The sequence below is a fragment of the Pinus tabuliformis genome, chromosome 4_1, assembly GCF_031772625.1.
Source record: "Pinus tabuliformis cultivar Carrire ecotype Pingquan chromosome 4_1, CPIR1, whole genome shotgun sequence".
NCBI lineage: Eukaryota > Viridiplantae > Streptophyta > Pinopsida > Pinales > Pinaceae > Pinus > Pinus tabuliformis.
The window spans coordinates 120,035,397-120,107,485 of NC_142303.1; positions in this window are offsets into that span (position 1 = coordinate 120,035,397).

Genomic DNA, 72,089 nt, shown 5'->3' on the forward strand with positions numbered 1-72,089 from the left:
TTGGATCAATACTTTAGATGCAAAACCACGGACCAAAACCATAGGATCAAACATGTTGGGCTAAATACCATGGACCACCATAGGATTTCCCACGTGCATGCACTTTTCTCTGCATGAAAGTGCGTGTAGTGGGGGTCTGCACCTTTTGCACAATATACCTGCGAACATGACCGCACTTTGTGAATGGCGTGCCTGCAGGTCCGCACCTTTTGAATGGTGTACCTGCGAACCCCTTATTTTCTTCCATTCTGAGAGGCTGATCATCAATCTTTGCTACTAGCCTATTGCACTATGATCTGTCACCTGTATGAGTTGCCATCAAGGACAACACTTGTCTCATAATGCCAACAATCTCCCCCTTTGGACTTGATGGCAAAGCTAACTTGTCATACTAAGGACTGTCGTTTGATTCCTTTGCACTGTCATGTATTCTATCACATCTGATATCTCTTCTTGTAGATTCATCTGATTATATATAATTGAGATGTTCTTTTATGAGTGGGTTGCCATCAAGTACAACACATGCATCATAATTCCAATAGCTTGCTGATGTGATTGTTCTGCTAATGGTGATTTGCTGCTCTCCGGACCAACCGCCTCCTTTCCTTTCCTTTGTGAAACTGATGAATCATTCTTTGCTACTTCAACATCCTTCTTTTTCTGAATTGGTTTGGCCAGCACATCTTTGTTTCTAAGTGAATATCACTGCTTCTATGCGGACAGAGCATTCATATACCCCCTTTGATACTCCTCTGATTCCTCTTGTAAAACAGTGTCACTTGCTAGAATGAAATCTGCATCTTTGTGTGCAGCTGAACTCACCGCACACTCCTCTTCTTCGGTAATGTAAGTAGGCAGCTCATCTGGAGTGAAGAGGTGGTTTTCTTCACCTATTACATTTCCGTCCTCATCTGACTCCGGTCCATGCACAAAATTTTGCTGCAAAGGTGTCTGTACTGTCTGTTGTGCTGTTTTCTCTTGGGTTCGCTGATCTCTCTGTCTTATTCTATATTGTGGCTGCTGCTGGCCACGGAAGTTAGGATTTCTAACTTGTGGCTCAGGTTTGTCGAGCTTCACCCTTTCAAGCATCTACTCTACCTTCTTGAGTAATTGATCCATTGAAGAAGACTCTTCCTTAACAGTGACTTTCTTTTCTGCTTTCACTCTAGCTCTTTTGGACAGCAGATTCGCTTCAACGCTGACCGCGATTTTCTGCATGTCTTCCATTGTGGCTGGTTCTCTCTCTCTTAATTGGTAGGCCATATCAGCATCAAAACCATCCAGAAATTTCATCATAGATATTCCCACATGTGGCTTTAGATGATCTGGAATTTCGTTATAAACTGTATTGAATCTAACACATTAATCTTGGACCGACTCACTAGCGTTTTGTTTGATTTGTTCATATTTAGCCAGAATTTGAAGGGGATTATTTTTCACTTCCCATCGGTTTAAAAATTGTCTTTGTAGTTCAGCCAAGGTAGTGATACGTGTAGTTGGCAAGCCTCTGAACCATTTCCTCGCTTCACCTACAAATGTCTGTACAAAGAGTCTCATTGCCACATTCTCCGCATCGATCTCATGAAGTTCATAGAAGTCTGCCATTTTGTCCATGTGTTGCTGAGCAGTAATGCTGTTAGGAGTGCCATCAAAAAATGGGATTTTGCTTTGATAATCTGCGGGCATATCATCTAGAACTTGAGGCAGAACAAGGGGTGCAAAACAAGCAGCCATCACTCTTGGTGGATTTGGCCTTGGAGGTGTTGGAGGGGTGTGTACAGTTTGTAAGGGGCTAGCAATTGGAGTTTGAGGCTGTGTCACAATATAATTATCAATTAACCGATTAGCTCTTTCAGTTTCTAAGTCTACAAGGAATTATGGATTGGGGATAGTATAATCAACAGCCCTTTCGGATTTAGACTCAAACAACGATATTTCAAACCACTCGTCAAACTCAAGCTCTTCAAGATACTAAAAAATGTCAGGACATGAATGGGATTTGAACACGGGAGTTATAGTGCTCTCTTGACGAAGGAGTCTTGGAATCAAATTGGGGTTTTCGTAGATATGAGGAGGATATGGGTCTAGATTAGCTCTAGTATATCGTCTCGAAGCCAGGGTGCTATTGAGAAAAATCACAGGACACAATCAACTTACTCAGCCTATCCAATCCCAAACTTATCATCCGGAAGCTTAGAATTATTAAGAAATAAGGGGATTTGATTTCAGTGTTCCCTAGTATGGTCGCCACTATGTTAGCACCTAAATCTGCCCTAGGCTGAAGGAAGGAAAAATTCAAGGTAACCACAAACCACGCTCAGTCTGGTAGCTAGCCCTACTAGAACAGGAGAGGGCTCTCTCCGAGTCACGCTCAGTGAATGGATAAACGAAACGGTCTGAGATGACTTACAGTGAAATATTTATCTTAGGCTAGTAAGTGAAACACGGATACAAGAAACATTTTTTATGAATGACTGAGCTTCTGGGATGGTATGGGACCAACGGACAGTAATGAACAGAGAATTCAATACAAAGGCACAGATTACTTCGTGAGGCAAGATAGGCGGAAAATGAAGCAATTTAGTTTGAAATAACGCGGAATGGAGAGATTTCTTAGGAGAGTGAAAATGGCATAAGAACATGAATCCTTTTCAACAGAAGAAGAACACTGAACATGAAATTTTCCCACAGGCAGAGCAATAAAATTGAATTCTACCTTATCTAACTCAGAAAATTTCACTGGAAATGAACATGAATTGAACTATGAAACATAACTAAATACATATGAAACATAAGAGACACATTTTCTACACTCACAACCATATGAATCTCATGAAACAGAGCTGTTGCCTTTCATTAATTCTTTGTCAAAAATATACAGTGAAGAAACAAAGTTTCTTTCCCACAGTCCCCCAGAAGTTACAAGCCAACCAACCCATTGCAAATAGCTTGCATACAATATATAGAATGTGCCATGAAGAGATAGAACGCCCAAGGGTTGGGGAGTTACTCGAATCATTACAAAATGGAGGTGAAGAGCCAACCATCAGCTACAGGTGCAACGTTACAAACATGAAAAATGGCTTGGGTGACCATTTGCCTTCCTTCGCCACTTGGATAGAAGCCAATCTGTAGAGAAAATAATTTAAATGCTGCCTTAGGTGCCAAAAAACCGAAATGTAGATGAGCGAGCCCACTTGGAGAAGTCGCGAATTGAAATTTCGCGAAACGGAAGCAAATTTGGCAATTTTTCCTGTGTGTGCCGCGCCATTTTCTCTGTGCGCCATGCTACTTTGGAGCCTGATTTGAGGCACTTGCAAGTGTCCAAAATGTTCCCAAGTGTGCTTTTTGGAAAGCCTATCCTGTCTACTTTCTAACCCAACTGGAATTTCTGAATTTGGTGCTCATTTTCCCCTCCAAATCTTCATTCTCCCAAGACTGCTTCCTGTGTGTCAAAAAAGGGGCAGAGAGGCCATTTTTTGGGTGTTTTTGACCTCTTGGAGACTCAGATCTTGCCCAAATTTCTTGTCCAAGCACCAGTAGTCGTGATTTTCCATTTTGAATCCAAAAATGCAAACCATTCTTCATTTGGAGCTCCCAATTTTTAGCAAGGAGAAAAAACCTATGTTTTGCCCAAAAATTTGTCATGTGACCAAAATTTCCCCAAATTCCTTGAAATTTGGGCTGGAGGTTGTCTATGGAGTGCTATGCTATGCTAAAGAAGCCTTAGCCAAGATTTGAATCCGATCTTTCTCTTTTGCCTCTCTTGTTGCTTTGCTTAATTTCGGCTTCAAACTCTTTATTCGGGCCTTTGCACTCATGTTTCGTGCCCTGTAATGGAAAGCCATGTGTCTCAGTAAGGAAAGGTCCTGATCGGCCTTGTCCAGCAGCCTCTCCAAGTGCATGTTGACTATCTCGAGATTGGCCTCCCGATCCTCATTGATTTCTTTCTCCAATCACGTGAGCTCAACTCTTCTTCTTTGTGCAGCTTAGCGATGCTCACGAATGTTTTGAAGCTCCCTGATCTCTTGCTGATCCTCAAGATGCTTGTTTCTCTACTCCAGATATTTCATGTTCCACTTAGCCCTATCCAAGTCAAGGGATAAGGCTTCAATCTCTTATTGCTGCTCCTAGATGATCTCTCTAAGCTTTGCATTTGTTGGTTCTATATCTGTCTCATCATCATGGAGGAGAACGAATTCGGTCTCTCGTTCACCTGATGGCCCTTCCTCCTGCACTGGCTCCTTACCTCTTGTTATAGACATTTTTGTGCCTCGCATCATGGAGCATGAAATGTCAATAATCACAGGGATCCTCAGTCCCTAAACATGTTGTTCTTACCCCTAAAAGAACAAGGTCATCAAACAACAACACTTCCAATCAGTTCTCCACCTGAAAACACTTCAAAACAGGCTTATTTTGGATCATGTCAGCTGCTCCACTGAGCTTCTGCGCTGGAATGCAACTGTCCCTCCTTGTACCTGCGCTGGAAGTCAAGATTAATGAAGGCTACCTGCGCTGGGCGAGATTGGCCAAGTGGCACAGTCATCCTGCAAGGTGTCAACTGCCCAGGAAGCTTCCAAACTGACACTTGGTTCATGAGATTCGCCCTGTGATGAGTAAGAGGTACTTGATCACCATGTGTAAGCAAGGATCTCCAAGTGGACTCAAGAACTGAAGAGGGAGAGGACACAAGGCAGCTTCATGCCAGCCTCAAGCTGACTCATCCTCTCTTCTTCTCTCCTATATATAGAGCTCTTCTATGAGGTCTAAGGAGGCTGGAATTTTGTGTAAAGCAAGGAGGTGCTGTTGGTTTACAGTTAGAGCTATTGGGTGATTGTTTTACTAGAGGTGAAGAGGAGAGTTCTTGCTGCTGGGGAGGTGCTGCTGGATTGGAGCCATCATTGGTTGTAACCTTCTCAGAACCCTGTTACTTCTATCAATAAAGTTTTGCATGTTCTCCTATATACTTGTATTGCATTGATGTATTGTATTTACATGTATATTTGATTCATCCTAATCCATGCTTCAGTTATGAGTACATGTATCTTGTAGTTTGCTCTCTTGTTTTGTGCAGGATCTGTGTGTAGCTGGACCGGCAAAGAGAGCAAAGAGCTGGGAACAAGAGACAAAGAGAGAGGACAAGGATCGACTAAGCGAAAGACACCAGGTTGGTTAATATTTCTTCATTCTCTCTGTACTTTCATAAAGGAAATCATCAAAACTTTACTTTCAGTTGTTGCTAAAGACTGTCACCTTTAGAGTAGGGATAGGGTCATCCGCATCGGATACTTTTCCCCACAACAAACTGGCGACTCCGCTGGGGAGCCTAGTATCTTGTTGGTGTTTGTAGTATTTTGCTATTCATTTCTTGAAGAAAAGAGTACCAAATCGAAAAGCTTTTGACTATATCAAAAGCGAAGTAGAGGGTCTGTTACTCTTGCTCCTTTGTTGAGCAAATTCAAGATTTGAAGAGCCTATCTACAAAAGACTTTTTACTCTTTGTGATAGATCTTCATCCTCTTGATCATCCCTTAGCCTGTACTTGACCTATAGCTTTTTATTTCAGCAAAAACAGTGCATTTTTGAGCTTTTTATGACCCGGAATTCTTTGCAGACGCAACTCTCGTGTGTCAGTGTAGGCTGTCCACAGGCAGTCTGCATTACAGCGCAGGTGCTCCCTTCGGGAACTGCGCTGAGAGTCAAACTGGCAGACTAGAACCTGCGCTGGTCCAGTTAGCCATTGTCTTGCTCAGTTTTCCCATTGTGTCTTGGCCCTTTTTTCACTGATTTTTAGCTGATTGCTTGCTGGTCATTGTACTTGCTGTAAACCACTTCTCCTTAACATTATTCCGCCTCAGTTGTGTGATGAAACTGTGAATGTTCTTTCAGTATTTCTTGTTTCAGTTACAGTTTCCCATTGTGAAAAGCGAACCAGTATAGCTGTGGCCTCTTAGATCCTGAACTGTAAAAGTGTCTTTGTGATCTTAAGAGATAGTTTTATTACTGTTCATGGCTGTTTGAGTTTGTTTGCTTTTCATCTCATGGTTTGAATCTATACATTTCCTGTGTTTTAAACAAGTCTATCATAAGGTGTCTTTTTGATTGTGGACAAGCTTGTTTATTTCTACTCGAAATTAGATTCAAAATTATACAACAGTTTCCTTTCTGTCTAGCATCAACATTAAGGATAACGAAAAGAAATACATGCATTGTGCATTTTGCATTTGACTGTATGCTTGACGATTTAGGAAGATGTGCATTTTAGTGTGTGTTCTTTGATCTGTGGAAAAAGTTGTGTCTTTCTTTTCCCTCAAGTAGATTAAGGTTTTCAAAGTTGAAAGATTGAAAAGATTTGCTTCTCATTCTTAGATTGCATATAGGAAGTTGTATATATACATCTCGTGGCGAACCTGAAAGGCAAACTGTTAAGAAAGATCAACATTAAAATAAACTCAATTTACATAACAACGCTTTGGAATTTAACGCAAACGTCTAGAGGTCTAGGTAGAGACGTGTTCCGGCGTCGTTAAACATAGTGACTGTCGATCTCTACGAAGGTGGGTGATTCCTCCTGAGAGTCGGTGGCACTAACACGGACTTGAGCTCCCGCGTACCGTCGCGTATATTGGGAGACCCCTATAGGCTTTTATCCTTTATCCTTAGGAAACCGTGTCGACCGCCCTACTGATCGCGATGCAGTGAACACAGCATTCACGAAGATCGACCACCCGTACCGTAAAACGTATTCTGTGGTTTCGCGAAAGGTTTGGCACACCCTCTGCCTAGATCTCCAGAGCAGTTTCTTTTGGCCTTTTTCAAACTCTATAACTGAAAAAGTCCAACCGAGCATTTGTCACTTCGGGCTCGTTAATACATCGAAGGCGACTAGAGTCATCTTTAGCTTTTTCTCGACTCTTAAAACATGAAAAAGCAAGTTTGTGTCTAAAAGCGTCGTTAATAAAATTTATTTTAAGCGGAACATAATCACCTATTATTCCCACGTTGATCTTTCAGTTGAAAAGTATGGAGCCCACCAACCAAGGAAATAACCTTGGCGGAAGTCTAAACCCCTTCTCCTCTTGGGGAGATGTTGGTGCGCCTCATATGGCTACATTGTCACTTCCAGGATTGACAATTGGCCTACCTGTATGGCTCTTTTCAACCAATGTAGTCCAGATCGCCACTAATCCTGAGCAGTCGAATCAACAGTCAGAACAATCTAGAACTACCCACCAGCCTTCCACTTCTTATGATACTTCCTCTGATCCTTCATCTTCCCAAGGTAGAGCTGGCAAAAGTCAGCCTCCCAAGGAGAAGAAAGAAAAGAAGAAGAGAGAAAAGAAGCAGAAGGAGCCTCTGGCGAAGGCGACTGGGGGCAAGCAGAAGAAAGCTGACAAAAACCCACACACTGCACCGACCGGGCCTAAATCGCCATGTGTCATTTGCAAAGGGACCCACTTCCATCGTGATTGTCCTTGTATTCCCCGGATACTAAGGGACTGGTCCCCAAGGTTGCACAATCCGGTAGCATCAACCTCTGGTTGTCATGTTGATTGCAATCCGTCAACTAACGAGAGTGAAGGACGAAGAAGGGGACCAAGATCACCCTGTCTATTGTGTGAAGGAAATCATGCCATCCACAAATGTCCATTCTTAGATGAGGCAAAGAGAGTTTTGGAAGATCGTCTGGTATCACCGTTACGACTTCCTCCTGGATACCAAAAACTCGTGCCTAATCCCTCGATAGTTGAAAATCCAGCTGGCCCGCTCAAGTGGTCAGCTGAAATGTCGGTCATTGAGAATGAACCTACTGAATCCAGACCAGACGAAAGTCTAAAGGTCGAAACGGCAGTTGACCCGGTTCTTCCTTCAGAGGTTCTATTGTCCAATGACTCCGTCATTGAAGACCCGTCTTCAAATGACACCGTCGCCGAAGAGTCGTCTTCATGCGACACCCTCACTGAAGAGAATAAGGATGACACCATCCAGGTTCTTTTCATCAGCACCGACTCCGATGAGCGTCAGGGCAATGTGCCCATTCCTTTATCGCAGGAAGGAACATCATCAGAGTCATATCCGGCCGTATATTCGGTCCCACCACCAAGCAACCTGGTTGTATCCTTTGATTGGAATCAACTAGGCAGACCCCGGTTACCAGCCAGTGTACCATTCAGAATCATTGTCCAGATCTATAGAATGATCATGGCTGGTACTATCATTGATGAAGGGGCGTCTGTGAGTATCCTTTCCTCTGTTGCTTGGAAAGCACTGGGTTCCCCAGCGCTTTTACCTGAGTTGAGAAATCTCTCAGGTTTTGATAAAGGAACCAGTCGACCATTAGGGATCCTCCCCAATGTACCTGTTACATTGAAAGGGAAGACCGTCGAGATGAACGTGATGGTCGTCCAAGGACCTTTGGATTATAACCTACTCCTTGGGCGGGACTATATTTATTGCATGGGAGCGATAGTCTCCTCACTCTTTAGAGTAATGTGTTTTCCACACGAAGGAAGGGTGGTCAAGCTCGTAGACCAACTTTCGTTTCTGGGATCTCGCATCGCAAATAGTCAAATACCATTCCTAAATGGTCTGTTCACTCAAGATTCGCCTCCACCCCCGGTCCTCCTTCCCGATGAGCGCGAGTGATTCAGAAAGAAAGACTAGGACCCAGGGGGCATGCACCCTGGTCTGCTTCGGGCAGAAGAAACCCCGGGTATAAGAAAGAATTTCCGCAGAAGAATATGACTAGTCCGTACCCCGTCCAAAGGAAGTGGGGTTGTTCTAGAATAATAATCTTTTGTTAAAGTTATGTGTTTGACCAAAGAGTCATTCACCTTTGTCTAAAAAAGTGGGCAATGCCCAAGTAGGAATTCCCTTATTGCAACAAGTAGTAACCATCTTTGAATTCAAGCCTCGCCCATCGAAACATATGTTTTGAAGGATAAGCAGGGGCAGTCTACGAAGAAGGAGACCGTATTGTTGTGACATAGGGTAACCATCTTTGGACAACCCAATGATAGACACCGCCGAAGAAAGAGATTGATTTGCGGCAGCAAATCGAACCATCTTTGGAATAATAAGAAAGAGGCAAGCCTCCCTCAATAATGCCAATGTTTTATCTTTGAGTGGTGTTCTTCTATTGTCACGAATAGCTGTTTGTTAAAAGTGGGCCGACGGGAAGTCTGAGTACTGCGTAAGACCCCTTAGAATAACGAGAAGACAAGTATCGTTAACATTAGATTGGCAAGATGACAAGTAACTGTGAACACCCAAAGAAAAGCAGAGGTAGGGGAGAGGAGGGGCAGCCTCGAAATTCTATCCTATACCTGGGGGCATGCAAACCTTCTGGAGTGCAAGCTAGGGGCGGTTATTTATCTGGTTTTAAGATTAGCCGTTTCCAAACTTGCATGAAAGAAGCCTGTGGGGCAAAAGTAAAATTTGCCAAAAGTGAGCATAGCTGTGGTAAGGCATAAGCTCTATAAAAATTCGTCCTTACGGGAGGCGTTTTTTTTATGACTGGTATATCGAGCAGTTTTAGCATATAGTTCATGCTCGTTAAAAAATAAACGCAAAATTCGAGCAGTTTTATGACTGAATCTATGCTCGTTAAAAAATAGAAAAGTGTGAGCAAAAGTTTCCCCCAGAGTTCAAGCTCATGGAAAAAATGAACCGGTAAATAACCTCTTGAGATCGCAAATTCATCAGCCATAAGAGCCTTGATCGTCTTGTCATCCATCACCTCCACCGTTCATTTGGCTGATCATTCACTTCCATTTGTGTGTTTACCTCTTTTGAGAAACAGCTGCGAAGAGTGATTCCACCTAGCCATCCTCGTAACACTGCCGTGATTGGAAAATTCCAACCTGTACCTGGAATCTGTAGCTATCCCTGTTTATCACTCGTTCCTCAAAAGACGAGTCTTCTTTCAGCTCTTTTCACTGACTCTTAAAATATGAAAAGTTTGCCGAGTTTTGGCCTTCCAGCTCGCTAAATGACCGGAAAGCTATCCCTCCTCTAAATTTTAATCTTTTTGGACCTGAGGGATTATTGCACAAAAGGATCGAGCGCTTGTCTTGTTCGGCTCGTTAAAAGTACCGAACACCCATCCCTTCTGTATTGTTTTATACTTTTTCGGACTTAAGGGATTTGCTGACGAAAAAGGAATTATGGAGTTGACTTTCCGTACCTTTTCAGACTCTCTAAAAATGAAAAGGACCGAGTTTTCTTTGTCGTTAGACTCCTTAAAATGATTAAATAGCGACAAACTTGTCTTTAGACGAGAACGAGTTTCCCTATCGCTAGGCTCGTTAAATCATAGCGATGGGCTTGCCCGAAGGGCAGGTTATAGAACAAGCATATGTTATCCTCCTCAAGCTTGACAAAAATAAAGAGGTACTAGTCAGAAATGACTGGGGAAAAATTGGGAGAACATCAAAGTTTAATGGTAGCAAGTCACTCTTGAACATGACACTTTTCCTCCGTACCACATCGGGTTGGGTTGTCTCATTCACCGGTCTCATCACCATGGTCCTCGCCAAACCATCCACATTTGGGGTAATGCTACCAATCCATCGCATCAGTGTCGTTATATGTTCAAGAGGGGTCATTCTGAAAGTGTCAACCGTGTCCCATCCACTGCCATACATTATCCTTCATCCATTCATGATCGCCACCCTGAATCATATGTCACAGTTTGTTTTCACCTCCACTAAAGTCATTAGCTCCGTTCCGTGTCATTGCTGTGGGATTCATTAAGGCCCTCCTTTGACGGATCGCTTCTTGTCGACTTCAGCTCATTATCCAAGAAGTTGATCTAGGAACACCCCCATCAGTACTTTGAAGCTTGCATGCCTCAATGGCAAGTTTCTCACTTCCGGCGACAGGTATACATCAATGACCTTCGACCAGAAGATTTTGCGTGGCGTTCGACGCCAAGTCCTTTATTCACGCCACGTGAATTGTACTGCAGTACCTTGAGGGTCATCGTCATTATTGGTGATTCCTCTCGCGCTTGTTAACGGTTTTCATTATTGACCGGTAATCAAGCGATGTCTTTCCATGTTCGACTTCAGCGCAATTCTCACATGGATCGACTTGTACTTAGAGTGAAGATCGAACGAGTTTGAAGACCCCGGATCTAGTTTCATCCATCCGGGCTGCGATATATATTCAGGAAATATAAAAGCATTGGTCATGTACATCATTGCAGCAGATGATCATCATATTCAAAGGATGATAATTTCAGCAGAAAATTATCGGTCTACCACCAGACGATCGTCTGTCATATGTACCAAAATGTATTTATAAAAGCTGAGCATGGGAATGCCCGCCTCAGCTAGATCATGAAAATAGAATGAAAAATAATGTATTGTATTGTATTGTATTACAGGGCGCCTCCTCAGCACTGGAATGAACTTCGGACCCTCTAGATAAAGCATTTCACCCGATAAACGGCCTCATACTTTAGGGGGCAACTGTTATAGACATTTTTGTGCCTCGCATCATGGAGCATGAAATGTCAATAATCACAGGGATCCTCAGTCCCTAAACATGTTGTTCTTACCCCTAAAAGAACAAGGTCATCAAACAACAGCACTTCCAATCAGTTCTCCACCTGAAAACACTTCAAAACAGGCTTATTTTGGATCATGTCAGCTGCTCCACTGAGCTTCTGCGCTGGAATGCAATTGTCCCTCCTTGTACCTGCGCTAGAAGTCAAGATTAATGAAGGCTACCTGCGCTGGGCGAGATTGGCCAAGTGGCACAGTCATCCTGCAAGGTGTCAACTGCCCAGGAAGCTTCCAAACTGACACTTGGTTCATGAGATTCGCCCTGTGATGAGTAAGAGGTACTTGATCACCATGTGTAAGCAAGGATCTCCAAGTGGACTCAAGAACTGAAGATTAACTGAAGAGGGAGAGGACACAAGGCAGCTTCATGCCAGCCTCAAGCTGACTCATCCTCTCTTCTTCTCTCCTATATATAGAGCTCTTCTATGAGGTCTAAGGAGGCTGGAATTTTGTGTAAAGCAAGGAGGTGTTGTTGGTTTACAGTTAGAGCTATTGGGTGATTGTTTTACTAGAGGTGAAGAGGAGAGTTCTTGCTGCTGGGGAGGTGCTGCTGGATTGGAGCCATCATTGGTTGTAACCTTCTCAGAACCCTGTTACTTCTATCAATAAAGTTTTGCATGTTCTCCTATATACTTGTATTGCATTGATGTATTGTATTTACATGTATATTTGATTCATCCTAATCCATGCTTCAGTTATGAGTACATGTATCTTGTAGTTTGCTCTCTTGTTTTGTGCAGGATCTGTGTGTAGCTGGACCGGCAAAGAGAGCAAAGAGCTGGGAACAAGAGACAAAGAGAGAGGACAAGGATTGACTAAGCGAAAGACACCAGGTTGGTTAATCTTTCTTCATTCTCTCTGTACTTTCATAAAGGAAATCATCAAAACTTTACTTTCAGTTGTTGCTAAAGACTGTCACCTTTAGAGTAGGGATAGGGTCATCCGCATCGGATACTTTTCCCCACAACACCTCTGCCCTGCTCCTGTGATGTTGATGTGGGAAGCGAGGCCCCTTCCACCTCGGGTGGAGATAACACTCGCTTTGCCGCTGCAAACAAATGTCTACTGCCTCTCTGATAGGTGATGAATACTGGCATAGTAGCAGTCTCGTGGCACTCATACTGATGTGAAGGACCACCTATCTCATGCTCTACCTCTGATACTACCTGTGGAGTGCTGAAGAAGTCACGGGAGATGAAGTCCTCCCAAGCAATGCCCTGCAATCCCAACTGATGATCCACCAAAATCCGGATAAGAGAAAAGTGATAAACACTGTTGAGCTACTGTTGAGGGGTCTTATGCTGCATGAGATTTTTCATCCTCTCTATGTTCCCACAAATGAAAAATGGGAGGTTCATCATCCGCACCCTGGTAAAGTGCATGAGCAACCTAATGTGATAGGCATATAGGTGAGAGAACCTCCCCTCACAACTGAAGTACTTCATGATCAATTTCATGAGCGGAGCATACTCATCTTTCAAATATCTAAATGGGAAGACTCTTGTGAGATGCCTCAAACAACTGGCCTTAATGTAAGGCTCATAATGTTGCCTATCCACCTTCTTCTTCTTATGCCACTATTCTCCAACATTTGGTATGCCTTTTGCCATTGAGATAGTTTCGGGTGTCAATGTGAAGGTGACCCCGGCCAAGATAGACTGACCTCCATGTAGGTGAAGCACAAAAAGACGGGCCAACTCATGATGAACTCTAACATTTGCCACCCTCTGACAAAATTCAAAACATGCTAGGTGCTGGAAACATGACATAGCAAGAGGGCATGCCTGCAATTCAGTGAGGGTGTTTAGCTCATCCCTAACATGTTTTCCACTCCTCTGATGTCTCTTGGGGGCCTGTTCTCCTGAAGTTGTATCACTGTGGATCTCCACCTCATACTCTGATGAACCCTCAGATGCCATAACTATTGTTTATATACTGTATTTAGGTTGCCCTTTGATGATGGTGAAGCTGGGTGTTGTTTGTGATATCTGCCACCAAGGGGAACAATGAAACAAAGGGAGTATTAGGAGGGGAGTAATGTAATGGGAATAGGGGTTATGGGGGTAAATTGTTTTAGTGATATGTAGGGGGTTTGGGTATTTTGATAGGGTAGGGTTTGGGGTTTTGACAAGGTAGGGTTTTGGGGTTTGTATTGACCAATAGGAGGAGGGGGAAGGGAGTAGGGTTCGGCAGTGTTTAGGGTAGTGATAATAGGAAGCATGTGATGGGGGGATCAGGAAAAGTGGTAGGGCAGGGAAAATAAAGCCTTGGCAGCAACATCACAATTGCACAACCCTTGCAAAATGTTTTTTTGGTGTCTTCTTGTGGTTGACTTTATGAAATTTTTTGCATTTAATCACAGGAAAAACCACCATATCTTTATCAAATTTGATGCACAAGTGAGTTTATGTAGCCTACCTTGCAATAAATGTGCTTCACAAAAAAATTTGAGGGAGTTTGGAAAATTTTGGGCGCTTTGTCTCCGTGCGCCGCGTGCAAAACCCAGTGCGCAACGCTCTGGGTTTGCGCCGTGCTAGTTATAACTTTGCATTGTGGGCGGGCTCTGTGTGCGCCGCGCCCTGTGTGTACGTCGTGCCCCTGCCTGTGTGCGCCACGCCCCTGAAACTTCCTCCAAACTGCTCCAAATTATGCGCTTGCACACCCACAACTTTGTAATGCTTTCCTTCTACCTTTGATTGCACAATGACTTGGATTTAGGTGGGAGTTTGTATACAAAGATTTGGAAGTGATGGGTTACATTTTTGCTTTTTCAAAAAAGCCATTTTCTAATGTTTATGTTTGACACTTTTTCACTGACTTTAAAACAACCCTGATTTTCACTTTTCCTCTAAATTTTGGCTCAAGTGATGAAATTTTCAGCACTCTTTGCAGGGATTTCTTGACAGGACATTTGGCCACGGAAATCACGACTGCACTTGAAGAAATCAACTGAAGAATTTTTTGAAAATTTTGTCACCAATAACACTATTTGAATTTTCTTCAAAACAGAGTTTTAAAGAACAGTCAAAGTTTATCAATATGACTATGAAACTCTGTGAATCATTACTTTGCAAGGGCATCACTCCGGCCTGCATGGCTTTACTGGACCTATTTAAAGACCAAATTGATTAATCCCTAGACCTAATCACCAAAAATGACTTTTTTCTGTTAATGGCCCAGACCTTGACTGTTATGGACTTTTGTGATTATTGACAAAAGACCTAAGCCAGCAGGAGCCAGATATGAGGGGAAGTGACTAGCATGACCTTCTCCATCAGATCATGGCATGCCCCCAGTGGAATGCAGCTGAGTGAATGGAGCGGGACACCTAAAAATGAAATGCATAAAGAGTTTTGATCTCTGACGGAGGACTAACCAGATCGACTCTAACACACACGAATTCTGAATATTTCGTTAGTAATTGAAACAGTGGGTGTGCTACTTTTGCAAAAATTTCTATGAAATGTCTATAATAACCAGCACAACCAATGAAACTGCATACTTGTGTGACCATTTTAGGTGTTGGAAAGTGCAAAATTACCTGTATCTTTGCTGGATCAATTCTGATTCCTTCAGCTGAGAGTAAATCTCCCAGAATGATTCCCTCTTCCATCATCATGTGACATTTCACTGTACTTAGAGAGACGCGTGCCTATATACATCTTGCGAGAAATTTTTCCAGATTTTTCAATCCTGCCATGAACGAGTCCCCATATGGAGTGAATTCATCCATATAGATCTCAACACTGTCATTTATCAAGTCAGATAAGATTCCCAGGATTTCCCTCTGGAATGTTGCAGGAGCATTACACAAGCCAAAAGAAAGGACTTGGTATGCAAATGTCCGCCAGGGGCATGTGAACGTGGTTTTTTCTTGGTCCTCAGGAGCAATCTAGATCTGGTTATATCCACTAAACCCATCCAGAAAAGAGAAATACTTCTTACCAGCCAATGTGTCCAACACTTGATCAATAAATGGCAAGGGGAAGTGGTCTTTCTGCATCGCCTTGTTTAACTCTCGATAATCTACGTAGATCCTCCACTTGCCATTCTTTTTGGGGACCATTACCAGTGGTGAGACCCATTGGCTATCTAAGATTGGGTAAATGAAACCCACATCCAGTAACTTCTGAAGTTCTTCTTTCACCACGTTCTTCAACGTCCGGTTCATCCTCCTTTGAGGTTGCCTTGTAGGAGGACAATCCTCCTTGATGTATATCTGATGGGTGTATAAGTTATCCGGGATTCGCTTCATATCTGCATAATCCTAGGCGACGGCCTCCTTATGTTTCCGTAGAACGTCTATAATCTGCTCCTTCTAAGATTCTACCAAGTTTGGATTAATGTTCAAGGTTCTCCCAGGTTCCAATTCCACTTGTATACTCTTATGGGGTGCATCAGCAGGTGTTTCCTCTAATCCTTTCGTTGTTTCCATACCTTCTTGAGTCTCACAAATTAGGACAAATTCTAAGATCTACCGGTTTGATTCCGAAATGGAATGGGAATCATCCATGAAAGAAGTGATCACATCATCTTCTGATCCTACTTTCAATTGTAGGGCCTATCCAATAGTAAGGATAGGTTGTACTTCTTCATCTTCCGTTCCATCCTCTACTGCAAATACAACCTTCTTACTGCCTGCTAGTTTTATAGGTGAATTTGGTTCTACCAGTGGATATAACACTAAATTCTTAGTCTTATGCCCGTTAGAAATGACCATATTCCTTGAGCGGCACCCAATGTAAGCGTCTGCAGTGGCCAGCCATGGCCTACCCAAAATTAGGGGATGACCGCCCACTGACGATTGTATATGTAATACCGGGAATTCTATTAGGTAATGCCATGAGTCTACTGAAATTGTCACATCCTCCAGCTTCCCTATAGGTTTGACTATAGATCTGTCTACTAATTCTAGGACTGTAGTGTATGCTTTAGATTACGAAGTCCTAGGACATGCATGGTTTCAATGGTGATGACATTGATGGAATCTCCCAGGTCTACTAACACATTTGGAATCTCTACCCCATTAATTTGTACTGTCAAAATCGGGTTCCCTGGATCTCTATATTTCACTGGCATTGATTTTCCCATCATAAAATATGACAACTTCCCCATAACATGTATAGTGAGGGGATCTTTAATTTTCTTGGTAGGTTTCTTTGAACAATATTCCCTAAGATTTTTTGCATATATTGGCACATCCTTCATGGCTTGTAGCAAGGGACTTTTAACAAATAAGTTCTGCAACTCTCCTAATAAATCAAATTCAGATTGAGGACCTGGTTTGCTTATGATTAATCTCTCTGGGTAAGGTGGTTCAGAATGATGTTGTTTGACAGGAGGCGTCTGGGTTCTATCGGTTTGCTTTGGCTCTTCACTGACTGGCTCTGCCTCCCTACCTTCACTATCAAGTTGTTCAATGATAACTGGAGGAGGTTGGACGTTCACTGTCCGACCTGATCGCAAGTTCATTTCATACAGCTCTGTAGTAGAGATACTATGTGAAGGCAGGTTAAGAACATCAGCTTGATGAGCTCCCTTATTGTTAGGGTTAGGGTTAGGCTGCATTGGGAGCTGTGGATGGGTAGGTTGGTTACCAGGAGGCACATTGGAGGGCAATTGAAGCTGCTGTTGGGGCATCTGTGGAGGCATCTATGATGGCATCTGCTGAGGAAAATGACCAGGAGCAGATCCTCGCCAGGTTGGAGCCCACGGGGAGCTCATACTGGCTTGGGGGTTCCACTGCTGCCAAGGTGGGTACTGGTACTGTGGCCACATGGGAGGATAAGGCATGGTCTGAGGATTCATATTACAATTGTTAAAATACTGAGATGGATCCAGGTACATACCTTGATTTCCCATCGGAGGTCGGGGTTGCCATGGCTTCCTCGATCCCATGAGATATAGTTGCTTCGTGTCCTCCCCCGTTCCTTGAAACACTACTTTCAAGCCTGGTAAGGAAGGGCATGAGCTAGTTGCATGGTTGAGCTCGCAAATTGCACATTCCTCTATGGAATTCAGTGGACATTCCCTCTCCGAATGCTTCTTCCTGCATTTTGGACAAAACACTGCCATAGTCCTGTCCAGCTCTAGTTGCTTTTGTTTTACTTGCAGAGTGTCCATCTGTGCTGACAAGGTGCTGAGGATATATGTTCTCAGGTTATCTAGCAAATTTCCAATTTCTGCTTTTGTAACACCCCCGCTAGATCCCTTTACTGAATGGACCCCCTGCTTGGATCTTGTAAGCCCCCTCGAGCACTAGATACATAATTTACAAATATCTTCGAACTTCTCCTTGGAGATATCTCCCTTCCCCACAATGTTCAATAGTTCCATCAAATCTTCTCAAAGGGAACGAAGGAGGATAATATTTAATATTTCCTTATCCAGGTTAGAATGTCCTAACCTCTATAAGGTGTAGTTGAACCTCTCCACACAATCTTCCAAGCTTTCATCTTGTTTCTGTGCAAACTTGAAGAGTTCCTCCTTGATGTTCCGGGATTTACAGTAATACTGGTACTTCTCCAAGAAATTCATCTGCATATCTTCCCATGTAGAAATGGATTTTCCTCCAAGGCCCATGAACCATCGCAGAGCCGTGCCTTTTAGAGTGGAAGGGAAAATTTTCAGCTTCTTGGCATCCGTTGTGTAGTTATACCCCGGCATACTATATCAAACTCAAATATAAATGTGTCGGGGTATTCAGAGATAGGCCCATGGAAAGTTGGTAAAGCTACCAATGGAATAGGCTTCGTAGGCTCACCGGTTCCCAGATCTCCAATAGGGAAATCGATGGTGGAGTTAGTAGGAGCCATGAATATTTTCCAATAATCACTGGGGATCTCAATAGGCTCTACAGAGGGTGGATGAGAATTCTTTATTACCAGGATTCAAGTTGCTTTGGTGACACTTCCCTGGTCTCTTGGTGATGTAAATATCTCCTCGAATCTTTCTCCTATGGCTTGATGGCTTGATCCTTCGATAGAAACTCCCTTTCCTTTACTAGAATGGTCTAATTCTACCGATGCTATGCTTGCAACTTCCTCCTCTGCTAACACCAGCTCAAGATTCTCTGAATCAGGTCCACTACTAGATGCTTCCTCCATGGTCATAGGAACTTGCTGTGTTGAGTCACCACATAATACCCCAGCTGATACTAGATGTTCCATTGATTGTCCTTCTAACTTCACCCTTCTTTCCCCTGGTCTCACAGCTACGCAAAAGGATGCTTCGAATTGAGCCTTTGCTGTGATCTCTTGCACATAGGTTTTTCTTCCCAAGTCTAGTCTTCCCCTCCTTGGGGCTCTCCCTCTGCCCCTTTTATTGGGTTCTTTGTTCATACAAAAGTTGGATTGATGGGGGGTTTCTGTATGAACCTACAATGCTTCAACCCTAGAGTAAGGTGTCAAAAGACCATTCCTTCCCCAGGATGAAGGAACTCAAAGAAAAGAAAGGCAGCTATAACAAAAATCTAGGGTTTCAAGCCTGGAGCAGGGCATCAAAAGACTCCTCCCTCCCCAGGAACAAGAACCAACAACAATCAAACACCACGGGAAACCCTAATATTCCAGATCTGAAGCAGGATAAAAAATTGTCCCTCCCTAGGGTAAAAACTAGGGTTTTCCCCAAAAAGAAAGCACACACAGGTTAAGAAAGAAAAATAATTCTAGCTCAAGGCCTGGAGCAGGGCGTCAAAGGACTCCTCCCTCCCCAAGACAAGAGAATGGCCCAAAATAATCAGAAAAACAAAAATGAACAAACAGAAAGAGTACCTATGCTAAGGACCTGAAGCAAAGTGAGAAAACTTGTTCTCTCCCCAGGACGAGAGATTGACCCTCTGGCCGGTCCAGATTGTTGTTTGCACCTTGTTAGCCTCCCCGGAAATGGCACCAAAATGTTGGTGTCCAGGTAGGGGTGATTAATCTACCTGATTCTGATATTAATCTTATCAATCTGGGTGCGTATCCTTTCAAGGAAATGCACAAGGTATATGCAGGGGTAGACGCATGATCTTTCCCAACCAAGGGTTCATGGTTTAAGATTCAAAACATAAATTCAAGATTAACCATTTACAGAACTACAGAAATAATCATAAACAATAAAGAACTGTAACAACAACACAAACTAATAAATCACACACACAAAAAGATGCAGCACCTGATTAGAAGAGTGGGCCCAACTCTCTGATCAGGGCTGTGTTAGCCTCGAAAAGAATTAGAACCACAAAATGGATGATCTTTTATTAATCGGTAACAGACATTTACAATGCTGATGGGTGAATCCCCATTCACAGGATCAATCTGCAATTTATACACAGCGAGGGAGATTAACAGATCTCCCGAACACATAGCGACTACAGATACAAAGATATACATTGGTTGAAACGGTATCAACATCAGATGTCTGAGATAGCAAGAAGGGCCAAGAATAGTTCAAGGAGCTTGTTCCCCAAGGCACATGACCTGATTCTGATCAGTTGTTACCAGATCTATTGCAATCCACTGAGTTGAGGGTTCTTATTCTCATGTTGTAGTCAAACACACGATTTAGTACCACAAATGGATAGACACTGTGCATTTTACTTCATTAATTAAAATATAAGAATAGGATAAGAAAAAGGGGGAATTTACCTGATAAGTTTATAATAAGAGTATAGGTAAATGAGTGCAAAAAGGTCAAAAAAGGTAGTGGAAATGGTCAGAAAGATGGCCTGATTTGGCACCCTACTGTAACTAGATGAACACGTTGGCATTCACTGGGAAGGAGCGAAAGGTGGGCAGGCCAGCTCGTAATGAGACCTCTTGTTCCAAGGACTTTATTTCTTGATGCATCCATTGGATCATATCCCTGGTGTGGTGGCCATAGTGGGAATGCCACTTCGTTGCTTCCTTATGATCATGGTAGGCTGGGTCATGATGAGACCCCCTATCCTCCATCTGTAAAAATCATAGAATTGTTAGTAAACATATGTATATATATATATATATATATATATCTATATCTATATATATATATATATATATATATATATATATATATATATATATATCTATATATATATATATATAGATATATATATATATATATATATATATATATATACATATACATATACATATACATATACATATACATATACATATATATTGAACAACACTTCCTATTTATATATAGAGGGTGGCTCAACACTCCTTAGGAGTAGGGATGGCGGAAGAAGTCTGAACATATCAATATAAAAAAGTATGCCCTTAACTTTATTTGATAATAATGAACAGAGAGAATTATAGGGTTAGGGGAGAACCAACATGGTATAAATAATCAATCCATTCAATTTATAGTGGAAATGAGGACAGTGAAGTGATATAGATGTTTGTGTCCTTTCTTTTTCGATCAATACAAAGCAATCTTGTTAAAAATGATAATATTCTATATATTTGCTTATTCCAGTAAACTTGAGATTTGTATCCTTACATATATATCTATACACTTGTGCCCTATAGAGGATCAAAAAGAGTGAGAAAAGGAAATAAAGGGTGTTCTCAAACAAATATTCACAAAGTGCTATTTCCTAAAGGAAATAGCAAAAGAAAACCTCACACAAAAAATGTCGTTCCTTATATAGAACAACAAGGAAAGACACACAAAAAGGTGTTGTTCCTTAGAGGAAACAACAATTGTTCCTTGTAGGGAACAACAAAGAAAATACATACGAAAATTGTTGTTCCTTAGAGGGAATAGCAGCTGTTCCCTGTAGGGAACAACAAGGGAAATACATGCCAAAAAATTGTTGTTCCCTACGGGGAATAGCGAAGAAAATGCACACAAAAATTGTTATTCCTTATAGGGAACAACAACTGATCCCTGGAGGGAACAACAATACAAAATGCATTCTGCAACTGATGTTCCTTAGAGGGAACAACGACTGTTCCTTAGAGGGAACAACATCTATCCCTTAGAGGGAATAGTAGTTGTTCCTTGTAAGGAACAACAAGAAAAAAAAAATTGCGCATGGAAATTTTTGTTCCTTAGAGGGACAGCAACTATTCCTTATAGGGAACAACAGTTGTTCCTTAGAGGGAACGAGAAGAAAAAAATTACACACCAAAATTACTGTTCCTTAGAGGGAACAGCGGTTGTTCCATAGAGGGAACAACAGTTGTTCCTTGTCGAGAACAGCAAAAAGAAGAAAAAAAATTGCACACAAAATTGTTGTTCCTTAGAGGGAACAGTGGTTGTTTCTTAGAGGGAACAGTAGCTATTCCTTAGAGGGAACAACAAAAAGAAAAATTTCACACAAAATTGTTGTTCCTTAAAGGGAACAGCAAGAAAATTTGCATCCAAAATTGTTGCTCCTTAGAGGGAACAATGGCTGTTCCTTAGAGGGAACAGTAGTTGTTCCTTAGAGGGAACAATAAGAAGAAAATCCACACAAACATTGTTGTTCCTTAGAGGGAACATCAACTGTTCCTTAGAGGGAACAACAACTGTTCCTTAGAGGGAACAAAAAAGGAAAAATAGAAAAAAACAACTTATATACAATTTATTATACAAGCAAATTCAATTAAACAGAAAGCAAAATTTATGTACAAATTTCAAAAACAAATAAATTCTTTACTGGACCAATGTTGTGGATGGGTTGCCCTCCTCAACAAGAATTTGTACAGTGGAATCTTCCCGTAACTATTGGCAAAAGGACTCCCAGGTAAGCAGTTTGTGATAGAGGTGTACTCGATGTCCATTCACTTTAAAAGAGTAGCCAGACCCATTAATGGTGGCTAATGTGAGGGTACCATTATCATGCACCTCTTGTATCTCATAGGGGCCTAACCATCTGGTCTGGAGTTTTCCCGAAAAAATCCTGGAACCTAGAATCATACAGAAGTGCCCAATCACCTTCATTGAAGATATTCTTCTTGATAAGGGCATCATGCCATTTCGCTCTTTGTTTTTGGATCAGTGCAATATGTTGAAGAGCGGATGGTTGGATTTCATCCAATTTATTGATTTGATGTAGCCTATTAATCTGTTCTTCATTTAAGTCAAAGCCTACTTCCTGAGCTATTCTTAGTGTCTGAATTTCAAATTCTATTGGGAAGATAGGTTATTTGCCAAACACTAACTGATATGGGGAATATCCCATGGTATTTATCCATGTTGTGCAGTATGTCCACAGGTTTTCTAGCAATTGAGTAGCCCAGTCACGTCTATGTGATGCAACTGTCTTTGTGAGTATGACCTCAATTACTTTATTGGTACTTTCTACCTAGCCATCTGCCTGTGAGTGGTATGGAGTTGTGATTCTATGCATGATATGATTATTTTTTAATGTTGCATCAATCTTATGGCCTACAAATTGTGGCCCTCCATTTGTGATTATTTCTCTAGGCAAGCCATACCACACGAAAAGTTGGAAAATAAAGTGGATTACTAAGTCCTCCATTGCCCTTGGTAATGCTTCTGCCTCCACCCATTTAGTCACATATTTTGTTGCGACTAGTATATATGTCTTTTGATTAGATGATGGGTTTATTGGACCAATGAAATCTAATGCCCATCGTTCAAAAGGTTCAATGACTAACTGCGGATGCAGGGGCATCTCATCAGACTTCCCAGGGCGTCCCATTCTTTGGCAACTATCGCATGCCTGGACAAACTTCTTTGCATCCTTAAAAATGGTGGGCCAATAATAGCCCATCTGTAAGACTTTGTGACCAGTCCTTTGGTCTGCAAAATGTCCACCGCAAGGCCCATCGTGGCAAGCTTTCAGGATGTCAAAGATTTTGTCTTCCCTAACACATCTTCGAATATGCATATTGGCTCCTGTATGAAATAAATATCCTCTAATCCAGGAGAACCGACTACTACGTTGTACTATTTGTTTTCTTTCGCTCGGCGTCAGGTGCTTGTGTAATTTTCCCACTACTAGGTAGTTTCAACATCCACGTACCATGGTGTTTTCACGGTTACAACAAATAAGTGCTCAATAGGGAACAGGTCTTCTACTGCTACCGAGTCATCTATCTTTGGCATACGTGAAAGGAAGTCTTCTACTGGATTTTCCTTTCCTGGTCGATCTTTGATTGTTATGTCAAATTCCTGCAAAAGGATCAACCATCTTGTCACTATTCCATTTGTAACAGGTTTATTAGCTAGATATTTAATTGCAGAGTTATCAGTATACAAAACCATAGCATATCCTGTTATATAATGTCTAAATTTATTAATAGCATAGATTACAGCCAGAAATTCTTTTTCGGTCACAGTGTAATTCAACTCAGCCAGAGAGATTTTTGCTGATGTAGTATATCACATAAGGTTTCTTATCATCCTCCTGGCCAATAATTGCTCCAATGGCCATATCTGAAGCATCGGTTGAAATATGGAATGGAAAATCCCAGTTTGGGCCCCGCAATATTGGGGCTGTTGATACTAGCCATTTTAAATCTTCAAAAGCAATGTCACATTTTTCAGTCCGAATGAAATCAATATTTCCTGTTAATGCATATAATGGTGCAGCAATTTGGGAGAAATTCTTTATAAATCTTCTATAATATCCAGAAAATCCCAAAAAACTACGTACCTCAGTTTGTGTGGATATGGTAGGTCTTAAGAGAATTATCTGAATTTTTGCTAGACCTACCTGAATTCGAGTTGCTGAGATGTAGTGACCCAGGATGAGACCCCCGGTCATCATCATGTGGCATTTTTCATGGCTTAAGCAGAGCCTGGTAGCAATGCATCTTTGCAAACTTCTCTAGTGTTTGTAATGCCGGCTCGAAGTCATCTCCATAGGGTGTAAAGTCATCCATGTACACTTCGAGTCCTTCGTTTATCAGGTCTGAAAAATGCTGAGTATGGCCCTCTGGAATGTGGAAGGTACATTGCACAGTCCAAAAGGTAAGACCCTGTAAGCAAATTTCCCCCAAGGGTAGGTGAAGGTAGTCTTATCCTGGTCTTCAGGGGCAATTTGAATTTGATTGTAGCTACTAAAGCCGTCTAGGAAAGAAAAGAATTATTTTTTCCTACCAATGTGTCCAAGACCTGGTCAATGAACAGAAGGGGGAAATGGTCTTTTTGGGTTGCTTTATTAGGCTCTCTATAATCAACACATATGCGCTACTTTCCATTCTTTTTAGGTACCACTATTAATGGAGAGACCCATTTGCTATCAGATATAGGATAGATGAAATTTACATCTAACAGTTTTTGTAGTTCATCTTTAGCAATATCTTTAAGGTGAGGGTTTAAACTCCGTTGAGGTTATCGAATGGGCCTTGCATCTTTCTCTGTATAGATGTGGTGCATTCATAATTTGGGATCAATCCCTTTCATGTCTGGGTAATCCCATGCGAAAGCCTCTTTATATTTTATCAAAAGTTGAACAAGCCTCTACTCCTGGTCCTCAGTCAGGTTTTTGTTGATATTTAGGACTTTCCCTGGCTCAATTTCTATGTTTTTTCTATTATAAACATAAGTTGTTGATATTGAATGGTCATTCATATATTTTAAGGGATCTTCTTCAATTTCGTTATCCAGGGTTGCTTCGATCATGTGACACTTTAGATTGGATACGACATCTGGTTGGTTAATGTAAGTGTTAATGATGTCATCTTCTGTTTGATCCTTGAATTCGAGAGCATCTTCTATAGTTAGTGGTGATCGAATGTTTTTAGTTAAATATGATACAAGTTGTTTTCTACTTTTTATTATTGTTAAACTTGGCTGAGCTAGAGGATATAAAGCTAAATTCTTCACATTACTTCCTCTTGCTATAGTCATGCTGCCTGTTCGACTGCTTATGTAAGCATCTGCGGTTGCTAGCCAAGGTCTACCTAGAGTTAGGGGATGTCCATCTAGCCGGTTTCTAGGATTGATAATCAGGAAATCTATTGGGTATTCCCAAGAATCTACAGACACCATTACATCCTGTAATGTTCCTTCTGGTTTGACAACCAATTGGTCAGCAAGTTTCAGTAGGGTTGTAGTTGGATCCAAGGCTGTAGTGCCATGTTTTTGACAGGTTTTTGTTGTGAGTATATTAATGGCTGCTCCTAAATCAACTAATGCATTGGGGAAGGAACATCCATTTATTTGTAAGGTTACTATAGGGTTTCCTAGATCCTCATATTTCATCGGTGTTCCTCTGCCTGATAATAAATCGAACAAAGTTCCAACTACGTGGACAGTTGGGGTTTTTTTATTTTCCTCTTAGGCTTTTTAGTACACAATTCCTTAATAGTTTTTTCATAAATTGGAATGTCCTGAATAGCCTAGAGAGGTATTTTTACACACAAATTTTTTAATTCTCCCATAATATCAAAATTGGGATATTCGATTGAGCGGGGTATAATTAATCTCTCTGGGAATGGTGGAGAAGAGGTGATATTTTGATCATGAGTTTTATGTTTAATCATATTCTCCGCTTTTGGTGTTTGTTATACTGGTAATGGATCTTCAATTTGTATATTTTTATCCCCCTTTGACTCTATTATCCGTCCAGACCTTAATTTAAGCTCATTACACTCCCTCAACTTAGTTTCTGGCTCCAGTCCTTCAATAATTTGCACAGACTGGATTGGTCTATTGTTGGGGTTCAGGTTGGGCTGGGCTGGGAGTTGTGGTCGTAGGTTGGTCCAAGGGTTCTGTTGCAATGTGTAGGGTGCTGGCAGTGTAAGTTGAAGTAGGGGAATTGTTCCTGCTGGCTGGTTTGTAGGTCTTTGCCAACTTGACTACCAATTCTGGTTTTGTGAAGTGGAGCATGGCCATTGAGATTGATATGCATTATTGTGTCAGAATGGTGGGAAGTAGGAGGAATTTGGCCAATTGTTGTTTTGATTTGATTGGTTGGACCAAGGTGGCATAGAGAATGGTTGTTGTGACCAATTAGGAAAAGGTGGCTGGTTTTGCCACATAGCTCCTGGGAATTGTTGTGAATTTATTGCGAGGATTGAAAGAAAGAAGATGGGTCAATAGGCATACCTTTTTGTCGTGCTTTCCATTGGTGACACTGATTTAGCAGGTAGACTAGTTCTGTTTCTTTTTCTGCCTCCTTATAGACTATTTTTAACCCTAGGAGTGATGGGAATCTTTCTGTGGCATGATCTTTGGTACATATGGCACATGTTTGTACCATATCTAGTGGGCATTCTTTATGACTATGCTTTTTCCTGCATCTAGGAAAAAATATCACCAAGTTTTGTTCTGTTTTAGCCTGCTTTTGCTTGGCTTACTTGATGTCTAATTGTGTCGTCAAAGTTCCCAAGATATCTATTTTGAAATCCTCCAGCAGGTTGCCGATTTCTACACGAGTAATGCTCCCACCAGATATTTTGTTGTCCCTGGTGGTCATGTCGCGTTCTGTTGGTTTCAATCTTGTACTGCCTCTTGAGCACCTGATACACAATTTAATAATATCAGCATAGTCTTCTTGATATATATCACCTTTACCCATACTATTTAATGTCTCTATCCATTATTCTTTCATCCCTTTAATCAGTGTAGATTTTAGCACAGTATCAGGCAAAGGAAAATTTGCATAGGGAGACCTTTGGAGGTTATATTGGAAGCACTCCACATACTCTTCCACCCTTTCACTAGGTCTTGCTACGATTTGGAATATTTCGTCTTTCAATTCCCTAGATCTGTAAGTCCTGATATTTTTAAGGAAAGCGGTTTTCATTTGATCCCAAGCATTTATGGTTCCCCCACCTAGCCCCATAAACCAATGCAAGGCTGCTCCTTTTAATGTGGATGGAAACAACTTTAGCTTTTGAGGGTCGATGGTGTAATCTTAACCCCGACATAATACATCAAATTCAAACAGAAATGCATCTGGATCCTCCGATGTGAGTCCATGAAATGTGGGAATATTTTTTCGAGTGATATCTTTCATGGGTGCATTGACAGCTGTATCAACGATGGGATACTGCAATGTGGAGGTTTGGGGTGCTTGTGAATTATTGGCCATTTGATCAAATATATACCAGTACCCTTTCAGTATTTCTGGAGCTGGAGAGTTATCTCTAGGGTGTCTAGAAGGGTTGGAAATGATCTTAACAACACTCCCTCGGTCTGGGATACTGGGTGTTCCTTACTCAATTAATACCTGAGGGGATCTTGGCTCCTCTGTTTCCCCTGTTTCTCCTCCTTCATGAATATTACAAGAATTCCCTTCTTGTGAGGAAATTGGGCACGAATTTTCAATTTCCTGAAAACTCTGCTCAGTTCCTATCATTTTGTTGTGGACCTCAGTGTAGGCTATAGATGGTGAGCCTGTGGCCTGAAGGGAGATAGTAGGTTGTTTGGAAGCAACATTTCAGGGACCTACTGATGGCTGAGATTCAGCTTTCTTTAAGATGTCATCTATGAAAGTTGATCGTCCAAGGGTCACTGGTCCCTTATATTTTTTAGGTTTGGATAGTGGAATTGGATTGTTTTCGAGTTTTTTCTTCTTAGTCATTCATGGAAACAATTCAAATGTTTTATCTCTACCCTAAGTTCCTAACAATTCTGCTAGAAATAGGGCGGGGTAGCATGCATTTTACGTGCTCTGTACACAGGTTCTTACCTTCCGTTTTTAATACCCAGTTCTCTCTGAACAGTAAGGAATCAAACACCTACTTTAGTTTTCTGTAATTGTGCTGAAAAGTGGGTGGAGGAGCAAGCAATTTACTTGCTCGTTACATAGGTTCTTACCTTCCGTTTTCAGTACCCAATTACAATTATCAGATGTACATCACTCTTTGTAAATGGCTACACTCTCCCCAGAAGCGGCGCCAAAATGTTGGCTGATGAAAGGTGCCTTTTAAAACCCCTAATTATCCCACATTAATTATCAACCCGGGCAAGTCCTCTTATTTCAAGAGTGTACACAATGTGTGGTTGCTATTAATTCAGAGAGTAATGTTTCCTAGATTGCAGTATAGATATTTAAATACAAGAGTAAACGGATGCATCTAATAAACTCCAATTGCAATAATTAAAGAGAATATAACATCTAAACTTCAATACTCAATCTTCTGCCGAAATCATAATCAATCCTTACTCAAGCAATTCAACTAGCAATGGCATCAGCTGAGAGTACAATAGCAATAACTCGTCTCTTATAAACTGATTTCATCTAAATCAAACTCACTCTTCAGTAAATAATCTAAACAACAATGATATCAATCTGAGAGTCCAACAGTGATAGTTAATACTCTTTACAGTTGATTAAATCAAGCGGAATATTTATCTAATTAACTCAATCCGAAATGAAAGTGAACTGAATCAACAACAATATTGTAAGTTATATAAAGCAAATATATTCTGTCAACACCAAAAAACCATAAACAACGAAGAAGATAAAATCACAGAAAGCAATAATTCTATTAGATCATCACACTTACAAGAATTGGAAATGTATGACATAGAGAAAGCAGTTAAATCCACCAGAGGCCAAGCCGTTAGCCGCCAGTGAACACTGCTAAGTTACTTCAGTTAATGCGAGGGAATAGGAACTTCATTTATGTATTAATCATCGAATGAAAGTAGCATTACAATATAACCGTGTTCTCTCAATAGCGAGAGTCTGTAATTAAAATTACAAATTCAATAATAACAAATCTTCCTCCCTTTCTCCTTACAATTGTCTCCTTTTATAATCAAAAAGGGTGAAAGATAAATGGTAAATGTGATCCCTCAGGATCTCTCGATCTTGAGGGATTCACAACATATTTATAACTTCATACATCCTTTCCTTTTTCACACTAATCCTTCTGATTTGCCTTTGGCCTTGTAAGCAACCACCATGTCTTCTCTTTGCTTGTTGATTTTTGTTGTTCCTTCATTAGGGAACATCAATTGTACTTTTTGTTATTTTCCTGCATAACGAAGGGTAATAATTAGCTAAATCATAACTGTAGATAATTCATTCATTTCTTACCATAATTTCTCAATATATTGCCACATTAGGATATAGAAAAGATAAGAATAAAGGAAAATGATGATGAGATTAATAGTAAATGCATACCCTTTCCGTGGCTTAACAAATACATGGCATGTTTGAGAGCTATAAATGCCTGTTTTGCTTCATCATTTTAGAGGAATGAATTTTTCTTAAAAAGGTGAGTGAGGGGTCTAGAAATGCGACCCTAATTGTGGACAAATTTGCAATAGTAGCTGGTGAGACCCAAAAATCCTCTCAAACTCTTCAAGGCCTTTTGTTGAGGCCAATCCTACATTTCCTGGATCCTTTTGGGATCCACCCTAACACCTTCATGCCCCACAATGTGACCCAAATACTCAACTTCTTCCATGCCAAAAGAGAACTTGGACAATTTTACAAATAATTTATGCTTCCGAAGCAGTTGCAAGAGCATATCTACATGTTGAAGATGTTTTTCCCAGGTGAGGCTGTAGATGAGGATGTCATCAAAGAAATCAAGGACAAATTTTCTGAGATATGGTTTGAGCACGTGATTCATGAGGCTCTTAAAAGTGGATGGGTCATTACAGATACCAAATGGCATGACCAGGAATTCATAATGGCCTTCATGAGTTCAGAAAGCAGTCTTTGGAATGTCTACTTCTTTCATGCGAATTTGGTGATAGCCCAAGCAAAGGTCGAGCCTAGTAAAGAATTGAGCCCCATTTAGTTCATCAAGTAGATCATCAACAACCAGGATGGGAAATTTGTCTTTGACCATCAGCTTGTTGAGGGCCCTGAAGTCTGGACACATACGCCATTCCCCATATTTCTTGAGCACCATGACCATAGGCAATGAATAAGGACTAATGATAGGATGAATGACACCGGCTTCCAGGAGTTCCTTGATGATTTTTTTAATTTGATTCTTTTGGGTGAAAGGATATCTATATGGGCACACATTTGGTGATTGTGCCCCTGGGATCAAAGTAATGCTATGATCATGTTCCCCTCTCAAGGGTGGAAGCTCATGAGGCCTGTCAAAGACCTGCAAATGGTTGTTTAAGACCCGTTACATCTCAGGATGAATATGAAGAGAAGTGGGCTCGAAGGCCTGGATGGAATTAAATTGGGCTATAAATCCATGGTGGCCCTTTTTTAACAATTTTTCCATCCTATGCAAGCTGATGATAGAAGGAACACCTACCTGGAGTCCACAAAGGGTATGCATGTGGTCATTATGCTTAAAGCTCATATATAACTCCTGGAAATCCATTTTTATTGGGCCGAGTGTGTGGAGCCATTCAGCACCCAAGACAATGTCACATCCACCCATGTTGATGGAAAACATGTGGGTCTGTAGTTGATAAGCCCGCATTTGAAGTTTTACATTTTCACAGCGGCCTACACATTTCATTGTTCCCCCATTAGCAATCTGGACCTAGAAATTAGAGACTGCTCTGACAAAATAATGCACTACTTCAACGAATCTTTGATGGATAAAGTTATGCGAACTGCCACTATCAATCAAGACTACTACAGGGCAATGCTTAATAAAACCTCTAATTTTGAGAGTTTGGGGAGAAGAAATTCTTGCCAAACCATGAAGCAACATAACTAATTCTTTAGGTGTAGCTGGGAGTTCATTGTCCGGCTGGTTGTCCTCATCTTCCTCCTCTGGTCCCTTAAATGGTGGGGATTCCTCAGATGAACTATGATGAGTAGCATCAATTTTAAAGAATTTGGGTTCCTTGCATTTATGTCCCAGGGAGTATTTCTCATCACAGTAGTAACACAATCCTTTCTTTCGTCTTTCCGCCATTTCTGTTGGTGACATCTTTTGAAACTTAAGTGTTTGGGTAGTGCTCGGAGCCTAGGTGGGGCGTCCCTTGGCTATGAAATTTGGACGAGTTGACTCGGCCGCTAATGCGCGTTCTACTTCCCAAGTTGCCTTGCAAGCTGCTAGCCATGAGACTGGGTGTTGCATTCGGACGTGGACTTGTATGTTGTCTTTGAGACCACTAATCAAACATTCCAAGTAGAATTCATCTGCTAGACCTCCTATGCAGAAGGCTAATGCTTCAAAGGCTTTAATATATTCTTTCATTGTGCCTATCTATTAGAGCTTAGTAAGACGACCCAAAAAGTTAGATTCATGGTTAAAGCGATCAGAAAGGGCTTTTGAGAATATCTGCTAAGTCATTGGCCTTGCATAGCAGTGTTGATGCCACTTCCACCATTGCCATATTTCTTGATCCAAGTACAGGCTTCCCACACTTAGCTTAGTCGCATCATCTTTGATGTGATTTAATGTGAAATATTGCTCCATTTGTGCTAGCCATATGGCTGGATGAAAGCCATCAAATTTACACATGTCCAGCTTGGGTGGTCGAGGCTGGGACTGTTGGTGGTTTCCATAGAAGTGAAGAGAATGGCTAGACTTGCCCTCAAGGTTTTCATTAAAATCATATGCCCCCAATTGTTCCCCCGACTTGCCTTTGGTGATTGTGTCATTTAAGGACTGGATCTACTTCGTTAATGCCTCCAACGTTTGTTCAAGGGTGTGTATCTTCTCATTGGCCATAGCTTGAGCTCTAGTTTGTAACATGCACCGATCTGATGCACTTGTCATTATTGTGAAAAAAAAAATTGAAACCACGAGATATTTTGATGCTAACAAGTGAATGGTACCACCTTTCTTAGCTCGTCAACTTGATTCTTATGGGCTAAGTCTCTTATAAGTGTCCCGGGAGTCTATCATATTTTTATTTTACTTTTATTTTATTTTATTTTATTTTTTATTTTTTTACTCTAATAGGAGTTTTACTCCTCACTTAGGAATACTATAGTAGCTGATTCCTAGAAAAGTTAATTCTTCCCAATGTCCTGTGAGAATCACGCCCAGTTAGAGGAGCCACACAAATAGTTAGATCTGTCGATGAAACCCTCAACTGCAGAGTATGAGTAGGAATGTGGCAATGATCGAACCCTTGCTGCTAGATCTAAATGGCGGATCTGATTTTTGCGACTTCTATAGAACCCAATGTGCTATATCTGAATGGTGGATCTGATAGATCTGAATGGAAGATCTAATAGATCTGAATGACGAAGTGATAGATCTGAATGGTGGATATAATTGTTGCGGTTGCAATAGAGCCTAACCTGCTAGACCTGATCTAGCAAAGGTGATGTGTGATCTAGAAAGAGACAAGAGAACTATGGTCTCAAGAAGTGTTAGGTGCTACAGATCGCAATATACATAAGGGTCCAATAGTAGTACTCGACCCAATATTTCAGGGCACTAACCAAGGAGGATCAACTGTACCCTTAGCCGTACAACCCGACTACCCTATCATAAGCGTGAGTAGTCTTTTTGAGTGTTGTTCTCAGTGTACTGTAGCAACAAGACAACTGACGGTTTATCTATGGTGAGGTTTCAAGAGAGCTTAAGGGGCTTTCGATATACCCAGAGGGCACTTGGAAGACATTCCATGCGCGGTTCTGTCTAATGCACTAATACTCGAAGGGGTACTCACAGGGGTTACAAGGGAGTCCAACAAGCGTGACCACCTCTTGTATTTCCTGCATGCATTCCTCCCCAAATCCGCAAGTTTATGTGCTCAACGACAGATCCCATGGTTTAAAGACATTGGAACACATCTCTAGCCAAAAACATTCTCCTAAAAATGGAGATCCCACTGGCCCTGGAAAATGCTCTGATACCACTTTTTATGCTCTTGACTTGCGAGAAGATACCAGAATACCAAATATGCGAAGAAATATACCCAGAACACATAATAATTAGAAATAATAGCATGTATTTTATTATTCCGAAAGGAAAGCAATGTTCGCTTGCCTCTTCGAGGTGGCAACCTCCAATAGAGTTGGGCTCAATTACAAAATAAGACACAACACTCCTCAAGGGGAGTTCTTGTCTTTTATATTGGATTCATACATGCCATACCATGGGTCAGTACCATGGTTCTTATTAATTCCATCTATCTAATACCATGGCCCATTTGCAACTAACGGTGGTCCCTTCTTTAAATGCGGGTCAACCACTTACAATTATCAATATTGGCTTTATTGACTTTTTAACTAACTATAACTATGACTTGACCCTATTACATAAATAAGGGGGTTAGGGTTGGACCTTAACACGAACGTTGGATCGAAGAACCACCATGTTCCAAAGATCGATATGAGGAAGTTTGATGGCAAGGATCCCAAAGCATGGATACTACAAATGGAGCAATTTTTCGATCTCCATGATGTGCAAAACACACAAAATCTATGCATTGCAACTTTATATTTGGAACCAAATCAGTTTGTATGGTATCAATGGCTTTGCTCTCGTAAACAAATTGTCACTTGGGATATTTTTACAAATGAAATTATAACACATTATCAGGATGCAAAAAGCAACACTTTTTTTAGCCAATTGATAAATCTCAAACAAAAAGGTTCAATGATGGAGCAAATTGAGGACTTTCAAAAATTGAATATAAGGGTAAAAGATAATCCAGAGGAGCATAGGATTGATGTGTTCATAGGGACTTTAAAAGATAACATCCAACATGAGGTTCGCCTTTGGGAACCAGATTCATTGGAGAAGGCATTCAGGTTGGCAAGAAAAATGAAAAGTAAAATTATGGCAACAAGGAAGCCTACCACTCACAATCATAAAGATGGAAGTGTTGTTTCTCCTAGCCATCCACAACCTATAAGGTTGACACCACAACAATTGGAAGAAAAAAGATCAAAAGGGATTTATTACAGTTGTGGTAGCAATACACTAAAGTTCATAAGTGTGCCGAGAAGAAATTATTTTACATAGATTCTGAAGAGGAGGGAGAAATGGAACAAGAAATGTCAAAAGAAGAGGATATACACTAGGAAAAGACCCTAGAAAAATAATAAATGAATCCAACCATATCTTGTAATGCATTGGCTAGAATTACCACTCCTCAAACTATCAAGATAGAAGGGCATATCAAGAATAAAAAGGTAATAGTGTTGATTGATTCAGGAAGTACCCATAATGTTATTCATTGTAAGATAGCCAAGGAATTGAATTGCTTCCTATATCTAGCACCAAAGTGTCAAGTGATGGTTGCAAGTGGAGGAACCATAAATTTCTCAGGAAAGTGCCATAATATCAAGTTATCCATGGGAGAATATGTAGTGAATAGCCCAATGCTTTCCATTCCAATGGGTGGTGCTGATGTTGTACTAGGAGTCCAATGGCTACAATCCTTGGGAATAATAGGTTTTAATTTTCAAGAACTTTTCATGAAATTCTCTTCAGAAGGAAAGGAAGTTGAACTAAGGGGTATCACAGGGAAACCGGGAAAGATAATTAGCTCTAACGGAATGACAAAGCTTCTAAAGAAACAACAATGACGCATAATTGCACAATTATGTTCACTAAAGGTTCCCACATCGAAATCATCCATTTCTCCAAATCTCCAAAAAGTCTTGGACAATCATTCCAAGGTATTTGAAACTCCCAAAGGCCTTCCACCTATTCATGATCATGATCATGCTATCAATTTGATTTCCAGGAAGTGTTTCTCCAAACACCAGGCCTTACAGATATCCCTATGTCCAAAAGGGTGAAATTAAATGTATGGTTGCAAAATGCTAGAGGTTGGTATAATTTAACCTAGTCAAAGTTCTTCCTTTGTTCCGATAGTATTGATTCACAAGAAACATGGATCATGGTGCATGTGTCCAGATTATAGGGAGCTCAACAAGCTCACTATTAAAGATAAACTTCCCATTCCTATGATTGATGAATTATTGGATGAATTTCATGGATCAATTTACTTCACCAAGTTGGATCTTCATTTAGGATATCATCAAATCAGAATGGAGACTGAAGACATTCCAAAAACAACATTTTCAAGGTCATTATGAATTTTTGTTCATGCCTTTTGGCCTTACTAATACACCTTCTACGTTTCAAGGTGTTGGGTCCCTATAATACTAGTGATTACCCCATTACTATTGTAGTTATACCCCTTATTAATATTGTTGTGCCCCTATTTCCCCCATATTGTTATTACTGTGCCCCATAGAATTCCTCTATTGTTATTTTTGTGGCTTTATATTATTATTGTTAGGTCGGCTGGATTATATTGTGACTCCTTAGACTCCTATATACAGAAAGGAGGTTTTGTCATTTGAATCATCCAAGAATTGTTCATTTTAGTTGCCCCCTCGAAGAGGCTGAATTCTAAGGCGTTGATCCATCTTTTCTATCTTTTCTTGAGCTGGTTTCATAACATTTGGTATCAGAGCTTTGGATTTTAGGGTTTCGCTGCTCCAAACAGGTCATTGTGGCATTTTCGCTATAATTTTTTTTCTGTGATGTTTCAGAAGTTGCAAAAAAAACCCATTTGAGAAGAAATCGCGTTGAACCTCGGGTCCAAATTTCAGATTTTTTCGCGCTATATTTGCAGAGATATGATCTGAGGAAGTTGGTCTTTTTGCAGACTCCTCAATTACATTCCAAACAGGTGACCTGGGGAAATTCGTCATAACTTTCTCTGGGGATCAGATTGAAATTTCGTAAGAAGGTATAGAAAGAGGACGGACTCTAGTTTCTTGTATGCATTTTTTAGATCCAAAGGTCAAAACAGTGACTCGTGGCACGTCGTACAAGTTCGCTCTACTGAACTAGTCTATAATCAAGTCACTGTGGGAGATTTCGCATAACTCTTCCTTGGAGAATCCAATTTGGGTCAGACTTGTGGCATTGGAAAGAGGAAATAGAGGGCTACTGAAGATCACAAATTCAAAACTAGATGATCGAAAGTACAGAGATACATCAGAGGTAATATTGAGCTCCTACAAAGTGAAAAAGGTGTGTAGATTTTTTTAAATTTTTGCTTAAGCTTGGTTTGGAAATTATTTTGAAGGAATTATTATCGGTAACTGATGCCCCGAGGAAAGAAAATGCAAACACCTAGTAAGGAACCTGAAAGCTCTAGCATGACTCATGAAGAAGAGGAAGAAATGCTACATGATATATCAAAATTACAAGAACAAGTGCAACAAATGTCACGCTCACAAAAGCTAACAGAAGCTAAGATAAATGGCATGGAATCTAAGATAAGGCGTGGAAGCTAAGATGGATGATTGGAAGACATATTTGAAGACAGACATGGAAGAATTGAAGATAGATTTGAACACAACTTGAAGACAGGCATGACAGATATGAAGACAGATTTGACAAATTTTCTACAAGAAATACTTACTAATGGTGAAAAGGTAGTAAAGGAAACTCATGATGTGAACAAAAGAAATGTTAATCATGATATCATAGACTCTAATGTTGGATCGAAGCCCCACCATATTCCAAAAATCGATATGAGGAAGTTTGATGGCAAGGATCCTGCAACATGGATATTACAGATGGAGCAATTCTTCGATCTCAATAATGTGCAAAACACACAAAAGGTACGTATGGCAACTTTATATTTGGAACCAAATCAGTTTGTATGGTATCAATGGCTTTTCTCTCGTAAACAATTTATCACTTGGGCAATTTTTACGGAAGAATTGATAGCACATTATGAGGATACAAAAAGCAACACTTTTTTTAGCCAATTGATAAGTCTCAAACAAAAGGGTTCAATAATGGAGCACATTGAGGAGTTCCAAAAATTGAACATAAGGGTAAAAGATATTCCAGAGGAGCATAGGATTGATGTGTTCATAGGGTCTTTAAAGGATAATATCCAACATGATGTTTCGCCTTTGGGAACCTGATTCATTAGAGAAGGCATTCAGGTTAGCAAGAAAAATGGAAAGCAAAATTATGGCAACCAGGAAGCATACCACTCACAACTATAAAGACGGAAGTGTTGTTGCCCCTAGTCTTCCACAACCTATAAGGTTGACACCACAACAATTGGAAGAAAAAAGAGCAAAAGGGCTTTGTTACAGTTGTGATAGCAAATACACTAAAGGTCATAAGTGTGCTGAGAAGAAATTATTCTACATAGATTGTGAAGAGGAAGAAGAAAGGAGCAAGAAAGGTCAAAAGAAGAGGATATACTCCAGGAACAAAGCCTAGATGAAGAACAAATAAATCCGACCATATCTTGTAATGCATTGGCGGGAATTACCACTCCTCAAACCATCAAGATAGAAGGACAAATCAAGAAGAAAAAGGTAATAGTGTTGATTGATTCAGGAAGCACCCACAATTTTATTCATTGTAGGGTAGCAAAAGAATTGAATTGCTTCCTATATCCAGCACCAGAGTGTCAAGTGATGATTGCAAATGGAGGAACAATAAATTGCTCTGGAAAGTGCCATAATATCAAGCTATCCATGGGAGAATATGTATTGACTAGCCCAATGCTTTCCATTCCAATGGGAGGTGCTGATGTTGTACTAGGAGTCCAATGGCTACAATCCTTGGGTACAATAGCTTTTAATTTTCAAGAACTTTTCATCAAATTTTCTATGGAAGGAAAGGAAGTTGAATTAAGGGGTATTGCAGGGAAACCAGGAAAGATAATCAGCTCTAATGGTATGACAAAGCTTCTAAAAAAGGAGCAAAGAGGTGTAATTGCACAATTATGTTCGCTAGATGTTTCCACATCGGAATCATCTATTTCTCCAGATCTCCAAAAAGTCCTGGACAATCATTCCAAGGTATTTGAGACTCCCAAAGGTCTCCCACCTATGCGTGATCATGATCATGCTATTCATCTGATTCCAGGAAGTGTTCCTCCAAACATCAGGCCGTACAGATATCCCTATGTCCAAAAGAGTGAAATTGAACGTATGGTTGCAGAAATGCTAGAGGCTGGTATAATTCAACCGAGTCAAAGTTCTTTCTCTGCTCCAGTAGTATTGGTGCACAAGAAGGATGGATCATGGCGCATGTGTCCGGATTATAGGGAGCTCAACAAGCTCACTATTAAAGATAAGTTCCCCATTCCTGTCATTGATGAATTACTGGATGAATTGCATGGATCAATTTACTTCACCAAGTTGGATCTTCGTTCAGGATATCATCAAATCAGAATGAAGATTGAAGACATTCCGAAAACAGCATTTAGAACTCATGAGGGTCATTATGAATTTTTGGTCATGCCTTTTGGCCTTACCAATGCACCTTCAACATTTCAAGGTTTGATGAATTCAATTTTCAAACCATTCCTTAGAAAATTTGTGTTAGTATTTTTTGATGATATACTAATCTACAGCAAGTCTTGGAAGGATCATGTTGAACATGTTGACAGGGTGCTACAACTATTGGAGGAGAAACAATTATATGCAAAAAGATCCAAATGTTTCTTTGGAGTCCAGGAGGTGGAATATTTGGGTCATATTGTATCTCATGAAGGAGTTAAGGTAGACCCTAGCAAAATTAAAGCCATTAAGGAATGGAAAATCCCCACATCCATAAAGCATCTGCGAGGATTTCTTGGGTTGACAGGGTATTATCGCAAGTTTGTTAAGAATTATGGGAGAATAGCAGCACCTCTAACAACATTATTGAAGAAAGATGCATTTTCATGGACTCCGGAAGCAACAAAGGCCTTTGAACATCTTAAAGAGGCAATGTGCCAAGCACCGGTCTTAGCTACACCGGACTTCACAAAAACCTTTATTGTGGAATGTGATGCTTCAGGAAATGGAATTGGTGCTGTTCTAATGCAAGATGAAAGACCCATTGCTTTTGAAAGTCGTCCAATCAAGGGAAAGTTTTTAAGCAAAGCTATTTATGAGAAGGAAATGTTGGCAATACTCCATGCACTTAAGAAATGGCGACCCTACCTAATGGGAAGACACTTCAAGGTAAAAACGGATCATGATAGCCTTAAATACTTTTTAGAACAAAGATTATCCTCTGAAGAGCAACAAAAGTGGGTCACAAAGATGTTGGGTTATGACTTTGAAATCATCTACAAAAAAGGGAAGCAAAATGTGGTGGCAGATGCACTCTCAAGAAAGGATGAGGATGTGGAAGCATTGTTGTGCGCCATTTCTATTATCCAACCAGATTGGATAAACGAAGCAAGGGAGGAATGGAAGAATGACGAAGAAGTGTGGGCACTTATTCGAAAGCTACAACAAGATTCCAGTACGTCTGATACATTTAGCTGGAAAAATGATTCGTTATGGTACAAAGATCGCTTATACCTCTGTAAGAATTCCCAGCTAAAACAAAAGATTCTTATGGAATTGCACACTTCTCCCTTAGGAGGGCACTCAGGATTTTTAAAAACTTACCACAGGGTTAAGAAGGAATTTTTTTGGGATGGCCTTAAATCAGATATTCAAAAGTTTGTGGCGGAATGTTTGGTTTGCCAACAAAATAAAGTTGAAACAATTAAGACACCGGGTCTATTACAACCTTTATCCATTCCAAGCCAACGTTGGGAGGAGGTTTCAATGGATTTTATCACAGGTTTACCCAAGTCTGAGGGAAAGAGTGTCATCATGGTGGTAGTTGACAGACTTACCAAGTATGCACACTTTTGTGCATTATCACATCCATTTAAAGCCAGTACAGTTTCTACTGCATTTATGGAAACAATTCAAAAGCTACATGGAAACCCAAAGATTATTGTAAGTGACAGAGATCCCATTTTCACTGGAAATTTTTGGACAGAATTATTTTCTTGTCTTGGTACTCAGTTAGCTCATAGCTCATCTTATCATCCTCAATCTGATGGGCAAACTGAGATAGTAAACAAATGTTTGGAAGGATATCTTCGTTGCTTTGTATCTGATAAACAGACACAATGGGTCAAATGGTTGCCTCTGGCTGAATGGTGGTATAACACTTCCTTCCATACAGCAACAAAAATGACCCCATTTATGGCACTTTATGGGTATCAACCACCATCCATCACATCATATTTAAGAGAAAATTCTAAGGTTCAGGCAGTGGAACATCACATCGAACATCAACAACAAGTCCTCCAACTCTTAAAGGATAACCTCGTGTTGGCACAGAATAGAATGAAACAACAGGCAGATCAACATCGCAGTGAAAGAAGTTTTGATGTAGGTGATTGGGTATTCCTACGGCTACAACCATATAAGCAAATGTCCCTCAAGCAAGCTAAGAAGGATAATAAATTATCACCAAAGTATTATGGTCCGTACAAGGTGTTGCAAAAGATTGGTACTATGGCATACAAATTGGAGCTTCCTGCAGCTTCTCGATTGCACCCAGTTTTCCATGTTTCATGTTTAAAGAAGGTTATAGGCGACAAGCTCCCAGTTCAAACAATATTGCCAGAACTTGACGAGGAAGGAAAAATTATATTGGAACCGGAAGCAGTCACAGAAACAAGAACTCGACAGCTACGAAATCGATCAATTTCAGAGTATCTTATCAAGTGGAAGAACTTATCCGCTGAAGATTCCACATGGGAGGATGAGAATTTTATGCAGAAGTATCCAGAACTACTCAAGCGTTGAGGACAACACTTTTTTGAAGGAGAGGGGCATGTTGGGTCCCTATAATACTAGTGATTACCCCATTACTATTGTAGTTATACCCCTTATTTATATTGTTGTGCCCCTATTGCCCCCATATTGTTATTACTGTGCCCCATAGAATTCCTCTATTGTTATTTTTGTGGCTTTATATTATTATTGTGAGGTCGGTTGGATTATATTGTGACTCCTTAGACTCCTATATATAGAAAGGAGGTTTTGTCATTTGAATCATCCAAGAATTTTTCATTTATGTAATGTAAAGGAGGTTGCCCCCTCGAAGAGGCTGAATTCTAAGGCGTTGATCCATCTTTTCTATATTTTCTTGAGCTGGTTTCATAACACAAGGTTTGATGAATTCCATTTTCAAACCCTTCCTTAGAAAATTTGTGTTAGTATTTTTTGATGATATACTAATCTATAGCAAGTCTTCGAAGGATCATGTCCAACATGTTGACATGGTGCTTAAACTATTGGGGAGAAACAATCATATGCAAAAATCTCCAAATGTTTCTTTGGAGTACAAGAGATGGAATATTTGGGACATATTGTATCTCATGAAGGTGTTAAGGTAGACCCAAGAAAAATTAAAACAATTAAGGAATGGAAAATCCCCACATCCATAAAGCATCTACCAGGATTTCTTGGGTTGACAGGGTATTATTGCAAGTTTTTTAAGAATTATGGGAGAATAGCAGCACCTCTAACAACATTATTGAAGAAAGATGCATTCTCATGGACTCCAGAAGCAATGAAGGCCTCTGAACATGTTAAATGGGAAATGTGCCAAGCACCAGTCTTAGCTACATCGGACTTCATAAAATCCTTTATTGTTGAATGTGATGCCTCAGGAAATGGAATTGGTGTGGTTTAAATGCAAGAAGAAAGATCCATTGCTTTTGAAAGTCATCCAATCAAAGGAAATTATTTACAGAAAGCTATTCATGAGAAAGAAATGTCGGCAATACTACATGCACTTAAGAAATGGTGACCCTACCTAATGGGAGGACACTTGAAAGGAAAAACAAATCATTATAGTCATAAATACTTTTTAGAATAAAGATTATCTTCAGAAGAGCAGCAAAAATGGGTCACAAAGATGTTGGGCTATGACTTTGAAATCATCTACAAAAAAAGGAAGCAAAATGTTGTGGGAGATGAACTCTCAAGAAAATATGAGGATGTGGAAGCATTTCTTTAAGCCATTTCCATTATCCAACCAGATTGGGTAAATGAATCAAGGGATGAATGGAAGAATGACGAGGAAGTGTTGGAAATTATTCAAAAAATACAACAAGATCCCAATACATTTGATACATTTAGCTGGAAAAATGATTCGTTGTGGTACAAGGATCGGTTATACCTATGTAAGAATTCCCAACTCAAACAAAATATTCTTAGGGAATTGCATGCCTCTCCCTTAGGAGGGCACTCAAGATTTCTAAAAACCTACCACAGGGTTAAGAAGGATTTTTTTTAGGATGGCCTTAAATCAGATATTCAAAAGTTTTCCGTGGAATGTTTGTTTTGCCAACAAAATAATGTTGAAACAATTAAGACCCTGGGACTATTACAACCTTTATCCATTCCAATCCAATGTTGGGAGGAGGTTTCAATAGATTTTATCACAAGTTTACCCAAGTCCAAAGGAAAAAGTGTATCATGGTGGTAGTTGAAAGACTTACTAAGTATGCACACTTTTGTGCATTATCTCATTCATTTAAAGTGAGTACAGTTTCTAATTCATTTATGGAAACAATTCAAAAGCTACATGGAAACCCAAAGATTATTGTAAGCAACAGAGATCCCATTTTCACTAGAAATTTTTGAACAAAATTATTTTCTTGTCTTGGTACTTAGTTAGCTCATATCTCATCTTATCATCCTCAATCTGATGGGAAAACTGAGATAGTAAACAAATGTTTGGAAGGATATCTTCTTTGTTTGTATCTGATAAACAGACACAATGGGTCAAATGGTTGCCTTTGGCTAAATGGTGGTATAACACTTCCTTCCATACTGCAAAAAAAATGACCCCATTTATGGAACTTTATGGATATCATCCACCATCCATCACATCATATTTAAGAGAAGATTATAAGGTTCATGCAATGGAAGATCACATTGAGCATCAACAACAAGTTCTCCAACTCTTAAAGGATAACCTCACCTGGGCACATAATAGAATGAAACAACAGGTATATCAACATCACAGTGAAAGAAGTTTTGATGTGGGTGATTGGGTATTCCTACAGCTACAACCATATAAAAAATGTCCCTTAAGAAAGCTAAGAAGGATAATAAATTATCACCAAATTATTATGGTTCGTACAAGGTGTTGCAAAAGATAGGTACTATGGCATACAAATTGGAGCTTCCTGCAGCTTCCCGAGTGCACCCAGTTTTCCATGTTTCATGCTTAAAGAAGGTTATAGGTGACAATATTCCAGCTCAAACAATATTGCTAGAACTTGAAGAGGAAGGAAAAATCATATTGGAACCTAAACCAGTCAAAGAAACAAGAACTCGACAGCTACAGAATTGATTAATTTCATAGTATCTCATCAAGTGGAAGAACTTACCCGTTGAAGATTCCACATGGGAGGATGAGAATTTTATACAGAAGCACCTAGAACTACTCAAGCATTGAGGAAAACACTTTTTGAAGGAGAGGGGCATGTTAGGGCCTTATAATACTAGTGATTACCCCATTACTATTGTCATTGTATCCCTTATTGTTATTGTTGTGCCCCTATTGTCCCCATATTGTTGATATTGTGTCCCATAGAATCCCACTATTGTTATTTTTTGCCTTTATATTATTATCTTTAGGTCAGATTGGTTATATTGTGACCCCTTAGACTCCTATATATAGAAAGGAGGTTTTGTCATTTGTATCATCCAAGAATTGTTCATTTGTGTAATGTAAAGGAGGTTTCCCCCTCGAAGAGGCTTATTTCTAGGATGTTCATCTATCTTTTCTATCTTTTTGTGAGCTGGTTTCATAACATACATTTTGTACTCTCACATTATTTCTTATGTTCCAAACTCTATAGTTAAGGACATTTTGACTCAAAATGGTCTGAAGGAAAAAGAGGCAAATGGATTGCCACAATATTGGAATATGACATAGAGATAAAACCCACCAACCTCATCAATGGCCAAGGTTTAGCCAAACTCATGCCTGAATCGAACTATCATGCCCTCGATATCAACTTCATTAGTGCCCTTGATGATCAGGAAGAGATCGCGACTCCACAGATTAGTGAACCTTTTACTGATTCACCATGGTATGCAGATATTACATTTGTATTACTAAACTTACAAGCTCCTCATGGATTGACAAGAACTAAAGCTAGATTCTTTAAAATGAAGTCATTGAGATATCGTGTTGTAGATAATGCATTTTTTTGGAAGGAAAGTAGTGGTATTCTCTTAACATGTTTATTAAAAGATGAAGCTGACAAGATTTCACAAGAGTTTCATGCAGGGGATTGTGGAGGACACTTGTACTAGAAGAGTACTGCTGACAAGATTCTGAGGGTTGGTTTTTATTGGCCTACTTTATTTTGCATATGTTAAAAAACATGTGACCTCTTGTCATAAATGCCATATTTTTTAGGGAAAGAGGAAAATTTTACCCTTTCCTGCTAAACCAATTTCCACTGAGATGCCATTTCAACAATAGGGGTTAGACTTCATTGGCGAAATACATCCAACCTCCTTGGCTCAGCATAAGTGGATTCTAACAGCCACAAACTATTTTACCAAGTGGATAGAGGCCATACCTTATAGGCAAGCCACATACACTATCATAATCACAATCCTAGATAGTAACATCCCTTCAAGATTTGGATGTCCCCAGAAGCTCATTACTAATAATGCAACAACCTTTAAATCCAAAATAATGATAGATTTATGTAACAAATACAATATCACCCTTGGTCATTTCACAACCTATTACCCTCAAGGTAATTGACTAGCAGAATCATCCAACAAAAGTTTGCTCAATATTATCAAAACTTACTGGAGGATAATAAAAAGACATGGAACAAGAATTTAGTCAATGCCTTATGGGCAGATAGACTGACTACTAAGAATTCCATTGGAACATCACCCTATCATCTTGTTTATGGGATGGATGCAGTTTTCCCGTCATCCTTGGGAGTGCTAGTCATGAAGCTCCTTCAGGAATTACAGGTCGAACAAAATGATATTCAGAGAAGAATAAATCAAACTATACACCTGCAACAGACTAGAGAAGAATTATATGTAAAATCATGGGTAATCCAGGAAAATATCAAGAAAGTATTTGATAAAAAGACTAAGGCAGATGATTTTCACATAGGAGACAAAGTCCTTAAGTGGGATTCAAGGAGAGAAGACAAAGGAAAGCATGGAAAATTTGATTTTCTGTGGTAGGGGCATTATGTCATTTATGGTTACAGAGGAAACAATGCCTTTTTCTTGAGAAATATATATGGATTAGATCTACCAGGAGGACCTGTTAATGGTAGGATGTTGAAGCATTATTTTTCCACTGACTTAAAGTAGTTCATTTACTTTGCATCATTGTATATAACATTGCAGAGTGTAGATTGGATTGGATGGTATACCTACAAAGTTGAAGCCTAGAGAGAAGGCCCTAAACTTTGAAATGTTTACTGTCATAAGTATCAATAATGTAGATTCACATAAGGAGACTTTGTAAGGTAAATTTAGCCACAATTCAAAGGCTATTGATCTTTAGATTTCTTGACATTTCACTCAGAAATGTCATCCCCATGTGGAGCCACTATTAGAGTCCTATAGTGATAGGATTCATAATTTTGATTTGGCTAAGGTCAAGCCTTGTAATATTGTACATACCTTTTCTTTCTGCAAATGTTTTCCATATTGAAAATTAAAAAATGTAAAGAGGGTATGTCCTAAAAGAAACATCAAAGGACAAAACGAATTAAAAACTATCAAAAAATTAAAATATGTGAACCCCAAAAACAAAAACAGATAATGAAAGTGTGCAAGTCTAAATGCCACTACTATTTTACTTCTTCTCCAAATAATGGTTGTGTGCAGCGTGTCATACATGCCACAACCCATGTTAGTCAAACTACTTAATCTTGACTATTTCATGCTTTGAATTTTATGTTTACAATCAGAGAATAAAATCTGACCAAATAGCTTAATCTTGGCAGATCATTAGATAGGTAGAGAAAATAAAAGGAGCTCATCAGTTTAATATGAGCCCTTGGAAGATATAAGGTTAGAATTAAATAGTTTAATTTCAAAAGAAAAAAGAATGATAAAGGTCTACTAGCTTAAGTGCACCCACCAAAATGAAGAAAAAATGTTAGGGTAAGTAATGGGTGAGTAGAAGAAAGGTTTTTTGAATTTTTGACCGGAGAACCCACAGTATTGGAATTTTTACACCAACGTTTCGAATCCCAAATGGGATCCATCATCAGGGTAAGAAAGAGGATCGAATATGATAAAAAGAAGAGCCAGAAGGAAGAAATAAATACTAATGAGGAGAAAGAAAACGGTGGTATTTTGGTGAGGTCACTCGATCTATCTTAGCACTCAACACATAGAAGATGAGAAGACGCATCAATTATCGCAAGAGAAGAGCAGCATCAGAGACGGAAAATCAGAGAAGCCCTCGAAATCCTGAAGCATCCTTGTAATCTGAACAGAGACAGCGGTTTGGAAATTAGCGAAAGTTGGCTTCCACTGATCAGTGAAATCAGGAAGCGTATGCAAGGCCCCAGGTAAGTTGTCAAATAGGTAAGATGATTAATATATATATCTAAATAAAAATAAAAGTCTACATATGAAAATATAGAATAGGCCTTATGGAAACAAATTAATTAGAGAATAGGCATTATTGATATAAAAAATTTTATTCTAGTTAGTTAGATTCTAGGTTAGTTTATTATTAAGGTTCTAGTGATCTTGTTTTTTAAATCAGTTAGTTTCATAAACATTAGATTAATTTTTTTTTTTTATTTTTTTTTTCAATGTGATATAAATATTAGGTTTCATGTTATTATTTTGAGTCAGTCATATTAATATAGTTCGATAGAGTAAAGATTAATATGGTCTAATATTAATATAGTGTAATATATATAGTGTAAAATATATATTGTAAAATATATATAGTTAAATATGAATATAGGTTGATATATATAGTTTTAATATTAATATAGCTTAATATATATATAGCTTAATATAGTGTAATATATATAGCTTAATATAAATATTAATGTTGAGTAGGTAATATGAATATAGTTTAATATAGTAAAGTTTTATATAGTTTAATATTAATATAGTGTAATATATATAGTGTAATATATATATTGTAATATTTATAGTTTAATATTAATATAGTGTAATTTATATAGTTTAAAATTAATATAGTGAAATATATATAGCTTAAAATTAATATTAGTATTGAGTAAGTAATATTAATTTAATTTCCTGTTATATAAAAGTTAATCTTAAAGATTATTTAATTGATATTAATTTATTAACATTAATTATTTGATGGTAATTTATAAAGATTAATTAATTAATATTAATTTATATAATTAAAAATAATGAATATTAATTCATAATTATATAAATAAAAATAACGAATATTAATTCATAATTTTTAAAATAATTTTAGGTTTTTTTTTAATTTCTCTCTTGCCGACATGTGCTGGTCCTTTATATATTTCTCCCTCATTAGTATTTATTTCTTCCTTCTGGCTCTTCTTTTTATCATATTCGATCCTCTTTCTCTTACCCTGATGATGGATCCCATTTGGGATTCGAAACTTTGGTGTAAAAATTCCAATACTGTGGGTTCTCCGGTCAAAAATTCAAAAAACAGAAGAAAGGTTGCTGAAGTATAAAGTTGATCGGACAAAAGCACATTTATCATGCTTAATCATAGGTTTCAATGTGCATGAGCAGTTAAGAAAGCAAAAACAATGGTTTACAAGTTTATTTAATTAGCTTCCCCTCGTTCATTTCATCCCTATACTTACTAATTTTCCCATCTACAAGTATGTTCTAGTACTAAAAATCCTTCAAGTCATAAAGGCTCAGAGCATTTCTCTGACTTTTGATGGGACCGGACCCTCGGCTTAATAACTTATGGACATCATGTGTTAGAATTCCCTTCATAAAATTTATTTTCCTTCATTACCCTAATAAAACCCCTTTTCCTAAGGTTAAACTCCATTTGCCTATGAAAAGTAAACAACCCCATGTGAAATTCCATTTCATTCAAAATACCCACAAAAATATTTTATCCTAAGTATAAGTATATGTGAAGAAAATACACAAATATTACATTATGCTTAGTGGTATGTTCACTCCACTCATTTCATTTCACATTAGTTTTTAACATAATAATATAGCTCCCGATATACCTTTTCCCATACATAAATAAATCCCGTATATAATAGCCTAACCCTTAGTTTAGCTATAAACTATACTTTTATCCCATACCCCCAACAAAACCCTCTTAACTCACCACTCCTCGGTAAACTTAAGATAATCCCTCCCTTAACCCCATCTGATCATTAATCCCATGTTTAACTTGAAAATATTCCCAAACCACCATGGATTAAAGCCCCCGCCCCCGAAACCTTTTCCTATTTCATTCGTTCTACTCTATCACCCGACTATCGTCCAATCGTCAGCACCCAAATCCAATGGTTCACAGCCATATCGGCTTCACCCGATATCCTACCTTTACCCACTCGATAAAGTGGTATTGCTAGGACCCCCATCTTCTATGTGTTGAGTGCTAAGATAGATCGAGTGACCTCACCAAAATACCACCTCTTCCATAAAACTAGTGTGATGGCGTGGGAAACCACCTCCCTGTCCAACCCGAAAAACCACCCACTATTCATTTGTAATTTACCCGCCAAAAAGTGATCATTATTCAATAAAAAGGTCGAGAAGCCCTATTTCGCCTTTTTCACTCAATTTCTTGGTGAACATCTGCAAACCATTACGACACCTTCAAATGCTAAAATTGCCAATTAACCTCAATTTTACTCTTGAAGAAGTTGCAGAGACCCCAATCAAGCTCTCAGCCCATACCAGAGCCCATTCAACCTTCTGTAGTTGCCAAGAATACCAAATTTGAACTTAGTTCACCCAAATTCCAGGTATTTGAAGAGAAATTACCAAACACCATTTCAATTTGAAAACGTTCAGTCTTTGAAGTGTTTTAATTAAATAAAATTAATTGAAATTACTTTAAAATTAAAGTGTGTGCCCAAACCCTTCTGAAAGCTTCCAAATTACCTTCAAACCTCTAATATAAACCTATATTTTCAAATTCAAATCGAAAAGAACTGAATTATGGCCGCCCCCATCGCCATAGATGTCAAACCTGTCACAACTACCCATTTGGACCTTGACCACCTTCCCCTGGTGGATAGGTATTTTCAAATCAAAGAAACAAGTGTCTATACACTCCTGCTCAAAATTCATAGTTTGAGTAAGGACAGATATCTAAACCATGTTGATGAAATTGGCCTTTGGGACTCTAATTTTCCCAAATACCAATTTCCACAAGTACATGTCTTTCCTGAGATTGCCCATATTTTCCATGCTTGTTACATTCCCAGCCAGAGAGCTATAATGTCCCTAGACCAAAAGGTCTTGTTTACTATTACAGCTGAGTCGATCAATGAAATGTTGCAAGTCCAACTAGGTCCAAACTTAACCCCACTCTCCATTGGGGATTTTTTAGACTAGTACACCAAATTGAGTCCACCTAGTCTGGCCCAAATATTACAAACTTTCATGGTAGAAGAACAACACATTCCTACAAACGCCCCTCCATATGTTTCTGCCATTTTCTCTGAAAGGAGCAAGAAAATTGTAACTATGATATCATGTATTCTAGGCTATACCATAGATGAATTCGTTGATGAGCTCATCTTGGCCTTCATGTCCATTTTCACCCCAGGAAAATCTCCTGCTACTTTGTATAGTTATGCCCAGTTCATAGTTAAAAGGATGCATGAACAATTTACCAAAATGAAAAATGAAAGAGTATTCAAGTACTCATCTATACTCTACCACATGTTTTTGTATTATCAATCAAACAGATTTCCATTCATCATCCAGAAGTTGGATACTAAAGGCCAGCCCAGGTCTGTTATATTTTGGACACCACTATTCCACATGTATTCATCACCATACATCTACATAGACTTCATTGACTCTTTTGTCCATCCAGTCATGACCATGCTGACAGGAAGCCCTCCACCCAAAATAAGTCAAGAAATCAAAAGAGTACTCCAATTGTCCAAGAAAATTAAGGTGGAAGATTGGTACCTTTACCAAAATCACACCGAAATAAGAATCTATGGTTACTAGCTTGCCCCATACAAACTACCCAAATACCTCCCCATGAGGTTATTTTCTCTTGAATATTATAGGCAAATAATGAACTATGATGATATCAACTTTGTCTCAGCCAAGGAAAGGACTCAGTTCAAGGTAAAAAATCAGTTAAGCCATTTTATATGCAATTCTAGAGAGGCAGGAGAGGAAACAGATCAAATTCTGCAACAAATGAAGTTTTGGAACAGTTTCATGTGGAGGTATGACCCTCAAGGGTTTATGAACAAACTAAGTTAGAAGGTAAAATTAGGACCTTACTCTCATCACCCTATACCAAAAATAGAAAGACATGTCAACCAATTTAAATGGTTGGAAAAAACTCTCATAGATAGGGATAGTACAAAGGTAGATGTTGAAAATACATTGCTTGACTTAGAGAAACAACTTGATGAAAGCTCATTCCTACATGTACCAAAGCAAGAAGGAAACATGAGTACCCCTACTATTTTGCAGACTCCTCAGAATGAGGAAAAGAATCCCAAAAAGAACAGAGAGGGAGCCTCCAGCTCAGGTATGGACACTTCCAATGTATAGTATGAAGCTAGCCAGAGAAAAAGGCCTAGGCTCAATCCTATTTCAGAATAGGAAGACATAGAAGGCTCAGTAGAAATAACTAATACTGAGTTAGACATGAGCAAGAGCATAAATCCATCTGGAGAAACACAGGAGCCATCTACATCAAAAACTCAAATGTTAGAAAGGAACTTCAATGTAGAGGTCTCCTCACTCAATAAGTCTGCTGATAGAGATAGGTACATTAAGGACATGTTCAAGGAAACGAAAATTAGAATGCAGAAATTGAAGGCACAATCCTATTCACAGTATCTCAAACTTTCACCCCCTATGTTAGGCCCCTATACTACTAGTTTAACCCCTTATTGTTATTAGTACAGCCCCCTTATTATATTGGGGTACCCATGTAGTCCTCATATTGTTACTATTGTGCCCCATAGAAGCCCACTATTGTTATTATTGTGCCCTTAAATTATTATTGTTATGTTGGCTCTGATTATTTTGTCATTTGTATCATCCAAGAATCGTTCATTTATGTAATGTAAAGGAGGTTGTCCCCTCGAAGAGGCCGAATTCTAAGTCGTTGATCTATCATTTCTATCTTTTTGTGAGCTGGTTTCATAACATTTGGTATCAAAGCTCTGGATTCTAGGGTTTTGTTGCTCTAAATAGGTCATCGTGGAATTTTCGCTATAACGTTTTTCTACAGCGTTTCAGAAGTGAACAAAAAAAAACCAATTGAGACGAAATTGCATTGAAACTCGAGTCCAAATTTTAGAGCTTTTAGCACTATATTTGCGGAGAAATGATCTGAGGAATTTGGTATTTTTGTAGACTCCTGAATTACATTCCAAACAGATGACCTGGGGAAAATCGTCATAACTTTTGTTTTGAGCATCAGATTGAAATGTCATAAGAAGTTACAAAAATAGGATAGACTGTAGGTTCCTGTGTATATTTTTCAGATACTAAGGTTAACAGAGTGACACATGGAACTTCATACAAGTTCAATGTTCTAAAATGGTATATAATTAGGTCACCATAAGAGATTGTTCATAACTCTTTCTTGGAGAACCTAAATTTGATCGGAATGGTGGCATTGGAAAGAGGAGATAGAGGGCTACTGCAGATCACAATTTTAGAACTAGAAGAACTAAAATTACAGAGTTATAGTCATTTCAAGATTGAGCTCCTAAAATCAAGAAATGGTGATATGAGGAAGTTTGATGGCAAGGATCCGATAAATTGGATACTTCAGATGGAGCAATATTTGACCTACATGGTGTACCACTATTATAAAAGGTATGTATTGCATCTTCATATTTAGAACCGGATCATTTTTTATGGTATAAAGGGCTTTGTTCTAGTAAACAACTTGTTACGTGGTCAATTTTCACGGAGGAAATGATAGCACATTACGAGGATACAAAGAGCAACACCTTCGTTAGAGAAACACCACAACAATTGGAAAGAGTAAAAAGGCTTTGTTACATAGTGGAAAGTAAAATTATGACAACAAGGAATTCTACCCCTCACAACTATAAATATGGAAGTTTTGTTCCTCCTGGCCTTCCACAACCCACAAGGGTTACACCACAACAATTGGAAGAAAAAAGAGAAAAAGGGCTTTGTTAAAATTGTGATAGAAAATGCACTAAAGGTCATAAGTGTGTTGAGGAGAAATTATTTTACATAGAGTATGAAGAGGAGGAAGAAAAGGATCAAGAAACATCAAAAGAAGAGGATATATGCCAGGACCCAGCCCCAGAGAAAGAAGAAATGAATCAGACCATATCTTGTAAAGCATTGGCAAGAATTACCACTCCTCAAACTCTCAAGATAGAAGGACATATAAAGAAGAAAAAGGTGCAAGAAGTGAAAGATCACATTGAAAAAGAAGAAATGAATCCAACCATATCTTGTAATTCATTGGTCGGACTTACCACTCCTCAAACTATCAAGATAGAAGGACATATCAAGAAGAAAAATGTTCAAGAAGTGAAATATCACATCGAGCATCAAGAAATGAATCCAACCATTTCTTGTAAAGGATTGGAAGAAATTACCACTCCTCAAACTCTAAATATAGAAGGACATATCAAGAAGAAAAAGGTTCAAGTAGTGAAAGATCACATCGAGCATCAACAACAAGTTCTCCAGCTTTTAAATGATAACGCCACTTTGGTGCAAAATCAAATGAAACAATAGGTAGATCAACACCGTAGTGAAAAATGTTTTGATGTAGGTGATTGGGTATTTTTACTGCTACATCTCAAGCAAGCTATTTATGAGAAGGAAATGTTGGCAATACTACATGCACTTAAGAAATGGCGACCTTACTGAATGGGAAGACACTTCAAGGTAAAAATGGATCATGATAGTCTTAAATACTTTTTAAAACAACTATTATCTTTAGAAGAACAGAAAAAATGTGTCACAAATATGTTGGGTTATGACTTTGACATCATCTATAGAAAATGGAAGCAAAATTTTGTTGCAGATGCACTCTCAAGAAAGGATGAGGATGTGGAAGCATTTTTTGTGCTATTTCTATTATCCATCCAAATTGGATAAACGAAGCAAGGGATGAATGGAAGAAGGACGAAGAAGTATGGCCACTTATTCAAAAGTTGCAAAAGTTCCCAATTCAAGCAATATTGCTAGAAATTGAAGAGGAAGGAAAGATCATATTGGAACCTAGAGCAGTCACATAAATAAGAACCTGACAGCTACGAAATCGATCAATTTCAGAGTATCTCATCAAGTGGAAGAACTTACCCGCTAAAGATTCCACATGGGAGGACAAGAATTTTATACAGAAGCATCAAGAACTACTCAAGCGTTGAGGACAACACTTTTTGAAGGAGAGGGGCATGTTAGGCCCCTATACTACTAGTGTAACCCCTTATTGTTATTAGTACATCCCCCTTATTATATTGTTGTACCCATGTAGTCCCCATATTGTTACTATTGTGCCCCATAGAAGCCCACTATTGTTATTATTGTGCCCTTACATTATTATTGTTATGTCAGCTCTTATTATATTATGACTCCTTTATATAGAAAAAAGGTTTTGTCATTTGTATCATCCAATAATTGTTCATTTATGTAACGTAAAGGAGGTTGCCCGCTAGAAGAGGCCGAATTCTAAGGCGTTGATCTGTCTTTTCTATCTTTTTGTGAGCTAGTTTCATAACATCCTAATAAAACTAGGTTGATGTCATATTTTGATATCAAGGAAGGAAAGATGAAAATTTCCTTCATAAATCCAACTATACAACAACCAAGAACATCAACATATTTCAAGAAAATAGACTTTGAAGCATTGGCAAGGGATATTCATCCCATTGACCAGATTGAATTTCACGAGCAGGCTAGAGAAATGATTTACTCCACCCTTACAGAAAAAGCCATAGCTACCCATCAGTTGCAAAATTCATTAAATAACATTTTAGCCCAGTATCAGTTGGAAAATGCCTCCTCACAAGCCAAAGACACCAGAATCAAGTCCTTGGAAGACTTGGTAATTGAATTGGGGCATGATCCCAAAGACATCAAGGCTACTGAACAACTAATCAAAAAGAAGAACGATGAAATTGCAACACTTAAGAAACGGTTGAAGATACCTCAATTGCAGCTCCCCCAGACATAGGTAGTATTGGAAAACCAAACAAGCCATGAAGAGCTAATCGACTTAGTCCTTAAACTAAATGATTAGTTGAGGGAGATAGAAAAGGAATTGGATAGCTTAATCGAATTAAAGAAAACTGATATTGGCATTACCTCAGTAAATTTCAGCACAACAGTTACCACAATTGTTCCTTCCACATTGGTAGCCTCATTGGCTCCCACAGCTCTAATGACCACAGCACAACCAGTTTCTACAGAATCTAAATCAACAACAGGTACATCAAGTGATGAAGCATCAAAATTGGTTAGATCTATGGAAGAAATGTCCATACAAACAACAAAGATGAATAAGCTCAAAGAGAAAGTGACAAGCTTGGAAACTGATTACAAGCTTGCCAAAACCATGCATAAAGAAGAAGTGAAAAAAGTTGCCAGGATGAGTAAAAGATTGAAAGCCCTGGAAAAGGACTTAACACTGAAAGAACCCCTTGGGCAGGCTAAGGAACAACTATGGGCCAATATCATTGACAGAGTGACTGTCAATGATATTTTTCCATCTATTTAGGTGATTTTCGAGCAAATAGATTTGATAAAGCTCGCTACAAAGGCCATCCAAAAAGTGAAAGCAGAATTAGGACAAATGCCAGAAGAGGTTACCAGAGTTATCCAATTCCTTAACAACAAGAATAAGTATGAGCTTCAAGAATTCGAAATAGAGGAAAAAATAGAGATAATTTTGGAGGTCAAAAGGGTCCTTTCCAAGAGGAACTTGATGCAAAACTTGGAGGATAAGTGTCAGAATATGCAAGTAGCCATTGACAGATTTATGGCTAAGTTCCCGATTTTGATAGAAAATGGATTACCCAATCCCTTAGTAATAAATGATAAGATGATGACACAGGAGGATTAAAACAAGAAAATCAGAGAGGTAGCAAGAGGTCAGGTAAATGCATCATCAATGAAGGCATTAATAATAGGTAAATTACTCTACCAAACATTTGAAAACTTGTTTTACCTCCAAAATGAGGTAAAACACTTGTTTATTAATAAGCCTAATTTTTCCAAATACACAAAGGCAGATGAAACCTATAGAAATATGTTGAAAATCCAACTACCTGATGCTAAAACATGGGAGAAATTAACTGATTTACTATAGTAAAATGCAGTAAAAAGGTTAATGTGCAGTAAAAATAAATCAGCATGGTAAAAGGAAGTTGACAGATCAACAGAGTCAAACTATATCAGATGAAAGGGTAAAGTAAAAGAAGCATCCAACGTGAAAGATCAAACAACAAAGCAAATTAAAGGGGAAAATATCAAAGCCAACAGAACTAAAATAAAAGGGATAACATGAAACAGTTCAATAGTTGTCTCTCTCTTCTTGCAAGAAGATATTTTTCTTTCCTAGATTAAATCTCAAATTAGTTTGAGTATTTTGTAATAAAATTTTGTATAAATACTTCTCAATTTGAAGTATGTATTGTGGACTCTACTAGACATTTCTATAGACTATTTGATGAGAAAACCCAGAGGGTTATTGTGTCATTTGCTGAGCCAACAAGCTGGATTGATGAATACAGATTAGAAATTTCAAAGGATTCATGTGTTAAGAGAATTTCAAACAAGTGTTATCATGTGTTGTTGTCATTTTTCTCAAGTTATTCGTAATCTTCAATGTTTTTTTTCAATCTAAAAGTTATAACTAGAATAATATTTCAGAACTTGTTTATTTACACTTTTTCTTAATAGTTATGCATTTGAATGTTTTCTTCTGATATTTAAATTAAATAATTCTTAATTGCTCTTTGGTCTAGATTGATTTCATAAATATCTAGATTAAATGATTCTTAATTTCCCTTTGATCTTGATTATCCCTTAATTCCTCGTTCATTATCCGGGTCTAAGAACCCTTAGCTGCTCTCTCACCCTGAGTGAAACCCTTTCACCCTTTTGTCTAAAAGTTCTGAAAAACACTTTGCTATCTTGCCCTTTGAAAGTTCCCTTTAGTGAGTTAATCTAGTTTTGCTTCCTTATTGTTTGACTCCATAGCCCAATGTTCTAAAAGACATCATTCTATCCATCTGTCTAAGCAGATCCCACCACGCAATCTCAAATACAAAACAAAAACCCCTTGACCAATCATAGCTAGCCTAAAAACATCTTAACTAAAACAAAGTTAAGTTTTAAAGAGAGAGCCCTCTCTGAGCATCAGGAAGGCTAGGTCCTGATCTCCAAAAGTGGATTGTGGTTACCTTTGGTTTTTTTTCTTTTTACTTCAAAAGAGTTATCAGACTAATAACAACATCAATGATCAGGTTGACATCAATGACAACCATCTTGCAATTTTCTCAACAATCCCCCCCTTTGAAATTAATGGAAACATTAACAAACATTTTTGAGCCATTAATCGCAATACACTAGAAATAAGACTTAGAAACACTCACCCTGACACTTAGCATGCTCTTATTCCTATTGATGTTTCAATTTCCATAGTCGTTGAGGAAATATTTGCACTGCTTTTAGCAACACTCCCCCTTAACTATTATTTATATATCAATTCTTGCGCACTTCTCCCCCTTTTACATCAATGTCAAAGGGTGTAATGGCCTAAAATATTTCCCCTTAGATCATGTTCCCTGGAAAAATAGAGTGAATCACAATACAGTAAATGTTGCTACCCCTGAGATATATATAGATAGCATAAACAAATTGGAACAAATTTTGCTCCATCTTTATATATATATATCTATATATATATATATATATCTAGAGAGAGAGAGAGAGAGAGAGAGAGAGAGAGAGAGAGAGACTTTCCATTTCATCATTATTCTCTTACATCTTACTCTTTAAATATTTTCACAAATTGATTAGTTGCCATACCCCAACCAAAATCATTCATAGTGCTTAGGGAGAGGCCACTCCTAGTCTTTATCTAAGGCATTCAATTGGTTCCCTGAGAAGCTATTTTGTGAAGATGTCTATAATCTTTTCATTAGTAGAAGCTTATTCAAGTCTAAAAATAATGTCAACAACTTAATCTCTTAAGAAATGACACTTAATTGGATTTTGATTTGTTTTTTAATGCATAACAAGGTTCTTAAAGATACTAAAGGCACTAGTATTATCACACATGATGGGGATAGGATCATTAAATTCAAATTTGATATCCTATAGTGTTTTCTTCATCCAAATTATTTGTTTACAATAATTTATCATTGCTATATACTCATATTTAGATGTATATAGGGAAATATATGTTTTTCTCTTGCTTCCCAAGATACTAGGAGGTTTCCCAAAAAAAAATTTGCTCCACTTGTACTCTTACTATCATCAATTCTACCTAACCCAATTTCAGTAGATGCTTTGAAATTGAACCCTTTACCTCTTTCATACCACATACCAAAATAAATTTTGCCTTGCAAATATATTAAAATCCTTTTGGCTCCATTTACATGGATTTCTTTAGGATTTTATTGAAATCTGGCAACTAGACCTACTACTTTCATTATATCAGTTTTTTAGGAATATAAATACAACATACTTCCAATCATAGACCTACAAGTTTTCTGATTTTCATTGGGGGACTCATACTCTTTACTCAATTTGTAACCAGTCACCATAAGTGTGCTAAGAGGCTTGCACTCTTCCATTCTAAACCTTTTCAAAGTTTTCTTTTATATATTTGGATTGGGGAATAAAATTACCACTTTTTGTCTATGCGACTTGCAATACAAATAAGAATAACAACTCTCCTAACATTATCATTTCAAATTCCTTCTAAATTGCTGCAATGAATTATTGACCAGTTTTCTCTAGATCACTCACAAAAATGATATCATCTACATACACAACAATTATTAGTAAATTATCATTTCCATATTTAATGCATAGGTTTCTATCTACTTTCCCTCATTTGAAACCTTGTTATTGTAGGTACTTGTCTAGCTTTGCGTACCAAGCTCTTGAAGCTTGTTTTAGGGCATACAATGCTTTTCTCAATATGCACATTTGATCACCATCTTCTGAAATCTGAAATCCCTTAGTTTGTTTAATGTCCACTTCCTCCTATAACTCACCATTGAGAAAGGATGACTTGACATCCATCTGATAAAATTTAAAATTCTTATAACTTTCAAATTCCAAAAACATCCTAACAGCCTCTAGTCTAGCTATGAGGGAAAAAAATTCTTCAAAGTAAATACCTTCTACTTGAGCACAACCTTTGTAAACTATCATGTCTTAATTCGTTATCACCTGTCCTTCTTCATTCATCTTTTTCTTGAGCATCCGCTTGGTACCAAAAATATTCTTGTATTTTGGTCTAGAAACTAGTTCCCAAATGTTGTTTTTCTCTATCTCGTCTAGTTCTTCATCCACTTCCTTTAACCCAGAATATATCTTCACTTGCTTGACTGAATTCTTTTAGTTATATTTGAGATAGTAGAGATAATTTTACTTCTTTAGTACTTCCTATGAATATTCATCTTGTATAAACTCTTAGTTCTCTGTTTCTAATTATTTGACTCCCAGGGTGTTTCTTTTGTACATACCTAGATGGTATTTTGTACCTTTCAGGGGTCCTTTCTTATTCTTCTTATTTTTCTTCTTCTTCTTCTTATTCTTCTAGCTCTACATATTTAAAAGCACAATCATCATCCTCATTTGATTTCTCATTCTCCTGAGATTTTTTTGAGCGAGGCAAGGCTTAATCTACTTTGAAATCAATGCACTCCTCAATATTATTGGTCCTCTTGTTATGGAATTTGTAACCATTGTTTTTAAATAAATATCCAAGCAAAATGCCCTCATCTATGCATGAGTCAATCTTACCCAATTTCATATCGTTCTATTTGATATAGCATTTTCTCTTGAAAATTTTGATATGTTTTATTGATGTTCTCCTTCCATTCCATATTTCATAAGGAGTTTTGTCACTATTAAGTCTAACTTGAGTTATATTACAAAAATAAATAGCAGTAGGAACTTCTTCTCCCCATAATGTGTTTACATCCTTTCCTTGATTCATCATTGCTTTAGCCATTTCTTGAGTTGATCTATTATTTCTTTCCACTACCTCATTCTATTGAGGGGTTTTGCAAAATAATACTTCCTTTTGATCCCATGTTCCTTACAAACTCCTAAAACTCATATAAACTATGCTCTCCTCCTATGTTGACCTCAAGAATTTGATTTTTAAGTCTTTCTCATTTTCTACTTGAGACTTGAACACCTTGAATTTACTAAGGGCTTCTAATTTTTCTTTTATCAATCTAGGCTTCTCTAGTAAAATCATCAATGAATGAAATGTATCTCTCTACTCTTGGGCTTTGTTTCCTTTTAGAATCACATATATTAGTATGAACTAGCTCTAGGTGTCTTAATGACGAGTACTATTTTATCTTGAAATGCAACCTCATCTACTTACCAAATGGATAAGATTTATATATGGAATTGTCTGGTATTGATAGTTTTGGCATAACTTGCATTTCCTTTGTCATGTTTATCTTTACATAATTATAAAAATTTGCATGGCCCATCCTCCTATGCCATAACTAGGTTTCATTTGTCTTATTTAAGTATCATTTTACTCTAGAGTCATAAAAAACATTCACATTACTAGGGGTTCTTATTGATTTCCCTAACAATTTACCATTCCCTTCTCTTATAATTTCGCAATATTTAGACCGAAAGGTCACATTGTAGCCATTGTCACATTTTGTTGACACTTAAAAGAGTATGCTTAAGACCATCCACATTAGAAAATTTTGGGCTTTGGTGTTCTCATCCAAGCTGACTATTCCATTTCCTTTTATTTGGGCTAGAACACTATTCCCAAATTTGACACTACCTTTCCTATATTCTATTAGAAATATGAATTTACTTTTGTCTCCATTGATGGTTTTAGAACACCAACTATCAACATACCATCTCCATTCTTGGTTGTGACCATATAGGGAAACATGATATTCTTTAGTCTTCTCTGTCTTTTTCTTCCATTTCTTTATGTTTCCTTGATGTGTGGGATGATTAGGAATTTGATTCCTAGGGGAGTTTTGACGCTGCTACAACACCCTCCAAAACATTTCACTACATTCAAATTTTGGAGCCTACTTTATTGTCGTGTTAAGTTTTAGCTTGGTTTTCAAGTGTCATTTCATGTCGTCCTATATGTTTCAAGTGTTCTCAAGTGTCGTTGCATTGAGTATAACATCTTTGGTGTACTTCATGATCAAAACATCTTTTTCTTTATAATACAACACTTTTTTGTCACAGTAGCACACACTTCACCCATTATACTTGGGGAACGCATGAAAAGTCACATTTTGATGTATACTTATCATTGTTCAATCTTGTATATTTTTTCTCGATGAGTTGGTAAGTTTCACACATGGTTTTATGTCTGGAACTCATCATGTTCGCCCCTTTTCCCATCTTCCATACTTAGACAAATTTTGCTTTCAAAGTGAATCCATTAAGCCCAAGAGTGCATGAGAACACTCTGAAGCCTTGATTGAGAATCATTCATTGTTTGGAAGTGTGTCATGCACCCTCCAAGATCGCAAAGTGCACGCCCTAAGCCCTTTCCCCTTCCTTGTTTTGAACTGTTCCCTTTAAGAAACCAGTTCTTCCTTTTAGTGCACTCCTTTGACTCGAAGGAGTGCACCATCCTTGAGTGCACCTTGAAGGCCTTAAGTTCAACTCTTTATGCTTCCATAGTGTGCCATGTACCCTCCTGATCCTTTGAGCACATGAGCGCATTCTAAAGGCACAATGCTTCAACCTTCAACCTTTATACTTGCACCATGTGCCTTCTTGGTCCTCTTGAGCACTTGAGTGCACCTTGAAGGAATAAATCCTTCCTCCTTTAGCCTTCAGAAGTGTGCCTTATACCCTCCCTCACTCCCTTGAGCGTACAATACACTTCGGAAGCCCAAAGCCTTCCCCTTCGTCCTTCAGACTTGGACCATGTACCCTGCCTTTATTTTCTCTTCCTCTTAAGTGCATTAGCACATGCCGAAGCTTTGAAGCCTCCCCACTTCATCCCTTTAGCCTTTTAAAGTGCACCATTGAGTGTAGAAGCTCACCGCGATTTTTATAAAGCACATTGAAAAGGAATGAGCATAAAATCTACATAAAACATGTTAGACTAGGATGATGGTTGCTTCTCATGAATAATTGTTGCCATAGGTATCTCAGGAAAAACATGGAAATCACACATGAGGAAGATCGAGCAAATAAGACAAATAAAGGAAGAATTGAAGAACAATGAAAACATTGAAAGCTTCATGATAGAAGCACCCTAAAGAATCAAAGATCAAAGACCCTTTGGAGGTTGAAGGAATCAATGATCAGAAGCTACATGAAGAACAAAGACACAAGTGACAGTGATGCCAACACTGAAGAAATTCCATGTCATCAATCATTATTAGTCCCAATCATAAAAAATAGTGACATGTCATGTCTTCATCATATGATGATGTTGAAGTCGCGATGTAATGTTGTAATCATTGTAATGATAAATAAGTGGAAGTCCAAGAGTCATGTATGGGTAAAAGAGTCATGGAAGTCCAAAATACATGTAATACCAAAATTCATATGTAATTTCAAAATTCATTCAAAAGTCCAAATGTTGTAGAAGTCCAAAGGTCATTAGGAGTTGGAAAGTCAAAAGCCATGGGGATGTGAAAGGACATATTTCAAGTTATAAAAGGATCCTCATTTGTTATGTAAAGGGCTTTTAAAGTTGGATTCTCCCACAAGGAATTAGAGAGACAAAGTTAGTACCTTTGGGGAGCAAGTAGTGCCTCTAACGCTCCACTATTGGTTCTAGTGATGTTCATTGTATTTATGTATCTTGGAATTTTTTCTTCATATCAACTCCTTTCACACTAGCACATTTTCACACATGGATTGTGAATGTTTCTAAGACTATTCTTTGAATTTTTGTGGTTCATGTTTTCTTTCTCCTGTACTAGAGTGATTGAACTATTTCCGTCACTTCGGTGCTCAAGTTATTTGAAATATGTTGTAATTTTTATAATTATTGTCGCAACCATGTGAATACTTCTCTCGATGTAAGAGAAACTTGATACATCTACAATTGAATAGTCATTGTTAGAGCCCAAATCTACCTCAGGCTAAGAAAGGTAGGATCTAGGGTAACATCAAACCATGCTTAACTTGGCAGCTAGCCCTACCAGGGCGGGAGAGGGCTCTCTCTTGTCGATCGTAGCAAAGATGATCAATGAGGCTTGAGATGACTGATGTGAAGACTGATTTTAGGCTAGGTATGTGTGCAAAAGAGTTTGATTAAATTTGATGATGTTTTGTTGGCTCAAATGGAAAGGCAGATTTTGGATCGGGGAATGAGGCTCAGTTTTGCAGAGATCTCAATGGGGCAAGATAGGCAAATGATTTGATACTTCAGATTGAATGAAGTGGAGAGCTTTAAACAGATGAGGAGTTGAAGAGAGCAAGAAAACCTCAGGGATCCTCTTCAAACAGCTGAAAACATAAATAACTAAGCAAACCCTAGGTAGAGCACTGCAATTTCAATGGATTCTACTTTTATCCTTGTTTGTTTTAGTTAAGATGAAACAAGAGAGAGAATGGCATACATAAAACACATGTAAACTTACATTTACAGAATGAAACACAATATCAAAGCAAGATGCCACATGAATCCCATAGAGTGCTACAAACCCTGGTCTATTCCTTAGCCAAAACTGCTGAAAAATGTATACAATGAAGCTCCAAGTTTTCTCAAAAGTCCAACCTTTGCTAATGACTGAAAAATCACAAGATATAGGCAAAAAACCACTCATCCTAGCCTCTAGGGATCGAGCTCATAATTTTAGGATTTGTTCCAACAAATTCTAAACTAAGAACTAAAAATTAGGCAGTGGAACAGCTTGCCTCTAAAAACTAGGGAACTGATTCATTCAGTTGCAAACTACTTTTTGATGGATGAATCTACCTCTATGAGTGAAAATTTAACATAATTACATCAAGATCCATAAAATTACATTAAATTACATCATGATTTTGACATTAATAAGGAGAAAAGTCAAACTGTCAAGAAACTAGGCGAAAACAGAGTATTTTTGGTCAAACTGAGCAAAATTTCCCTAATGCACCGCGCTGATTTCCCTATGCGTAGCGCCTTTTACAGCTGATTTTGGAGGACTTCCCGGTGTTAAAAATTTCTCAAAGTGTGCTTGTTAGAAAGGTCTACCTGTGTAATTTCCAGAAAGAGTGGAATTTTTGAATTTGGCCTCAATTTTCCTCTCCAAAATTGAGTACTCACAAACACGGCTTCCTGTGTGTCCAAAAAGGGGCAGAAAGGTCATTTTTGGGATGTTTTTGTCATTTTTGGGGGCTCAAAACCTGTCAAAATTTCTTGGACATTGGTGAGCATGCATATTTTTCCATGAAAAATCCAAAAATTCTGATTTTTCCTCAAAATGAGGCCTCCATCAAAAGCGAGCACTAGGTGGCACGGCGCATTGGGCAGAAAATCTTGTGTTTTGGCCCAAAAATTCCAAAATTGCAAAAAGTGTCCCAAATTTTTTGAAATTTGGGCTAAGTGTTCTCCATCAAGTGTTGTGTTGGGGCAAGGAAGCCTCAACCAAGATCTGAAGTCTATCTTGCTCCTTTCACTTCCTTGATGCCCTCTTCAACTTGGCCTTCAAGTTTCTGATTCTTGCCTTGCAACTTTTATTTCTCGCCAAGTAATGATAGGCCATGTGCCTCAACATTGTTTTCTCCCTATTGGCCTTCTCTAGCAACTTTTCTAAGTGGATATTCACTCTCTTAAGCCAATATTCTTGATCAACATTGATTTCTTGCTCAAGTGGTGTGAGCTTCACTTTCCTCCTCTTGGCAGCTTTGTGGTTTCCTCGTATGTTTTGCAGCTACATAATGGTTTGCTGATCCTCTAGCTGCTTGTTTATTTGCTCCAGGTATTTGATTATCCACTTAGATCTTTCTAGGTTGAGGGAAAAATCATTGATATCCGCCTGTTTCTCTTCGATGATCTCATTGAGCTTTGAGCTTTGTGGGCCCAAATCAATGTCATCATCCTGAATGAGAATGAAATCCATCTCCTACTCTCCTTAAGGCCCCTCATCATGTAATGGCTACTTTCCCTTGTCCTGAACATGTTTTGTTGATGGATGAAGCGAGACCCCTTCCACCCCGGGTGGAGATAATACTCGCTTTGCTGCTGCAAACAACCTTCTAGTGCCCTTTTGATAGGTGACAAACACCGACACACTAGCGGTCTGTGTCTCATGACTCTCCTGTTGATGTGAAGGTCCACTTGTCTCATGAAAAGCTTCTGGAGGTACTTGAGGAGCCGTGAAGACCTCATGAGAAATGAAATCCTCCCATGAGATGTTCTGCAAAGCAAGCTAATTCATGACCACAATCTTGATTAGTGCAAAATGGTATATGTTGTTGTACTGCTACTGAGGAGTCTTCCTTTGCACTAGGGTGGTCATCTTCTCAATATTTCGGCACATGAAGTAGGGGTGATTCATCATTCTCACCCTAGTAAAGTGCATCAACAATCTGATATGATAGGCATATAGGCGAGAAAACCAGCAAGGGAGCATATGAGTCTTTCAGGTATTGGAAGGGAAAAAAGCTGCTGAGATGTCTCCGATAACTAGCCTTGATGTATGACTCATAATGTTCCCTGTCAATTTGTTGCCTCTTATTCTACTGCTCTTCAACATTTGGAATGCGAGTTTCTAGAGAAATAGACTCCGGTGTCAAGGTGAATGTCACACCTGCTAGAGTGACTTGGCCATTATGTAGATGAAGCACAAACAACCTGGCCAACTCATGATGGTACTAGACTCTTGCAACCATCTCACAGAACTGATAACAGGATTGGTGTTGAAAGCACGTGACAGCAAGAGGGCAAGCTTGTAGCTCGCAAGTGAAGTAGGCTCCTCTCGTATATGTTTACCACCCTTGTGAGGTCTCCTTGGTGCATGCATTTCTGTAGGAGAGTCACTGTGTGTCTCTTCATCTCGGTCATAGGAAGGATCAGATTCCATGTTTGCCAAATGTTTGTGTTCTCTTAGATGAGTATGAAGAAATTTTAGGTGTCTTTGATGTTTTGCTGCCAAATGTATGAAAATGTATGAGGGAGTGTGAAGGGAGAGGGTAAGAAGGGTTTTGGGAATGTTGCTAACTGGAATTTGGGAATAGAAGGGTTTTAGGGATAGTTATTAGGCTTTGGGATAGCAATTAGGGTTTGGAAATTTTGTAGCTAGGGTTTGGGATACTGGGAATTGTGGATAGTGGGTGAATGAATTTAGGGATATGGGGATAGTGGAATCAGTTAATGAAACTATAAAAGAAATCAGGGAATCAAAGGGTGACGGAGTGATGGCAACAAAAACACATCTACACACCCTAAGCAATTGTTTTTTGAGCAAAAATTGCAAGGAGGTTGGGTTTCAAATTTTTTTCACTAAATCATCATAAACATCTTAAGGCACACATTCATTGGCATTGGATGATTGTTTGACTTACTTTGGACAGGTGGCAGCCGAGCTAATTTAGCATTTGGATGAATTTCGCGGAGAAAATGGCTTGCAACTCTATGCACCGCGCCACAAACCCAACGCGCCGCGCCTACTCTATACATCGCGCCAGTGTATGTTTTTCACTATGGAGGGTGGCCCAATGCACCACACTAGCCCTATGCGTCGTGCCAGTGACCCAATATGCTGTGCCCCTAAATCTGAAACTATTTGCTGCAATTTTCCTACCACGACCTTGCTCTATGTTTCTCTTGCTTTTTCGATGCAAATGAGTCTTTTAAACAGAAGAAAAGGCTTATATACAAAAGACTTTAATTTTTCACTCATAAAACCCACTTTTGTAATGCTTACATTTGACACTTTCTTTTCAAACTCTGTTTTTAGGAATTTTTTATTTTTTTTGCCTTTGATTAACTGAATGACTTGACTTTTGTTTGCCTTGCAGGTGACGAAGATGCTAAAGCTTGGCAAGGTGACCAGGGTTGCCACAGAAGCTGTTACATATGAAAAATTGAAATTACACCAAATTATATACATGAAAAAATAGAATATTCTGTCTTTCCTCAAAAAATGGTTTTGAGGAAAAATACATTTCTGAGCATATGATTATGGAATTTATTGGTACTGGAAATTTATTCCACCTCCTCATGCACTGACTGACCGTTATTGAACATTTTGAAGACCTTTTTGATGAAACCCTAGACCTAATGAAACTGAAAACCCTAAAAATGACCCTTGCAGATTGAAAGACAAAAAATTACTGCAGATGATCTTAACGAATGGAAATGGGCCAATAGGTAAAGGGCATGAGGGAAAATGTACAACAAGCCACTATCGTCAGATGATCCATGCTCTTAATGGAATGCAACTGACTGAGCGAGACACCTAATATGCAATGCAACAAGAGAATTTGATCACTAATGGAGGGATGAAGATACTGACACTTACACTGGCTCCAATGGGGATGGTAGCTCCTTGGAGGTGCCAAGAACTACAGATCTCTGGGAAAGCAAGCAGTGCCTTCATCCATTGGGATATGGAGTCAATAACTTTGAAAAACCAAAACCAAACTCTTGACTCAATTTCAGGAATGAAATCTGACTCAAGACTGACTCAATCTCAAGACTAAAATTGACTGAAAGACCTGACTCAAACCAACCAGACAGAACTGAAATCAAACCTCAGTTTTATAGCCTTCACCTTGAGCCCCAATTTGAAAGAATGATACAGTACACACTTGCAATGAAATTTAAACAAACCGGTATATACAGTGATACATATTATAGCAAAAAACACTTCAAAAATAGTATCGTTTGAGTAGCCGGCCATTGACTAGCCCACCTGGATAGTCTTCTTCATTCATTTCTTTCAAAAGGAAAGCATTTTGGCCCTGATATGCAGTGATCTTGAAAGGTCCTTTCCAAATATTCTCAAACTTTCCATGCTTACCTTTATCTTCGTTTCTCACGTCCCATTTCAGCACTATGTCTTCTATTTGAAACTTGTCTACCTTTGCCTTTCGATCATGTATCTTCTTAATTATCTCTTGTAGCTTGAAAGTGTTTGGAAATACCTCCTCTCTAGTTTGCTGCAAATGATCATCTTCGCTGCCTGCTTCTTGTATGAGTTTAACCACCGGGACTGCAAGAGAGGTCGGGAAGACTGTGTCCACACCATACATGAGCTTGAAAGGATACATGTCTATAGATTTCTTTTGACTTACTCTGTCTACCCAAAGTGCATTAACAATGTTTTTGTGCCAACTTTTCTTATTCGTTTCCAACAGCTTTTTGATAATGTTGACCAAAGATTTATTTGAGGATTCCCCCAATCCGTTACCTTGGGGGTAATATGCAGTTAAGTGCCCCAAAGTGATTTGATATTTATTACAAAATTCAATCATTCTTTTAGATTTAAAGGCTACTGCATTATCAGTGATCAACTTATTTGGACAGCCAAAATGAGACAAGATATTGTTTTCAAGAAATGAAATGATTACCGAATCAGTGGCCTGCCTTGTAGGAATCACCTCAATCCATTTGGTAAAATAGTCTGTCACTGTGAGGATCCATTTGTGCTGCACTGAAGAAGTAGGATGGATCTTGCCAATGAAGTCCAAACCCCACTGCTGAAATGGAGAACTTGCTTCAATAGGCTTGAGTGGTAAAGGCTGCAATTTCCTCCTACCTTGAAAAATCTGACATTTATGGCAGCTGTACACATTAGCAAAAAGAGTTGGCCAATAATATCTCGCTCTCAAAATTTTATTGGCTGTTGTCTTCCAGAAAAGATAACCTCCGCAATCTCCCTTGTGAAAGTCTTCCATAACCTGTTTTGCCTCTTCTTCAACCAAACAATTAAGCAAGACACCACCGAGATCTCTCCAATAAAGTGCATTATTCATGATACAAAACTTGGTAGCCTTCAATTTCAGGGTCCTACTTTTGTTCTTAGCCATTCCAGGTGGTGGTGACAGATTTTGGATTACATAAACAATGTCCGAATACCAAGGAGAAAGAAGAAAAATTTCTGATACCTGAGCGGGTGAACTCTCTTCATATTCCTTGGACATAGCAGCAATGAGATTAATGTCCAAGGCATGCAGATTTGACTCAGTCATGAGTTTCTCTAGCCCCTGTCCTCTGATGAGTTTTGTCGGTTTGATCTCCACGTCATATTCCAACAAAGCAGCAATCCATTTACCTCTTCTTCCCTCTGGATCTGTTTGCACTAAGACATCTTTGATAGCAGCATTAGGGACATAAGCAAGGATGTGAGAATGTAGAATATAGACTTGAAAGTCTTTTAATGCCTTCACCAAAGCAAGAGCCTATTTTTCAATAATATTATACTTTAAAGCTGCGTCCCTTATGGTTCTGCTGAAAAATGCAATTGGTTTCTCAAGCTGGTCCCTTTTCTGAATCAAGACCGCTACCATAGTATGGTAAGAGGCAAACAAAAACAAAATGAATTCTTGAGTATAATCCAGGCTGATCAAAACCGGAGCTGAAGATAGGGCCAATTTCACCAAATTGAAAGATTTAACTGCTTCCTTGGTCCACTTCACTACACTATCTTTCCTGAGCATGTTTGTGATTTCCCTTAAATGTTCTACAAGATTGGGTACAAAGCGACGTAAGAAATTCATCTTACCATTGAATGATTGAATCTCTTTCTTACTTCATGGAAAATCAATCTTTTGAATGGCTTCCACCCGAGCTGGATCAATGCAGATGCCCTCTGTTATAGACATTTTTGTGCCTTACAACATTGAGCATGAAATGTCCATAATATAAGGGATCCAAATTCCCTAAACATGTTGTTCCTACCCCTAGAGGAACAAGGCTAACAAACCACAGCAATTCACAGAAGTTCTCCACCAGAAACTGCTCAAAAACAAGTCAATTCAGGATCATGTCAATGGCTCCACTGGCTGTCTGCGCTGAATGTCAAGTCCAACACTGGCTACCTGCGCTGAATGTCAAAGCCAACACTGGCTACCTGCGCTGAGCGAGAGTGGACATGTGGCAAGCTCATTTCTCAAGGTGTCAAAACCCAGGAAGCTTCCAAAATGACACTTTCCTCAGGGAATTCGACTAGTGATGAGTAAGAGGTTCCAAATCTCCAAGTGGAAGCAAGAACCTCCAAGTGGAATCAAGAACTGACAGAGGGAGAGGACACTAGTCAGATCTCAAGCTGACTCATCCTCTCTCCAAACACCTATATATGGATCTCTCCTCCATGAGATCCAGAGGCTGGAATTTTTTTATTGCAAAGAATTGTTGTTGGTTTGAGACTAGAACTATTGGGTGATTTGCTTAGAAGGAGGTGAAGAAGGGATTCCTTTTGCTGGGAAGGTGATGCTGGATTGGGCCTCACTTGGTTGTATCTCTTCCTGGACTTTATTACTTCATCAATAAAACCATTTGAGTCTCTCCTATATGCATGTATATCAATGATGTTTTGTTGTATTTGCATATTTAGTTTATTCTAATCCTAAACTAGTTATGAATGTGAATCTATGCTTTTTGTAGTTTCCCTCTCTTGTGATCTTGCAGGAACTTGGTGTAGCTGGGCCAGTGAAGGAACAAGCAGCGGGAAGCAAACAGAAGAGAGTGAGAGCGGATCAACAAACTAGCGGAAGACATCGGTTAGTTACATCCTTCTCCTCTATTTACATTTCGTAAAGAAGAATACTCAGATAACTTTGTCTTGTTTGTTGCTAAGGCACTATCACTCCTTAGAGTGGGATAGGGGCATTTCATGTTGGATACTTTTCCCAACAACAAATTGGCGACTCCGCTGGGGAGAGTATCTTGTTGGTTTATTTGTGTTTTTGCTATTCATTTCATAAACTCAAAGAGTGCCGAATCGAACTGCATTTGTCTCTTTCAAATGCAAAGTAGAGAGCATCTACTCTAGTCCATTCACTGGGCCTGTTTATGATCTGAAAAGTTGTTCCACAAGTGCTCTAACAGCTCTTAGTGATAGATCTTCATCCTCCTTTGAATGATCCCTTAGATTGTACCTGGTTGATAGCTTTTATTTGGCCAAAAACTGTGAATTTAACTGCAAACCGTAACCCAGAACCCAGAAACAACTCTCGTTTCTGCTTCAGCGCAGAACCTGTGAAGAGGTTCTGCATTTCAACGCAGGTCCCGTGAAGGCTACCTGCGCTGAATGTCAAAACCTTTGTGTTAGACCTGCGCTGAACAGTTTGTGCCTTGTGCAGCTATGGTTCCCTGTTTCCTTTTGCTCAGTTTTATCCCTATTTTTTGCAGCCTGTTATCAGTCAGTGTTCCTATCTGAAACCACCTCTCTTTGCCTCAATTCCGCCTCAGTTGTATAAAGAAACTGTATTTGTTCTTTGTGTATTTGTTACATCATTTGCAGTTTCCCATTACGAAAGTAAACTAGTCTTACTGTGGCCCTTAGATCTAGACCTGTCATAAGTGTCGTTTTGATCTTAGGTGTGAGTTTGTTTGCTGTTCACAGTTGATTTAGCTTCTACTTTCGTCGTTTGGTTTGAATTTATGCATTTCTAGTGTCGAAACAAGTAAATCATAAGGTGTCGTAATAGTCTTTTGATTTTGAAAAAGGAACTTGTTTATGTTTTCACTTGAAATCGAATTCAAAGTTATACAACATCTTTCTTTATATAAGAATCAATATTAAGAAAGAGAAAAGAAATACATGCATTTGTGCATTTGCATTTTGACAGCTTGTATGTTGATTTAGGAAAAGTGCATTACTGTGTGCTCTATGCTCTGTGAGAAAAGATGATGTCTTTCTTTTCCCCTTGTAGCTAGGATTTTCATCTGTTGAAAAGATATAAAAAGCTTGCTTATCATCTTTAGACTGCATTTAGGAGTTGTATCATACATCTCGTGGTGATCCAAAAAGGCAAACTTCTAAAAAGATCAACCTAAAATAAATTGAATGAAGTTAACAACGCTTTGTAACATAACGCACAACATTGAGGTCTAGGCTAGAGACGTGTTCCGGCGTCGTAAAGCCTGGTGACTGTTGATCTCGTTGATGGTGGGTGATTCCTCCTGAGGGACGATAGCGCCAGTACGGATTGTGCTCCCACGTACCGTCGCGTATATATTGGGAGACCCCTATAGGCATAAAACCTTTATCCTTAGGAAGCCGTGTCGGCCGTCCTACTGATCGCAATGCACTGAACACAGCATTCAGAAAGATCGACCGCCCGTACCCTAAAAAGTATTCTGCGGTTTTGCGAAAGGTTTGGCACACCCTTTGCCTAGAACTCCAGAGCAGTTCCTTTTGGCCCTTTTCAAACTCTATAACGGAAAAAGTCCATCCGAGCATTTGTCACTCTGGGCTCATTAAAACATCGAAGGAGACTAGAGTCATCTTTAGCTTTTTCTCGACTCTTTAAAATTGAAAAAGCAAATTGTGTCTAAAGCGTCGTTAAAATTTATTTTAAACGGAATAATCATCACCTTTCCCTCGTTGATCTTCGAAGTTAGTCTACCTTCATCACAAGTTATT